Source organism: Chiloscyllium plagiosum, chromosome 16 (assembly GCF_004010195.1).
Source record: "Chiloscyllium plagiosum isolate BGI_BamShark_2017 chromosome 16, ASM401019v2, whole genome shotgun sequence".
In the NCBI taxonomy this organism is placed as follows: Eukaryota; Metazoa; Chordata; class Chondrichthyes; order Orectolobiformes; family Hemiscylliidae; genus Chiloscyllium; species Chiloscyllium plagiosum.
Window position 1 is genome coordinate 65,212,626 of NC_057725.1, and position 65,225 is coordinate 65,277,850.

General features: G+C 42.0%; 1 protein-coding gene across 1 annotated transcript; it reads left to right on the forward strand.

The window, feature by feature from the left end:
* The first annotated feature begins 9,711 nt into the window (after nucleotides 1–9,711).
* LOC122558114 (low choriolytic enzyme-like) lies at nucleotides 9,712–57,132 on the forward strand. Its single transcript, XM_043706433.1, has 8 exons — nucleotides 9,712–9,835; nucleotides 14,531–14,683; nucleotides 20,011–20,128; nucleotides 21,950–22,128; nucleotides 26,025–26,106; nucleotides 34,431–34,558; nucleotides 45,425–45,546; nucleotides 56,887–57,132. Exons 1-8 carry the CDS (start codon nucleotides 9,712–9,714, stop codon nucleotides 57,130–57,132), a joined length of 1,152 nt encoding a protein of 383 aa, XP_043562368.1.
* The last annotated feature ends 8,093 nt before the right edge of the window (nucleotides 57,133–65,225 follow it).

Sequence of the window (65,225 nt, forward strand, 5' to 3'; positions counted from 1 at the left end):
AACCCATAGTCCTCATATGACAAGCCCTTCATCCCAGGATCATTTTTGTAAATCTCCTCTGGACTCCCTGTAAGGCCAGCATATCTTTCCTTCAAAGTTTGTGCGAAGATTTGTAGCTCGGGTGCTCGTTGTTGTGGTTCTGTTCGCCGAGCTGGAAGTTTTTGTTGCAAACGTTTCGTCCCCTGGCTAGGCGACATCATCAGTGCTTGGGAGCCTCCTGCGAAGGGGGAGGCTCCCAAGCACTGATGATGTCGCCTAGCCAGGGGACGAAACGTTTGCAACAAAAACTTCCAGCTCAGCGAACAGAACCACAACATATCTTTCCTTAGATACAGGGTCCAAAACTTCTCACAGCATTCCAAACACTGACTAGAATCTTATACACCATGGCAGTGCATCCCTGTACTTGTACGCTTGCCCTCTTGAAATGAACACTAATATTACATTAGTTTTCCTACTGCCAATTGAACCTGCACATAAAGCTTAAAAGAACTCCAGAACTCCAAATGTCTTTGTGCTTCAGATTTCTGAAGACTTTCCCCATTTAGAAAATAGTCTACATCTCTATTCTGCCAATTAAAATGCATTCCAGTTGCCACTTCTTCGCTCAATCTCCTAGCCTGTCCAAGTTTTGCTGCAAACTCCCCACTTCCTCAACACTACTTGCACTTCACCTATTTTTGTGTCATCTTGAAAACTTAGAAAATTAAAGACCAGATCGTTGATGTACAGTTTGAATAGCTGTGGTCCAAACACTGACCCCTGCAGACTGTTCACTGGCTGCCATCCTTTATCCATACTCTCTGCTTTCTGCCAGTCAGCCAATCCTCTATCTATGCCAGAACATTGTCTCTAAAACCATGGGCATATGTTATTTAGCAGCCTCATGTGTGATACCTTGTCAAAGTCCTTCTGGAAATCCAAACAGATTATGTCCATTGGCTCTCCTTTGTCTCACTTGCTTGTTACCTCCTCCAAGAATTCTAACAGATTTGTCAGGCACGACTTCCTCTTGATGAAGCTGTATTGACTCAGCCCAATTTTACCATGCACTTCCAAGTTCTCTGCAATCTCATTCTTAATAATACTCTAAAATCTTAGCAATAACTAAGTTCAGACTAACTGGCCTATAATTTTCTGTCTTCTGCCTTCATTCCTTCTTAAGTAGGGTGTTACATTAGCTACTTTCCAGTCCTCCCTGACTCCAATGATCCCTGAAAAATGACTACCAAGACCCCACAATCTCCTCAGCTATCTCCTTCAGAATCCTAGGGTGTAGTCCATCTAGCCTGGGTGATTTGTCTACCTTCAGACCTTTCAGCTTCCCAGCACCTTCTTCTTAGTGATGGTGATTACACTGATTCTGCCCCCTGCCTCTCTTGAAGTTCTGGTATGCTGCTGGTGTCTTCCACTGTGCAGGGGCCATGGAGAGCTACATCCAGCAGAACAATCAGAATCTACCAAATACCTTCACCAAATCACTCAATACATGATGCTGTCATTTGCTGGTTTTGCACGAGGAGCTGAGGGACCTTGACCTCCCCCTTGGAACCCATCCCTTGAGCATTGAGGGACGGGCCACTCGGCAACAACAAGGATTTGTAGATGGACAGTGAGGACACACAGGATAAATGCTGCTGTGTCTAACTATGAGCAGGATATTATTCTCAGTTGATTTGAATCGAAGGTAAAAGGCAAGAGGAGCTGAGGGACCTTTCCCATTCCCACATTTGGAAAATTGTTTTCTGTATGTAGGTGCTGTTAAACTTTTACTTTGAGTTTTCGACCTTCTACCTTCCCTTTTAATATAATTCTCCCCATAACCTTTGATGGCCTTCTTATTTAGTCTTACTGCCCCTGTCCTTCTTCCCCTCCCCCCTTGGTCCCATGCCCTTTGAGATCCAAATGCCCAGGCTCAACCTTGCACCCTGCTGTCATTCAGTTCCAGTGCTTTTTCTATCTTCCTTGCTCAGCAACCTAACAATTATATCCCCCATCCTTAATATCCAGCAGACACCCTTGGTTCCCCGTCTTGACCCTATGACTGTTACCCCAGCATCACAGCTAGCTTTCTTCATTCCACAGAATCACCAAGCCCTGACCATCACACACTTTAAGTTCAGTTCCCTACCTTTCCTTTTTACCCAGCCCACTGTCAGTCCTCCTTTTCTGTTAATCCTGCTTTTAGGTATAGCCCCTTCACGTTAATCCACTATTTAAATTAGTAATCCTTTTACAAGTGTCCTGATTGCCTGACTTGGTATGGTTTGCTGAAATCAGTCAATGTCCCTTCTTAACATGAGCAAACTGGTGGACTTACTGAGCTTTCATCCCTAACGTTGTAAATTTTAGTAACAAGCTGGCAGAGTATGCATGAGTGAGGTGTCCCTTGAACTGTGCAACATGGAGAGGCTTCAGCCCTTACACTGTAAGCCTCTGCACAGAGAAACAGCATTTTTTTTCTCAGAAAACGAAGTTAGTGAAGAAATTTTACTCTCGAGAGGTTGGATAAATAATGAACCCAAACAGGTACTGCTCTCTTATATATAGTTGAACTTTTGCAGAGGTGTGTTTCTCCTTATTGGTCATGATGTGTAGGTGCCGGGGGGGACAAAGTTAAAAGTCACAAAACACCAGGTTAAGGTCCAAAGGGTTTTTTTTTTGGAAGTACTAACTTTCGGAACGCTGCTCCTTCGTCAGGTAGCTAGTGGTGAGAAAGTGTATAAGGTATGAGCAGATAGGGAAAGAGTTAAGTTTTGAGTTTTGGTGAAACAGAAGGTTCAGATAGCATGACTTGGATTAGATAAGAACTTGCAGTAAACAATGGGGCCCTGCAGGCAAGGTTAGTGGGTTAACAAGGTGGAAAAACATTCATTATGTAAAGCCATTTAACAAGATGAAGAAGAATTCAGCCTGTAAAGTCAGTTAACTGAAAAGTATTCATTATGTGAAGCCAGCTAACAATGTTAAGAACATTCACTGTGTAACAGCAGTTGGCTTAAGCTTTACTATTGACACTCGCTGATTGTGACGGTCACCCAGTCAATATAATTGTTGCCTAATCTGGATGCTCCCACCTGCAAGTGACTATATAATTCATTGGTACGCTGCTGTTGGAGAGAAGACCAAGAACTCATGTCGCTGCACATGGGCAATCGTCCTTTCTCCTTCCAGATCCCAGAATAAAGGTGAAGGAGGTAAAACTATACAGTGTCTCTGAGCGTTTTGCTTTGACTGAGACGAGAATGGGACGACAATATTGGCGTAGTCAACATGATCCAAATGGTTGGTTACAATCAGATGGTGTCAACATCGCCCAGAACATCCATGCCTCAAGACAGACGGGCCCACAAGGTCAGAGTTTAAACCTTGGTCCCTCTCGATATTCCTGGGTGCTGGAAACGGTTCCCTCACTCAATCACTCTATTTTATGGACTCCTTGAATGGTAATTAGTTCAGTCGAGAGACATAGTTTTGCAAGCACGCTGACAGGTTCAAGTTCTCTGCGCTGGATTGGGTGGGGTGGAGGTGAGTTTAAGTCTCCTGGGTTAAATTAAGATTTGGGTCCTCCACGCTGTATCAGGGTTTGACTCTTCTGGGTGGGTTCAATTAAGGTTCAAGTACTCTGCACGGTATTGGGGTTCAAGTCCCCTGAGTGGGTTAAATTGAGGTTTGAGTCCTCCGTGCAGTATTGAGGTTCATGTCTTCTGTGTTTCAGTGGGATTGCAGTTCTTTGTGTTTCAGTGGGATTCGGGTTCCCTGTGTTTCATTAAAATTCAAGTTCTCTGTGTTTAAGTGAGATTTGAGTCCTCTGTAGATTCGAGTCCTCTGTGTTTAAGTGGGATTTGAATCATCTGTGTTTGATGGGGGTTTGACCCCTTTGAGGAGTAAAGTGAGAAAAGGGTTAAAGTCTCCAAGTGGTGAAATTTGAGGCTCTGCGACTCTTTGTTCTGGGGGAAGAAAGTGGCTTGGACTGCGGCGCCATGTGTTCTGCTGCGAGGGCTTTCTCTTTTTATAAGAATGGAAAAAGAAATAGATAAGAACGAGAAATGCTGAAATTAAGGATCTACTAATACTTGGGTTTAAAAAGGAAAGTTTCAATGTAAACTGTACCATGCTGAGAGTGTTTGATGTTCAAAAATATTGGTTTGTTAAAATACTGGTTTGGAAAATCCTTTTTAAGTAACTGTTTTGCCTTGTTTGAATTAGGATCTCAATTCAATGTGTTTTGTGAGCTGTGTAATCGGCAGATTTTGTTTTTACATTGAAATTGTACAGCATTATGTCCTTTTTTAAAATAATCAAACCTTAAAACAAATTGATTGAGTGCCTTGAGCCCCGATTTGTTTGAAATTCTACAATGCCTGTTTAAAAAAAAGTTAGATCAGTGGTCATGCTTTAGCCAGCGGAGAGTATTGTATTATAATATCTTTGCTGCTGTGATTTTAATGCAGAGCGTTCACAAAGAGTGCATTTTTAGTTTGGTGTTTTGTTAAGATTTTCTCGAGAATATTAGAACTTGAGGCTGAGCTGTTTAAATTCTTTCAGTTATTGTTAGTACTTCATTGGCCCCCTTCATATTGCAAATTCAAAGAGTGTTGATCTCTACCAAAATTACCACTGTATTTGGGAGGGTTCATTTGGAGGACATATTCTAAAATATTCTGCATTTGTTTCCCATGAATATTTGGGATTTAAATCTGAACTGAAACTACCTCTTCAATGACTGAAGGACAGGAAGCATTTTGTTTTCTTGCTGTTCCAGACTTTTGAAATACTTTTCCTGACCAAGTCTCAATTTGTTAAAGGAAAATAATTTTTGAATAACCTGAATGGGGTCCACCGAGGGGTTGATTTTAGGACCATTGATTGTTTATAATTGTTTAGGCAGTACAATTTAGTAGTTTATGGATTGTATAAAACTCGATAATGTCATAAATAGTGAACAGAGTAATAGGTTTCAAGATGACTAAGAATGTTGAAATAGGCAGACACAATTGAGTGTAGTTAGTTGTGTGACTGTCTTCATACTGATAACCACCTTGGCAAGGAAGGAATGAGAGGGGAAGTGAAGAGATACTTTCAGCAGCTAACATCGTCTCTAGGGTTTCTCCATTCACAGGTAAAGCACACCTTCTGACCACTGCCCATCCCTCCACATCCTGATCCAAAGGATTCAATCAGCTCCCAGTCATGAGCACGACAAGTGAAGAAGCTAACAACAGTGAAGAGGAGGTTGGTACGCTTTTTTTCAGTGGCCTTCCTACGGACATTGAACCAAGTGAGCTTTACCTTGTCTTTCGATCATTTAAGGGATATGAAGGCTCGCTGATCAAGCTAGCATCATAACAGCTGGTTGGCTCTGTTACATTTAACAGCAGAGCGGAAGCAGACGCAACAATGAATGCTGCGTTCACCTAGCCTGCAGCTGCTGCACTGCACAGTCAGATGTGCTGGTATCCTCCATCTGAAGTATCTCTGCAAGGATGGAAGTCTCGGCAGCTTTGTTAAGTATTTCACTACCCTTATCCAAGAATTGAGATTTCTCTGAGGAGTGGTGCAAGGACAGACTGAATTTTTATTCAGGTTGGACTTTACTGAATGAGTTTCCACTTGATTTGGAGGGGATTGGATGGTCACTAAGGACTGCAGCTTTAAGAACTTTACTGGTGATTTTTTTTTTCCACATGGGAAGATTCTTCAAATTCTGTTTACAGTAACGGACGAGTAATTTTTGTTGTTACAAAGATTGTATGCTATGTATCAATAGCTTGTTTAAATACTGGTTGTCAGAGTCTTATGAAAAATGGTAATGTATACATGGTTATCATGAAATGATAAAAAGAGGGAACGAGAAAGTGTATAAGATATGAGCAGGTAGGGAAAGAGTTAAGTTTTGAGTTTTTGTGAAACTAAAGGTTCAGCTAGCATGACTCAGATCAGATAAGAACTTGCAGCAAACAATGCTGGAGGCAAGGTTATTGTGTTAACAAGGTGGAAAAGCATTCATTATGTGAAGCCATTTCACAAGGTGAAGAAGAATTCAGTCTGTAAAGTCAGTTAACAAGGTGAAAAGTATTCATTATGTGAAGCCAGTTAACAAGGTTAAGAACATTCACTGTGTAACAGCAGATGGCTTAAGCTTTACTATTGACACTCGCTGATTGTGACGGTCACCCAGTCAATATATATGTTGCCTTATCTGGATGCTCCCACCTGCAAGAGAGAAGACCGAGAACTCATGTCTCTGTGCACATGGGCGATCATTCTCTCTGCCTCCAGGGCCCAGAATAATGATGAAGGAGGTGGAACCAAACGGTGTCTCTGAGCGTTTTGCTTTGACTGATATGGGGATAGGAAAATGGGACAACAGTGGGGCAAGATCATCGAACACAGAATTTATACTAAAAGATCAAAGTGTTATACAACTGAACAAACCTAGATTGGTGTTAAGTCTTTAATCACTTAGAACGGGGTGCAGGTTTTAATTGATTAACATGTAAATCACAGAACTTAATTCCAGTCATAGACATAGAGTCATAGAGATGTACAACACGGAAACAGACCCTTCAGTCCAACTTGTCCATGCTGAGCAGCTATCCCAACCCAATATAGTCCCACCTGCCAGCACCCAGCCCACAATTGTCCAAACCCTTCTTATTCATATAATCATCCAGATGTCTTTTAAATGTTACAATTGTACCAGCCTTCACCACTTCCTCTGGCAGCTCATTACATACATGTACCATCCTCTGCGTGAAAAAGTTGCCCCTTAGGTCTCTTTCCCCTCTCATCCTAAAGCTATGCCCTCTAGTTCTGGACTCCCCCATCCCAGGGAAAAGATTTTGTCTATTGACCCTATCCATGCCCCTCATGATTTTATAAACCTCTATTAGGTCACCCCTCAGCCTCCAACGCTCCAGGGAAAACAGGCCTAGTCTACTCAACCTCTCCCTATAGCTCAAATCCTCCAACCCTGGCAACATTCTTGTAAACCTTTACTGAACCCTTTCAGGTTTCACAACATCTTTCTGATAGGAAGGAGACCAGAATTGCACGCAATATTCCAACAGTGGCCTAACCACTGGATGCTGCTTGACCTGCTGTGCTTTTCCAGCAACACATTTTCAGCCTTCTTCACTATCCTATCTACCTGTGCTATGAACCTGCACTCCAAGATCTCTTTGTTCAGCAACACTCCCTAGGACCTTATCATTAAGTGTATAAGTCCTGCTACCTGGATGCTGCTTGACCTGCTGCGCTTTTCCAGCAACACATTTTCAGCCTTCTTCACTATCCTATCTACCTGTGCTATGAATCTGCACTCCAAGATCTCTTTGTTCAGCAACACTCCCTAGGACCTTATCATTAAGTGTATAAGTCCTGCTAAGATTTGCTTTCCCAAAACGTAGCGCCTCACATTTATCTGAATTAACTTAAGGTTTCATTTTTTAAAAATGACATCTCAGCTCAGCCAATGCATTAAAGGTCTGTCTGTGTCCCAACCTTGAGTCAGACCGGTTCTGTTTCGAAAGTAGGAATTGATAAAATGTCACATGGACTGACTGCTTACAGATTCTGTGCTTTTTGAACAAAATAGAAGGTATCTGAAAATACAATTCTGCAAATGCAGATTCACCCCATAGATTGAGTCTAATCCTGGGACAGGATGTGTGCGTGAATATATGAGTGTGTGTGTGAAGTATTAAGTGTGTGTAGAGTATAGTGGGGTCACCTGTAGTGTGCCATGAACCCAAGACCCCCAATTGAGGCCATCCTCATGGGTGCCGAACTTGGTTTTCAGCCTCTGCTCGGCAACTCTGCATTGTTGCGTATCCTGAACTCTGCCTTGGAGGATGGTCAGCTGAAGATCCAAGGCTGAATGTCCTTGACTGCTGAAGTGTTCCCCGACTGGAAGGGAACATCGCTGTCTGGCGATTGTTGCACTGTCCATTCATTCGTTGTTGTAGCGTCTGCTTGATCTCGCCAACATACCGTGCATCGGGGCATCTTTGCCTGCAGCGTATGAGATAGACAATGTTGGCCAAGTCACATGTATGCCTACCACACACATGGTGGGTGGGGTCCCCATGTGTAATGGTAATATCCATGTCGACACTCTGACACATCTTGCAGTGGTTGCCAGGACAGAGTTGTATGGTGTTATGTTTGATGTTGTCCTAAGGCTGGGCAGTTTGCTGCAAACAATGGCAATTGTTTAAAGGCGAGAAGTGGAGGTATAAGGAAGAACTTGGAGAGGTGCATGTCCTCATCGATAATGTCTTGCAGGCTGCGAAGAACATGGCGAAGAGTAGTTTCTCTGCTCCCAGGAAGTAGTGGACAACAGAGGGTGCCCTATCGGTCATATCCTGTGTCTGTCTCCTGAGGAGACCATTACAGTTTCTCGCTGTGGCAACTACAGGCAACTACCAGCCAATCTGACCAAAGAGCACACCTGTGAACTAAGCAGATCGATCAAGACTTTTGATCCCATCCTTCAGAATACCCTACACACTATCATCCAACGTACTTCTACTGCCTTCCGAAGATACTCAAAGCCAACAAATCTGGACATCCCACCGTATCAGGATACGGGATCCTGTGTGAGAACCTCCCTCGCTATGTCAACGGCATCTTGAAACCCATTGTACAGAGGGCCCCTAGCTTCTGTCGCGACACTACAGATTTTTTATGGAAATTAGGCACCTATGGACCAATTGAACCAGGAACATTCCTTGTCACCATGGACGTTTCGGCGCTCTACACAAGCATCACCCATGATGTTGGCATCGCTGCAACAGCCTCAGTACTCAATACCAACTACTGCCACTCTCCAGACACCATCCTACAACTCATCTGCTTCGTAGTTGACCACAATGTCTTCACCTTTGACAACCAGTTCTTCATCCAGACACACGAAACAGGCATGGGGACCAAATTTGCACCCTAATATGCCAACATTTCACGCACAAGTTCAAACAAGACTTCTTTGCTGAACAGGAATTCCAACCAACACTATTCACCAGATATATTAATGATATTTTCTTCCTCTGGACCCATGGAGAGGAGACACTGAAACAACTACATAGTGATATCAACAAGTTTCATCCCACTATCAGTCTTACCATGGACTACTCTTTCAAATCAGTCTCATTCTTTGACACAAGCATCACCATCTAAGACAGGCACCTCAAACCTTACTGTAACGCAAGCCCATGGATAACCTCATGATGCTGCACTTCTCTAGCTTCCACCCTAAACATATTAAAACAGCCATCCCCTACAGAGAAGCTCCACACAGACATAGGATCTGCTCATATAAGGAGGAACAGAATGGACACCTGAAGGTGCTGAAGGACACTGTTATAAAAACAGGAGACAATGCTCAACTCATCGATTGCTAGTTCCAACATGCCACAGCAAGAAACTGTAATGACCTCCTCAGGAGACAGACACTGAATATGACTGATAGGGTACCCTTTATTGTTCAGTATTTCCCGGGAGTGGAGGAACTATGCCATGTTCTTTGCAGCCTGCAAGACGTTATCGATGAGGATCTGCCCTACGCCCTCACCTCTTGCCTTTAAACAACCACCAAACATTAAATAAACCATTGTTTACAGCAAACTGTCCAGCCTTGAGGTCAACATTGATCATGACAGCGTACAACCATGTCCTGGCAACCACTGCAAGACATGTCGGAGTGTCGACATGGATACTACAATTACATGTGGGGACATCACCCACCATGCGCATGGCAAGTACTCATGTGCAACGACCAATGTTGTCAATCTCATACGCTGCAGGCAAGGATACCCTAAGGCACGGTATATCGGTGAGATGCTGCAGGCAAGGATGTTCTGAGGCATGGTATATTGGTGAGACACTGCAGGCAAGGATACCCTGAGGCATGGTATATTGGTGAGACGCTGCAGGCAAGGATACCCTGAGGCATGGTATATTGGTGAGACGCTGCAGGCAAGGATGTCCTGAGGCATGGTATATTGGTGAGAGGCTGCAGGCAAGGATGCCCTGAGGCATGGTATATTGGTGAGGCGCTGCAGGCAAGGATGTCCTGAGGCATGGTATATTGGTGAGACGCTGCAGGCAAGGATACCCTGAGGCATGGTATATTGGTGAGACGCTGCAGGCAAGGATGCCCTGAGGCATGGTATATTGGTGAGACGCTGCAGGCAAGGATACCCTGAGGTATGGTATATTGGTGAGATGCTGCAGGCAAGGATACCCTGAGGCATGGTATATTGGTGAGACGCAGCAGGCAATGATGCCCTGAGGCATGGTATATTGGTGAGACGCTGCAGGCAAGGATACCCTGAGGCATGGTATATTGGTGAGACGCTGCAGGCAAGGATGTCCTGAGGCATGGTATATTGGTGAGATGCTGCAGGCAAGGATGCCCTGAGGCATGGTATATTGGTGAGACGCTGCAGGCAAGGATACTCTAAGGCATGGTATATTGGTGAGACGCTGCAGGCAAGGATACCCTGAGGCATGGTATATTGGTGAGACGCTGCAGGCAAGGATACTCTGAGGCATTGTATATTGGTGAGACACTGCAGGCAAGGATGCCCTGAGGCATGGTATATTGGTGAGACGCTGCAGGCAAGGATACCCTGAGGCATGGTATATTGGTGAGACCAAACAGACGCTATGACAACAGATGAATGGGCACTACGCAACAATCACCAGGGATGTTTTCTCCCAGTCAGAGAACACTTCAGTGGCGTTGGGGAAACATGAAACCTATAATTCTTAATCAATACTGATTTTCAGGTTTTTTCAGAACAAGATTCAGAGAGAACAGTGACGTGGATATATTTTCCAGGATTACAGAAATTAACCATTGGATTGGTAAGCATTAAAGGAGTACTTTGTTTTAAATTATGTGTGTAACTGACATGTAGCAACAAAAAAGAAATAAAAATTATAACATTAAGAAGTGTAAAATATTCTCCAAATTGGAAATGTGTATTAAAAAGTGAACTCTTTAGTTGGATCCTTACTTTGTGCAGAATAAGCAGAATTTAGTTAATACGATGATGGCAGAGCAAAATAAACCACTCCACCAATAGATCAGCAGAGAAGTTGAATTGACTGTGCTTGAAAGTTATAAAAAAGAACGTGTATATGTTGGCCTAGATCTTCTTGTCACCAGTCCGAGGCACTTGCTATTGACCATAACTTAAACTCCATTTCACGTTTTTACACTAGAACTTTAGGAATTTCCTGTCCTGATTGCAGGATGCAGCAATCAGCGAAGGAAGTTACTGGCGAGATGCGGAAATGCTGATGCCACGTTCCTTTTGATCTTAGCACATAGAAGCGATTCATTCTTCTATGCAGCAGCCTTACAGGAGTTGCAGTAATTGTTTTTTTGGTTCTTAAGCTATTTTTCAACTATTTTTAATCTTCCAAAACTACAACAAAGAAAAAGGCCCTTTGGCCCATTAAGTCTGCACCAATCAAAATCAATCACTGAAATATTCTATCCCAGGTCTATAGTCATTGTGTGCCTTGGCATCACGTGTACACCTAATTGCTGAGTAATTGTTATGAGGGTTTCTGCCTCTACCACCATTAAAGGCAGTAAGTGTCAGATTTTCACCACCCACTGAGTGATAAAACATTTTCTCACGTCTCCTTTAAATCTTCTGCCCCTTACCTTAAATCTATGCCCGCATCAAAGTCTGTGGAAACTTTAAGTTAATGAGGAAAAGTTCTGCAATGAATTTAAAAAGTACTTAAAATTAATTAAGTGGTAAATTACAACTTTATAATATTGTAATTGTAGCCAAGTAAGTAAAATAACTGTTTTTAAAACACTTCTAATATTTTTATATTATTACTTTAAACAGCTGGTGAGTATAGCAACTCTGAAGTCAAGTTGTTTATTTGGGGCGGGTGAAGGTTGGTGAGTGAGATGATAATTGTTTAGCATGTTTCCTTGCAAGTACATTTTGAGGCTTTTCCAATATAGCTTCTATGGTTAATTATTGACAATATTTCTAATTTTTCTGCCCTTGTCTTCTTTCCTCAAGACTTTACTTTCAGGGATACATTTCCATATTAGCTGTGCAGAGCCTTATCCAAGTAGCCATTGTTTGTGCACGTCTTGAAAGTTAATGTTGACAGGTAGAACTTCCCTATGTTTGCTAAAATTTGAAATAGCATGGTATAAAGACACATTCAGAAATATATAGTTTTACATCCACAATTGCTTAGAGTCAAAATCCATCTTTCATTTTCTGGCCCTGGACATTTCTGTAAATGTGGAGTTTTTGACCAAGTTAAAATTTAAACACAATGTACCTGATTTTGGCCATAATCGAAAATACCTCCTAGAGTCATAGAAGAGTACAGCATGGAAACAAACCCTTTGGTCCAACTCGTCCATGCCGACCAGATATCCTAACCTAATCTCATCCCATTTGCCAGCGCTTGGCCTATCTCCCTCTAAACCCTTCCTATTCATATAGCCAGATGTCTTTGAAATGCTGTAATTGTACCAGCCTCCACCACTTCCTCTGGCAGCTCATTCTATACATACACCACCCTCTGTGTGAAAAAGTTGCCCCTTTTATATCTTTCCCCTCTCATTCTTAACCTATGCCCTCTTGTTCTGGACTCCCCTACTCCAGGGAAAAGACCATGCCCCTATCCATGCCCCTCATGTTTTTATAAACCTCTATAGGGTCGTCCCTCAGCCTCTGACAGAAACACAGCCCTAGCCTATTCAGCCTCTCCCCATAGCTCAATCCTCCACTCCTGGCAACATCCTTGTAGATCTTCTTGGAACCCTTTCAAGTTTCACAACATGCTTCCAATAGGAAGGAGATCGGAATTTCACGCAATATTCCAAAAGTGGCCTAACCAATGTCCTGTATACCCACAATATGACCTCCCAACTCCTGTACTCAATGCTCTGACCAATAAGGGAAAGCATATTAAACATCTTCTTCGCTATCCTATCTACCTGCGACTCTACTTTCAATGATCTATGAACCTACACTCCAAGGTCTCTTTGTTCAGCCACACTCCTCTGCAATAAAATTGACAAAAAAAAGTTGGGTGGCCCCTGTCCAGGCCCTCACACATGACCCTCCAAACTTCCCACCACCCACCAACAACCAACGCATCCTAAATCTGATGTTTCTCATTTTCAGTGGAGTTGCATGGTTCTTGGAGGCAGTTGGCCATTCACATGATTAATCTCCACTGAGATCCTCTGCTGTCAGGAAGAGTGTGGAGATTAGACCATGAAAGAGCAAGTCTGTTGTCAGTGCATTTATTTTAGGTAGGCAGAATACTTTGTAGAACCCAGCTACACCTGCATATGATCTCAGGGCAGCTTGGGAGTGTAGTTAGGTGCACTTTGATGGTGAGGGAGGGGAGATTGTTCTGGTGTCCTTTTGGACTGTTAAATGTGGAGAAGATTATGTGTGACATGTGCAAATGCCCCATGAAACTGTCAAACCTCCCAAGATTTGTAACAAGCATCAATCAGTTATGAAGTGTCAAGAATGTCAACAGGAGACAAGGTCTATCAACAAGTGTAGAACTGTCAAAATACACCTTTATGTATGAGAGTGCTATTCTCAACAGCGAGTAGTCTGTGGATACTCATTGAGCAAATAAATATAAAATACTGCTCTGCTATCACAGAAGACGAACATTTACCAATAATAGATATTAAGTTAACTGGCTGAGGGTTGCCTTTTATTTCTCCTTCCCTTTTTAAGAAAAGGTGTTGCATTAACTATTTGTCTATCCTCTGGGACTTAGAAGACAACTAGCAGTCATCCATTATCTCTGTAGCTATATTTTTAATATCCTAGAATGCAATCTGTCAGGTTGAGAGGAATTGTTGGTATTAGTTTGCTAAGCATTATTTCTCCAGTCATAGTTATTATGTTTGTTTTCTCCGCTTTTATGCTTTGATTATTTGGTATTTTTGGAATGCTGTTAGTGTCTTCTACTGTAAAGACTGTGCAAAATATTTGTACATCCCTCCTAAATGTGTCATAACAATATGCCATTGAACATTTATAAGGAACAAATCCCAGTAATAGCACAGCACTGAAGTTGCTAATGTATTATGGAGAAACCTTAGGCTGGGAGAAATGTCACTATGGAATCACCTAAGAATTACCTCTTAGAACTTGTGAACAAATGCAAGTTGCTTTTTCTTCTGTATATTTTCAGTTTCAAAGGAGATTTTGCAATATTTTCCTTCAATAAATTTAATGCTATTGAATCTCAATTTTGCATTTAAAAAAAAGACCAGAATGTTATTATTTGACCTTTGCCAAACTTACATGAAATGGGATGTGTTATGGTGCTTAGAGACATTAACCAAAATGTGATTATCTTTGCTTTGGATGGTGGATAAACTTAAATATATCATGTAATCTCAAGAAAATCCTATGGCTGCTTTAACATCTAGTTGAATCTACATATTGCATATTTATATTTTACATTTTTAGCAGTTGGAACTTCTTTCTCACCTTAGGGGAAGACAACAAGAAGAATATTATATTTGGAGATATTGCAGCTGGAAGTTCCAAAAATGCCAAGAAATGTTTATTTGGTCCCAGGTCATGCCTGTGGCCTCGTTCAAGAGATGGGATTGTTTATATACCATATACAATTGACCAACGTTACAGTAAGCTAAACTACATTTTTTAATATTTGCTCCAGATTATAGATAAATATGTAATCATGTAATAATTATGAAGGTATGATACCCATACCTTCGATGTTGTGCTGACCTTTTATCCTATTCGAAGATCAGACTAACCTACTTACCCTTCATTTTAATATCATCCAAGTGTCGCTTAAGTAGCCCTAATTTATCTGACTCTACCACTGTTGGCAGTGTATTTCACACACCCACCACTCTCTGCGTAAAGAACCTACCTCTGACATCTCCCCTAAACCTTCCTGCAATCACCTTAAAATTATGCCCCCTTGTGATAGCCATTTCGGCTCAGGGAAAAAGTCTCTGGCTATCCACTCTATCTATGTCAGTCATCATGTTGTACACCTCATAGAGTCATAGAGATATACAGCATGGAAACAGACCCTTCGGTCCAACCTGTCCATGCCGACCAGATATCCCAACCCAATCTAGTCCCACCTGCCAGCACCCAGCCCATATCCGTACAAACCCTTCCTATTCATATCCCCATCCAGATGCCTTTTAAATATTGTAATTGTACCAGCCTCCACCACTTCCTTTGTCAGTTCATTCCATACACGCACCGCTCTGCATGAAAATGTTACCCTTTAGATCTCTTTTATATCTTTCCCCTCTCACCCTAAACCTATGCCCTCTAGTTCTGGACTCCCTCACCCCAGGGAAAAGGCCATCTATTTACCCTATCCATGCCCTTCATGATTTTGTAAACCACTAGCTCAAATCCTCCAAACCGGGCACCATCTTTGTAAATCTTTTCTGAACCTTTTTAAGTTTCACAACATCTTTCCAATAGGAAGGAGACCAGAATTGCACGCAATATTCCAAAAGCGTCCTCACCACTGTCCTGTACAGCCACAACATGACCTTCCAACTCCTGTACTCAATACTCTGACCGATAAAGGAAAGCATACCAAACACCTTCTTTACTATCCTATCTACCCGTGACTGTATTTTCAAGGAGCTATGAACCTACACTCCAAGGTCTTTTTGTTCAGCAACACTTCCTAGGACCTTACCATTAAGTGTATAAGCCCTACTAAGATTTGCTTTCCCAAAATGCAGCACCTCATATTTATCTGAATTAAACTCCATCTGCCACTTCTCAGCCCATTGCCCCATCTGGTCCAGATCCTGTTGTAATCTGAGGTAACCCTCTTCGCTGTCCACTACACTCTATCAAGTCACTTCTTATCCTTCTTCGCTCCAATGAGAAAAGCCCTAGTTCCCTCAAACTTTCTTCATAAGAATTGCCCTTCAGTCCAGGCAGCAGCCTGGTAAATCTCCTCTGCACCCTTTCGAGCTTCTAATGCTTCCTATAATGAGGCACCGCGAACTGACTACAGTATTCCAACTGTGGTCTAACCTGAGCTTTATAGAGCTTTGGCCTAACCTCGGAACTTTTCAACTCAATCACCCTGCAAGTGAAAGCCAACATACCATATGCCTTCTTAACAACCCTGTCAACTTGGGTGACAACTTTAAGGAGTCTATGGACATGGACCCCAAGATCGCTCTGTTTCTCTGTACTGCCAAGAATCCTGCCCTTAACCGTGTAATCTGCATTCAAGTTCGACATACCAAAATGAATCACTGCACACTTTTCCAGGTTGAACTCCATCTGCCATTTCTCAGCCCAGTTCTACGTTCTGTCAATGTCCTGTTGCAACCTACAACAGCCCTCCACACTATCCACAACTCCACCAACCTTGGTGTCATCAGCAAACTTACCCACCCTTCCACTTCCTCATCCAAGTCATTTCTAAAAATCACAAAGAACAGAGGTCCCTGTGGAACACCACTGGTCACCGAGCTTCAGGCTTAATATTTTACATCAACTGCCACTCTGTTTCTTCTATGGGCCAGCCAAGTTCTGTATCCAGACAGCCAAATTTCCCTATATCCCATGCCTCCTTACGTTTTGAATGAGCCTATCTGGGGAAGCTTATCAGACATCTTGCTAAAATCCATGTGACATCACATCCACTATTCTGCCTTCATCAATGTGTTTTGTCACATCCTCAAAGAATTGAATAAGGTTTGCGAAGCATGTCACAAAGCCATGCTGACTGTCTCTAGTCAAGCTATGCTTTTCCAAATAATCATAAATCCTATCTGTCAGAATCCTCTCCAATAATTTGCCCACCGCAGATGTAAGATTGTAATTCCCAAGGTGGTCCCCATTCCCTTTCTTGAACTAGGGAATAACATTTGCCAGGCTCCAATCATCTGGTATTACTCCAGTGGACAGGGAGAATGGGAAGATCATCGCCAAAGGTGCAGCAATATCTTCCCTTGCTTCCCATTTAAACCTTGGGTATTTCCCATCTGGCTCTGGGGACTTATCTATTCTCATGTTTTTCAATATTTTCAGCACATCCTCCTTCTTAACATTTGAGTGTATCAACCTGTTTCACACAGTCCTCATAAATGACAAGATCCCTCTCACTAGTGAATATTGAAGCAAAGTATTCATTAAGGATCTCCCTACCTCCTCTGACTCCAGGCGCAACTTCCCTCCATTATCTCTGATCGGCCCTACCCTCACTCTGGCTATCCTCTTGTTCCTCATGAAAGTGTAGAACGCCTTGGGGTTTTCCTTAACTCTGCTCATCAAGACTTTTTCATGCCCCCTCTAGCTCTTCTAAGTCCTCAGTTCCGTCCTGTCTACTTTGTAACCCTCTAGAGCCCTGTCTGATCATTGTTTGCTCAACGTTAAGTAAGCTTCCTTCTTCCTCTTGACTACATGTTCAACATCTCTTCTGGAAGGTTCTTTCACCCTACCGTTCCGTTTCCCCCCACCCCGCCCTGCCCGCCCGGCCTTGCGTCAGTTAGACAAACCTATTCAGCACTCGCAGCAAGTGCTCTCTAAACAACCTCCACATTTCTGCCGTGCATTTTCCTGAGGATATTGATCCCAATTTATGGTCCACACTTCCTGCCTAATACCATTGTAATTTTCCCTCCCCCAATTAAAAAGTTTCCCTACCATCTGCTCCTATCCCTCTCCATGACTATAGTAAAGGTCAGGGATTGTGATCCCTATCAGTGAAATGCTCTCCCACTGAGAGATTTGACATCTGACTTGGTTTGTTGTCAAGCACCAAATCCAATATGGCCTCCCCTCTTGTCCGCCTATCTGCATCTTGAGTCAGGAATGCTTCCTGAGGACACCTGACAAAGTCTGCACAATCCAACCTATTTTCCCAAAGGAGTTTCTAATCCATATTAGGGAAGTTGAAGTCACCCATGACAACAACCCTGTTACTTCTTCACCTTTGCAAAATGTGTCTCCCAATCTGCTCCTCCGTGTTTTTGTTGCTATTGAGGAGTCGATAGAAAACTCCTGATAAAGGGACTACTCCTTTCCTGTTTCTGACTTCCGCCCATAATGACTCAGTAGACAAACCCTCCTCGACAAACTCCCTTTCCCCAGCTGTTATACTATTCCTGATTAGCAATGCCACTCCCCAACCTCTTTTACCTCCCCTACCATTCTTTTTGAAACATTTAAATCCCGGAACATCCAACAAACATTCTTGCCGGTGATATCCCAGTCTCTGTAATGGCCACAACATTGTAGCTCCAACTATTGATCCATGCTCTAAATTCATCACCCTTTTTCCTGATACTTCTTGCGTTAGAATGGACACACTTCAAGCCATTGCACAGACTTCAACTTTGCCCGATCAACTGTCTATCCTTCCTCACAGACTCTCTGCACGCTCTATCTGCCTGTTCACCAGCTACCCCATCCTCTGATCCGTAGCTGTGGTTCCCATCTCCCTGCCAAACTAGTTTAAACCCTCCCAAAGAGCTTTCACAAACCTCCCACCCAGGATATTGTTACCCCTCCAGTTCAGGTGTAATCCATCCTCCATGTACAGGTCCCATCTTCCCCAGAAGGTATCCCAATGATGCACATACCTGAAGCCCTCCATCCTACACCAGCTCTGCAGCCACGTGTTCAGCTGCACTCGCTCTCTGTTCCTGGACTCACTAGCCCGTGGCACCGGTAGCCATCCTGAGGTTACTACTCTGCTCGTCCTGCCTTTTAGCTTCCATCCTAACTCCTGATATTCACTTTTAAGGTCCTCATCCCTTTTCCTAGCAATGTCATTGGTACCAAAGTGTACCATGACTTCTGGCTGCTCACCTTCACCATCCCCCTTGTTTCTTGTTTTTATACTCTGTGCCTTTACTTGTAAACCCATGGACCCTATAAGCATTTTTAACAACTATTTCAACTTGCCTGGCCACTTTCAGAAAAATTATGCATTTGAACCCCAAGGTTGCTGTGCTGCTGAACTCCTCCCAGAGTTGTACCATTGTTTCTCCATTCTTCATCTACCAAAATGCATTAATAGAATATAGAAGACAATAATAGAATTTATTCTATTTCACCTTTTGACCTCATAAAACAAATATTCCACACTGTTTTTCTTCTTTGGAAAGCTTATAGGTGTTACTGTGTTCAGTTCTTCCCAACTGCGGTGTCATGTCTTGCCAATGCCACAGATGTGAAAATACAACCATGAAACTCTATTTTGCCAGCTTTTGAAGTCCCCATCAACTTACAGAACTCTTGTGTTCAAAACCTACTTCCAGAAGGGTGGCTCAGTGATTAGAACTGCTGCCTCACTGCACCAGCGCTCTGTGTTTGATTCCAGCCTCAGGTGACTGTGTGGAGTTTGTGCATGCTCCCCATGTCTACATGGGTTTCCTCACACAGTCCAGAGATGTGCAGGTTAAGTGGATTGGCCATATTAAGTTGTCCAAAATGCCCAGGGATGTGTAGGTTAGGTGGATTAGTCATGGGAAATGCAGGATTACAGGGAATAAGGCTATGGGTTCGGGTGGGGGCTCTTCGGATGGTCGGTGCAGACTCGATGGGCCAAATGGCCTGCTTCTGCACTGTAGGGATTGTATGATTCTATAAATATTAACAGTCTTTTTCAACAATGGAGGCTATTCTGGCAAATACATGGAATTTGGTGTCTGTAGCTAAACTGACCATTATGACATAATATGCTTTATGAAAAATGTTACTGATGTCTGCCGCTTACTGCAGATGTACTGACAGTGCAGTGAAAGAAATGCCCCATCCCTTCCATCCCCCCAGAATGAGCAATAAAAGCGGAATGCCACCCAACATTTTTATTCTGGTTTCTTTTGTAAGATTATTGTATTATTGCATTATATTGCTTTATGACCAGTAAGTAATAGCAGTGCAAATTAATGTCATAAACTAATTAGTAAATTACATGTTCCTTATTATGTTTTCATAACTACAGGTAAATATCATCAAGGTATAATACAGCACTCTATGAAAGAGTTTGATTATCTAACATGCATTAAGTTTGTCTATAGACGATATGAAAGAAATTACATTAAAATTATTTCAAAAAATGGGTGAGTTGGAGAATATACCTCACGAGTTTGTGTTGTCATGTATCCATTTTACTTAATTTTTTTCTGAGAATATAGAGTTGGATATTCAGACCAAGTAATTTGGGTCTGAAACTGGTGTCTTAAACAATTATCTGGTAGTATAGAACTTTAGTTTTATCAAATGATTTGGCTTGCATCTATCACAACAATTCAGTAGAATACCAATAAAAAGAATATCAGTATATCTAACGCTGATTGGTTGGCAAGTGGACTCTAATTAGGAGAGATGTTGCCATGGAGAATGTATCAGTTAATGATGATTGGCACTTAACTGTCAGGCTTTGTTTAAAGTATGCAAACTGACTCTAATTGGTGAGAGCATTGCCCTGAGATATGAACCAGCAAACTACTGTCACCTGTTTCATTGAGTTGAAAGAGGTGCAGTGTGCATCTTAAACTTAAAAAGGAAATTATAAAACCAAAAGACACAGTTAGCAATGGTGAACTGAAAATAAACTACTAAAATGTAAGAGACAGGCATTTGAGGAAATTTAAATCTCAACAATTACATATCCTATTAAGATAGAAAGTCTTCCCAAATAAGATGCACCACCTGTGATTAACTGCTACATAAGTAAAGGATGGTTGAAAACAGAAACAAAGGATCAGTCATACAGAACAAGTAAAGAAGCCAGCAAAGAGTAACAAAAAAGGAAGAAATTAAATACAAGAGCAGTCTGGCAGTAAATATAAAAACAGACAATAAGACCAAGTATTTAAAAGCAAAAGAATAGTTAAAGTAAAAATATTAGAGGATGAGTCTTGGAAATTAATAATGGAAACAAGAATGGGAGCAATTTTTAACAGATATTTTGTCTCTCACTTCATGGATGAAAGTATCTCAAGCATGAGAAAAAAATGTCAAGAAGAGTAGAAAATCAAGAAAGAAAAGCAAAAAGGAAACTTAAAGCACCCATAATCACCTGAAGAATAAGTATTTGGTAACTATTTAGCTCCCACATGGGTGCACAGAGTGGAATAAATTCCAGGTTTCTCACACTCACTGAAGACACAAAAACCAATAACAATGGGCTATTTAATCTTGGTGGGATGGGTGCATAGAAACCAATGCTCCTCTATCCACCTCCTTGCCCCCCATAACGCTCCAAGATAATCTTATGTATTTATAACCACATTCCCAAAGGCACTTACAGCTCCTGTAGCAATTTAGTGCAGATTCATGCCAATCCATGACCCATCATCCTTTGTCCTTACATCCTCAATGCTACCTTTTTTTATTTATTTGTGAGACATGGGCATCACTGGGGCCAGCATTTATTTCCCAACCCTAGCTGTCCTGGAGAAGGTGAGATGCCTTCTTGAACCTCTGCAGTCCATGTAGGTAGACACACAGCGGGGAGTATCAGGATTTTGACCCAGCTGAAGGAATAGTGATATATTTCCATGTAAAAATGATGAGTGGCTTGGAGGGGAATTCGAGGTGGTGGTGTATGTAGAGGCTCATTAGATGACATCCAGGAGCAAGTGCCCACTTTCTTACTTTCCTAGGTATACTGAGGAAATTTTAAATGCCACTATTGTTCCCCAGGCATATTGTAACTAACTCAGCATAAAAAAGAAATTGTGTCTGTGGCCCAGAATGTATCATTTGCTACCACACCATTTCACAGGTTTATTCATTGACCTATTGGTATATCCTACATAAATTAATTAAATTCCACGTTAATATTGGCAATTCTGGTATAAAAGATACCAACTAATATTAAATCTGATTTCTAGGATAGAAATATTAATTTAAAAGTTTAATTTGTTTCTTTTTAGCTGCTGGGCAAATGTGGGATATAATAAACGCATACAGTTTGTTTCATTGGATAGAAATGGCTGTATTCGACCTGGCATTATACAACATGAGTTACTCCACACAATTGGTTTTAATCATGAACAAAATAGAAGTGACCGTGACGACTATGTAACCATCATTTATAAAAATATTGTTAAAGGTAAGCATACTTAAGGTATTTCTGTCTCTAACTGATGTTAAAGAAAGCAATAACTGGAGATTAAGAAAAAACATTTGTGGACAATAAATGCTAAACGTACTAAATTAACATTTACCTTGGTTTTCACAGAAGATGTTTTGTAGGGTTTGAAAGGTTGATAGAGAAAGTAGTAGAATAATTATTTAGGACTGTATGAAAGTCAAAATGAACAATAGTCGTTTTAGAGGCTTTTAGTTTGGCCTAAAAATGCTCCCTGAATGAAACCAAGTCACATTTTCTCGTTCTTACGATTTCTGGAGCGGGCACCACCATGTAATCATTTCAATCTCATGAATAGCAATTAATGATGTACCCAGCAGTTACTGATAATTATGGAAGTATTTTCTGGTATATACTGTTGAACTCCACTTAACCTATCCAGGTGTTGAAAGTTCATGTTCACCAGCATAAAAGTTATATGGACTTCATTAAACTACTGCTGTTTGCTGTATCAAAATTTCTGGAGGAATTAGCAGGTGTAGTGTAAAGGGTTAACTATTGAGCATTTATAGGTAGCTAATGAGGATGTCATTGTCTCATATTTATTAGAGACTCTGAGAAGGGCAGCAACTTAAACCACTGAAAACTTAGGATGTATGTTGTCAATAGGATGTAAATAAAGAACTATATTTTAAAAATCTTTATAATCGAGCCAAACGTTTTTCATAGTGAAGTGTCCTGTAACAATGTCCTATAAGACATCACAAGATAATATGAGAAATGGAGTTCACTTTTTAAAATGTGTTGATGGGGTGCAAATTTTGCTGGCTTGACCAACATCTGTGCCCATTCCTCGTGCCCTGGGGAAGATACCAGTTACCAGGATCCAGAGGCCCCACAGGACTGTTGAGAAGAAAGTTTCAGGATTTTCACCAGCAACAGTGAAGGGATGGAGATAAAGTTTAAGTCTGGATGAGGTGTGGCTCAGAGGAAAACCTACATTTAGTGGTGTTCCCATAGTACAGGTACAAGATACTTTATCCGAACATCCAAAAACCGAAAAGCTCCAAAATCCGAAGGTTGTTTTGTGAAGTTTTTCTCTCATCAACAACGTTGTTTGGTGAGCAAACAGTTAACTCAAGTGGACACCCACTCGATATGTGTTCATCAGATGCGACATGGCGGGCGTGGCCAAGCACCGACAGGCCTGAGGTTTCTCTGTGAACGCCCCTAAGTTGACACCCATTTGATGTGTGTCACTCAGATGCGACATGGGTGGGGGGCGTGGCCAAGCATGTTCTTAGTTAGAAGTCTGTTTCTCCGGTAAGATTTTTAAAAATTTCACCATTAAACTGTCACATTCTGAAAACTGAAAAATTTTGAGTTCTGAAAAACAGCTGGTCCCGAGCATTTCGGATAAAGGATCTTGTACCTGTAGTGTGCCTTTGTTATATAACTCATAGTTTTGAAAGGTAATGTCAAAAGAGCCAGTAGTGCATCTCATGGTTGATATTCATTCATGCCTTAGTGCATTGCTGGTGAAGGGAATGAATGTTGGATATGATGGTCACTCAAGTGGGCTGCTTTGTTCTTCATCAAACATCTGAAGTATTTTGAAGCTTCACTCATCCAGGCCAGTGGAGAGAAACCCATTATACTGCTGATTTATGCCTTGTAGATGCTGAACACACATCAGGTAAACAGGAGGTGGATTACTCACTGCTGAATTCCTCGCCTCTGACGTGATTTGATTTATTTATTGTCACATGTATTTTGTTAGTGTCACCACTCTCTGGTGCCATCTTAAAACATAGAAAAGTAAACCAAAACATAGAATATAAAGGCAAAAGAATAAATAAATAAAGAAGAAGTGTTCAACTTTACAGTCTTTCTTGTTAAGTGCACTGCCATGGGCCATGGTCCTGGTGGCTAGGCACAAGTCCCTTTGCTGCGCCACTCGAATGAAAGTCACCACTCTTCACGCCATCTCACCTCCACCAATGCAGATGCCCCTGATGCCACCGGGCACTGCAATGGACCAATTTGACTTCAGTGCCACCATGAACCTGCTTCAGGCCCACATCTCCAATGCAACTGTTGCCAATTCTGCAGGGTGTCGGACTGGGCCCAAACTCAGCTCTGCTGCTACCTCCATGAATCTACCCTGGACGCAGACACCATCGAGAACCCAAACTCTGATCTTTTACCCTGATGCACTTGAATACTATGATCTGCCTGTAAAGCATGTAAGACAACATTTTTCACTGTACCTAGGTACATGTGACAGTAATAAATCAAATCAAATCAAACTCATCTCCACCGCAGCAGCCATGAATCAACGCTAGGACTGCCTTGTCGATGCAGAAGCTGCCAGGAACCCAAACTCTCTCTGACACTGCTGTCACGACTCCACACCAGGCCCACTTGACCATCGCCCATGAGTCTGCATTGGACTCACTCACCAACTGCCCACGAGCCCGCACTGGACTCACTCACTGACCGCCACAATTCCACACTGGGCTTACTTAGCACCGCCGATGCTGTCGCCGTGACCAAGCTCCTCAACAAGATGCTAGTTAAATGAAAGAGAAAAAAAAGAAGACGAGAAACAAGAGGAAAAAAAATAGGAAAGAAAAGAAAAGTGGATATAGCAGATGAGCCCTGGGCTCAGAAACCCTGCTCTGGACCTGCTCTTGGAGCCACTGCATGTATTTGCCTGGTTCAGTTCAGTTTCTGGTCAATGGTAATCCCTAGAATGTTGATAATGGGGTGTTTCATTGATTGTAATATGTTTGAACATCAAGGCATGGTGGCTTGCTGCTCTTTTATTAGAGATAGTCATTGCTTAGCACTTATATGGCACAAATGTCAGTTGGCATTTATCAACTCAAATCTGGATACAGTTCACGTCTCTATGCAAAAAACACAGATATCTTCAGTGATTGAGGAGTTGCAAATGGTGCTGAACATTATGCAATCATCAGTATACATTCCAAATTCTGACCTTATGATGGAAGGAAATTCATTAATGAAGCAGTCAAAGACTGCCTAGGGCAGTACACTGAGAAGCTAGTAGTCCAAGATTGGGCAGGACACCAAGCAATGGAAAAGATAACTGTCCTCAACAGAGAACAATCTTACTGATCTGGGATTCTGTCTCATATTTATGACTCCTGTTGAAATTATCAGAGGTGTAGTTTGGTTAAAGCAAGAAGCAACTTCATCCCACCAAGTGATCCCTGATCAACAAGAGACCTCTCGAGGTCATTGTAGTGGATTTTTTCGATCCTTGACTCCGGTGATTGAGCAAATTCTCAAACTCACACCTGTCTTCACTAAGTTCAGGTAGGTCATTTCCAGCCCCTGATCAAAAGGCATCAACTATAGCCAGCATCTTAGTACATGATTTGTTGGTGTGTTTCAGTAGTCCATGTTGAAATCACAGTAATCGAGGATGCAGCTTTAACAGCAGGATCCTTCAGGAGCTCTGCAAGTTCTGTGATATTGCTAAGAGCTACACCACCTCTTGCCATCCAGAGGGTAATGGACAGTGTGAACAATTAACCCATTTACCACATGAACGTCTGTATACCTTGCCTGCTGAGAGTAAACAAAAACCTTTTGCAGCTGGTTTATGTTGATGATAGAATGCCACACTTGTCCACAGGTATTCTCCACACTGTTTCTTCTTTGGATGAGATGTAGCCCTTCTTCTGGACTATCTCCTTTGGCTTAATTGTTATACACTACTGGAGAAACCTAAAATTACTCTCTGTAACTAAACGAAAATCCTCTGTGATAACTTGCCTGAAGGTAAATAGAGTAAATAATGTTATGTAATTAATTTAATAAAATGAATATTAAATAGGCCAAAGTAAGAAGTTATTTTAGTTATTTGTGCATATATTATATTGCAGGAGCAGAATACAATTTTGTAAAAATGGATACCAATAACTTGGGGACAATGTACGATTATTCTTCAGTCATGCATTATGGGAGGTAAGTGTAAGTTTTGCATTTTTCATTGCAACAATGAAGCTATGTAATGTGAGAAGATTGCATTTTAGACACAAAGTTAAAACTATTTTCTTAATTAAACACACCGCTGGTATGTTTAGGTTTTATACTTCATCTTCTTTAATAAGCAGGTTAATGTCTTTCTTCACTTTCCTTCTCAAATACCTGGTTTATGTTGTTTGTCGATCAATGTAAGATCCGATTGTCTGAAGAAAATAACAGGAGAAGGAGGAGCGACTTACAAGAACCCCAAAAGGTTCCTCTCAGGAAACTCCAGAGATATCCAGTCCCTGAACTCCCTCCCTACCTGTGTGGTCAAAGCCTGCAGGGGTTCCAGCTGAGGAGTATGAGCCTGCAACTGGGCAGGACACTCTCAGCAAGCCTGGATGTACTAGGCCCAAGTACCCCTGTGATGACCAGCCAAGTCTTCTAGAACTACTGGGTCAGCTACAGGGCAACCTTCCTCCATCCCAGCTGCAGGCATTGAGACTGGACTTACATATAGTGGGAGGGAAAAAGAAGGATAAAACTTACTGAGGGTGGATAAGTGACATGGGTGATACTTTGTTGCAAATAATCTTACACTTTTGTAAGTATATATTCACTTACTCTCTTAAAATATCTGTTCTGGCGTCTTTGTCATTGTCAGACCCAATGAAGTCATGTGCGTTTGAAATATGAGCAATCTTTTCGACATCCAAAATGAAATAAGTTGTAATGTCCAAGCATTTGTCATCTTTCACAAGCAACTAACTCCTTGACTATAAATATCATCAAACATTAGGGATCCTTCAATTACTGTAATGTGGACAATTACTGTACTGAGACTACAAGCATTTTGCAGGGATAGTAGTATGGTTTGCCCATCTTGTGAGTGAGAACATAAAATCAGCGATAATTCCACACATCTCTGCAGGCAACATTTCACTCTGTCTTTCAGCCATCCAAGACTGAGAGGCATATATTCAGCACATCACATCTCCAGTTTACCCCACAGCTGAGTGACCCAGTGAGAAAAGTTGCTGCATTTTTCAGGTTAAACACTGTCCTACGTAATGCTAAAGCTCTTCAGAACAATTTAATATTCCATGTTGACTCTAAAATATTGAAGGCTAACCAATGATGGAATGATGAAAGGAGGTGCCTTAGGATTTTACCATCCTGCTGCCATCCATGAGGGACTGCACTGCTCAATACTCGGATTCCATATACCGGCTGAACCCTTAATAGTTTTACAACTCCTTTCACCCTTAACATGTTTAAAGGACTGCTCGTATTTTGAATGGGTGCAACTTCATCAGCCTTATAGTTACCTAACCTCAGCATCATGCCATTGTCCTATCTCAGTGCTTTCTTTGAAATGGTGATGAAGACCAGTAAAGTGCAGATACCTTAAGGTGAGATCAACCCAAGGTACCATGCATACAATAATATAGATCAAAAAAACATTTACACATCAACAGAAAAGTCATGGAGTGCATATATAAGCAAATCTATATGTACTATTGACTGACCAAGGGGTGCTTGCCATATAACAACGGAAAATAACAAAATGAAAGAAATCCAAACCCAACTCAATTCTGGCCTCTTATGCTCAATGGTACATAATTCTACAATGGTTTATTGGATATTCTTCCTTGTCAATGTCCTGATCCTTATTCCCATCCTCAGAGGATTGCTGTCAATCCCCCATTTTGCCTGCACTCAAACATCCCTTGCTTAGTTGGCTCAAGCTGTGAAAACACAACATGCCACAATGACATGGAACACTCTTTCTGGGCTATTCTGCAAAGCCCCACCAGATTGGTCCAGGCCTCAAAAGATACCTGATTCACTTTGGCCCTGGTAGAGGTATGATCAGTGTTATAGTTCCATTCTGTGTCCGTCTGAGAGTTTTGCAAAGTTGTCATCAGCTACCCATGCAGGGATTATCCTTGTCTCCTGTTAGTTATGTCAATATGGAAAGATGCATGAACCTGTGAGCTCTTTAGTGTGAATGTTTCATGCCAGATCTCAGGATATCTGGCATTGCTGGTCACAGATGGATTGGGAATCTCTTCTGTTGACAAACCCTGTAGATTGGTGATAGCATGCTGTCAAAGCAATGTGGATATAATTGTATCCTGCCAACAATGCTGGAGAATCCCACTGTCAAGGCTGTTTGACCCTCCTCATGACAGACAGAATATATAAACTGGTGTAATCAGGAGAAAATGGCACCAGTGACAGTGGTGGGCTAAGGATTGGGAGATGCACACAGATACTCAGTTGCTCTTTGGAACAAGACTTTGGCATAAAAACGCAGGACAGATGTAATCTTTATGGACAGTGGGATGAGTTGGCCATCCAGTCCTTCCAAGCACATGCTAACTCCAGGAGGTTACACAGTTCCGAGCTGATGGCCCTGAACATTTTTAGTTTGTACCTGTAGATAATAACCGTGTGGCTCGTAGATTCAGGGTCTGGTCATTTTCATTCTTAATAAGCTCAAAATATAAATTTTATTATAAACGAAACCCATTCTTTAAACATTTTACAAAACTGGTTAACAACTTGGCTATAACCTGAAAATAACCAAATCCCTTTAATGCCAAACAGACACCTTCATGAGCCAAATAAGACATTAAACCTCTGAAGAGATTATGAGCAAACTAGTATAGGGGTCTGAGCAACATGGGCGAGGATGAGATTTGTGGCAGAAATAGATGAGAAAGTGTCTGTCAACATCAGAAGATCTCAGTCCATCTTTTAGATATTTTTGTTCAAACTGTTCGGACATGACTGCTGGAACAGATGAGCCTTCTGGCCGAGAGTTAGAGACAATACCACTGCACTACAAGAGACCCAACTACTCTGTCTTTTATACTTTTGATGAGTGATGAGATGAAGGGGATTATTGATTGTCATCATTTTGTTAATGACCAATTCACCTCATTAATATTCAACTTCTCATGTTAAACAAGCTAGGTGTCCATGATATATGGACACTAGCCGCACACACATCTCATCCATGGATACCAGTCACACCCACACCTTATCATGGATATTTGCGTCTGGCTTCTATGAACCACTTTTGACCATCCTGGCCTCTTTCAGATACATTACAGGCAGCTCACAAAGCAGAGGACTGCATTACTGGATGCTTTGATAATTAGCATAGGAAGGCTGCAGCGGAGCTACTTTGTTTGCAAGGATAGGCACCCAGCTTACAGATTGAACCAGGCTTGCTTGCTCTCTTATCGCTGTCTCATTTAGCCGCTGTCTGCATTCTCGCATCATCCATTGCCCTGCCTTGCCTTGCCAATTAGTGCAGTCAAGCAACCAGGCAGCTTGCATTGGTATACACCAATGCGCCACATTGGTATCTTGGTATACACCAATGCGCCACATCAATCTCACACCTATACCATGTGTCATCAGTTAATGCAACAAACAGACTGTATATGCAGCAAGCAAGCACTGTATGTGAAACTCTTAGGCAAGTAGCCCTCAACAAAGTGCATGGAAACACCCATCAGTCAGCAGCCCATTCCAGTCCAGATGATTGGCCACAGTCAGGCCTCCAGTTGGGGTCTTCTCGGTCAGGGGATTCGTGCCTTTGCAGTCCGGGGTGTGGATTATAGTCAGTCCTGTGGCAGCTTTGCAGCCAGTCCACAATATAGGACTAATGCCGTTGGAAAGATGTACAGATCTGTCAGGGGTCTGGGTATTTTTCATCTGGTGTTGTCTAGTTAGGTCATTGTAGAGGGTAAGCACCCTCTCCATCCATAGAAAGTGAGGTAAAAGAGTGGGGGGGCATGGTGGTGAAGAAAGGGCCTGCTGCCACAGTGGGACAATTGGGAACATATCCTACGGGACTGGGGGAAGGTGGGATGACATTTGTGAAGGTGGGAATGGGGTTATCCGTAGATGCAAAAAAGGGATATGGTAAAGCATGGTCAGGAGCTCCCTGGTTTCAAGGCAATGACTATCTACAGCCATTCCCGGCATTGCCCTGTCATAAGTCAGGAGCTGAGGAGAAAGGTGGGCAGTTGTAGCCTCATGGATTGAGCAGCAAGGTGTGAACCTTTTGGGATTTACTGGATGGGCTACCAGGCAAGTGATTTGGATATTTGGAGATCACGGTTACAAAAAGCTGCAAGCCACTGGCTGAAGTCTGCTCACTGTTGCCTTCTATCGCTCTGGAAATCAAAAGTGCAAAGTTGGAAAAAAGTGTTTGCAGCACACTTGGGCGATGTAAATATCTTGTCCAGTGAGGCAATGGACAGCAAGACATGCTGATGAGAGCAAGGTTAAAAGGAAACAACACACGACCTTGCATTGTACATCACATAGACCTACAGAACCTTAATCCCTGACTCTTCTCATATCACTGACCAGCTCATTGACAGTAATATCTTTGAGGAGAGGTAAGATTAACATACCTCAACACCAAAATCTCATTTGACCAACTGAGGGATCAAAGGGCCCGAGCAAATCTGGAAACAGTAGGAAACAATGGTAAGCTCTCTGATGGTTGGAGGCTTTGTGGCACATAGGAAGATGATTGTGGTTGTTGGGGTCAGTCATCTTAACTCTAGGACATCTCTGCAGGAATTCCTCAGGGTAGTATCCTCACCCTAAACATCTTCAGCTGCTTTATCAATGGCCTTCCCTCCATCATAAGGTCAGAAGTGAGAATGTCTGCCATTGATAGCACAATGTTCAGCACCATTTGCGATTCCTCAGATACTGAAGCAGTCCATGTTCAAATGCAACAAGATCTGGAAATATCCAGACTTGGGCAAATACGTGGCAAGTAACATTCACATCACACAAATGCCAGTGAATGACTACTTCCAGTAAGAGACAATCTAACCACTGCCCCTTGACATTCAGTGGCTGTACCACCAATGAATCACCCATTATCGACATCCTGGAGGTTACTATTGACCAGAAACTCAACTGGACTCACCCATAAATACAATGGCTACAAGAGCAGATCAGAGGCTAGGTGTAACTTACCTCCTGACTGCCCAAAGCCTGTCCATCATCTATAAGGTACAAGTCAGGAGTGTGATGGAATACTCCCCAGTTGCTTCCTTGAGTGCAGCTCCAACAACACTGAAGAAGTTTGATACCATTCAGGACAATGCAGCTGCTTAATTGACAGCATATCCACAAACAAACTCTCCCTCTGCCACTGACACTCAGTAACAGCAGTGTGTACTATCTACAAGGTGCACTGCAGAAATTCACCAAAGATCCTTAGACAGCACCTTTCAAAAGCATGACCACTTCCATCTAGAAGGACAAGGGCAGCAGATACATGGGAACCACCACTTGCAAATTCCCCTCCAAGCCACTCCCTATCCTGACTTGGAAATATATCGACGTTCCTTCAGTATCATTCGATCAAAAATCCTGGAATTTCCTCCCTAAGGGCATTTGTTGAAAGTATCTTGAACGAGCCCCTAATGCTGTTCTTTAATACTTTCAGGGATCAGCTGTTCTTTCTATACTCCTGATGAGTTAAAGGAGTGGCCACTGAGTCCATATTTCTTTGGCGCTGCCATTACTTTTCAGAGCTCCTAGAGGTGTACACATCTCCAGCATGCACTGGCTTGTGTGTTGGACATGACAATTCAAAGACTCGCAGTCTGTCTCCATGTGTTCAATTGCACAGACACTGCTGCATTCATGATTTGGATGGACTTGGTGGAAACTCCACAAGGTGTTAACACTCCTCACACTGACACTTCAGCGGTCAGTCCATTTTACGAATTGAATTACAGGTATATATAAGATTAATTTTGACCCATTCATATATCAAATGGCAGGTGTACACATCATGACAGGAAATGGTGTAACTTGATATGATTGATTCTCTTCAGCTTTATAAAAGATGTGGACCAGTAAGCTGTGTTCTAAGAAAGCTCCTGTTTACATGCATCTGCAGACTCATTTTATGTTAGTCAAACGAGACTAAAATATTGTAGGAAAAAGCAGTTATGAAAAAGTATACTAAAAAGTTTCAAAATATCACAAGCCCCAATGAAGGATAAGCATGGCTGAGATGGCATTGGAGATTTTGTAGATATAATACTCTGTTGGGCCTCATGTGAAGATGAACAGGCAGATCAGCATATTGTTGTATGTGATGGGTGACTCCAATAGCCACTCAGCAAGTGAATGAAATCAGAGAAGCACAGAAAGCTAATTTGTAATGTGCTCAGATCAAAGAGTGCCTAAGCAGCTCACCAAGATATCCTCAAGACAATGGTAAAGCTGAAAGACGAGTGCCTACACAGAAAACATTGCTGAAGTGAACCATGCCATCCAACTTGTACTTCTGAGTCAACATTCAACTGAACAGCAAAATGGTTCAACATCATATAAGTTGCTGGACAGAGAGATGAAATAGACATGGACTTGTTGCTAAACTGAAAGAGTCTCCTGCATCATGGAAGCACGGTGGCTCAGCGGCTAGCCATGCTGCCTCACAGCGCCAGGGACCCAAGTTCAATTCCAGCCTCAGGTGACTGTCTTTGTGGAGTTTGCATGTTCTCGTCATGACTGCATAGGTTTCCTCTGAGTTTTCTGGTTCCTCCCACAGTCCAAAGATGTGCAGGTTAGGTGAATTGGCCATGCTAAATTGTCCATAGTGTTCAGGGATGTGTAGGTTAGATCCATTAGTCAGGGGTAAATGTAGAGTAATAGGGTAGGGGAATGGGTCTGAGTGGGATACTCTTTGGAGGGTCAGTGTGGACTTGTTGGGCCAAATGGCCTGTTTCTACACTGCAGGGATTCTATGATTCTAACTGGCCAGAGATGTTGCACTCATCTACCAAACCAGGTAATGATCTAGGTGGTGAACCTGAGCCACCTACCAATTCCCTTTCTGTCCAGCAAAGTTGGAGACATTACTTGCAGGACTCAAATACCCAATCTACTTGAGAGGAGAAACTATTCTGACAGGTTCGTGAAACATCAAAAAAAAGGACAAAAAGAACAGCAATAAAGAGTATAAAACAATATTAAGAAGTGCAAATATCAGAGTTTAAAGTTGTGGTAGGGTGGTTCTTCACAATATAGAAATGAGAATCAGAGACGAGCTGAGGTGGGCAATGGAATACACTGGTACAATTCTAACTTTAATATGCTAATCCAACATTATATATATATCATCACAGCCAAATGATGCTACATCACATGATTGAGGCTCTCGTATAGCTTAATGTAAAATGTAGCCAAAGGTATGAGCCAACAAGATCCTGTTTTGTATACCTCTGCAGACTCAGTATGTAATCTGTTTTAGGCGAACAATGCCAAGAATATTATACTAATAACTTGAGCAGTATACTATGAGTCTGAAATTCATAAACTGTGACTTCCTACAGCTGACTGTAAATGACCTCATTTTAAGCCCCTCAATTTTAGTTTATTTCTTTCAATTCAAACCTTGATTTAAAAGTCAACTTCTGTCATGGCCAACAGCTGAACTGTGGCAATTTTTACAGCCAAATTAAAAGAAACTGAGTAAAAAGGGTTCAATGACATATTGAACATCAGATTAGACCTTTTATGTTACTAAATTTCATAGTCGAATAAGTCATTGGAGTTTGTTAATTTGTAAGTAATCATTGTTGGCCATCACTCATTAATCACACACATCCTTGGCCTTGAAATCACTGGAATTCTTTTCTCCAGTTCCTTTTCTGTACTTCCTCTTGCCAATGGTTGTTTACAAAGAATTGTGTCCTTTCATACAGAGTTTCCTGCAAGTTGGTTTCTTCTGAATAAGAGTCTCCCGCATCTTGACATCTATTCTGCATTTCTTGAGGAAATCCTTTAGGGAAATTTTGAAACACTTCTTTTGACCTCCTCTCATTTGAGTGTCTTACTTGAGCTGGGTGAAGAAGATTTGATTTAGCAGTTGAAACTCAGGTATCCTAAACATGTAGCCGGCCCGGCAGCATTGATTTTGGATGATCACGGCTTCGATGCTGGTGCTACAGGCTGCTTCAATGCTGCTGGTGTTAGTATGCCTTATCCTCTTAGCCGAGGCAGAGAATCCATCTCAAACAGCGTTGATTGTACTTCTCAAGAACCTTGAGGTGGCATTAATATGTAGTTCACATAGAAGAGTTGAAAGCATGGCTGCCTTGTACAGAAATTGATTTCTGTGGAGCTTTGTTTTTGCTTTTTGCAGGCAATAAGTTAAATGCCCTCTTGTTTCTAAAGTAAATACAGAATTTGGTAGTCCAATGTAAAATCTGAAAGTTGTATTCTGGGCAGATGTTTAAATATTTATTTTCTCATTGCAGATATGCTTTTTCTAAAGATCGAAGAAGTGTTACCATTATCCCGAAACCAAATTCAAGGGTATATATTGGACAACGTTATGGAATGTCTCACCTTGATACTTTGAAGGTTAACAAGCTGTATAATTGCAGTAAGTGCGCTGTATGGACCCATTTATATGAAACTTCATCAATATGCTAAACACAGACAGAATGTTTCTGTCCATTCATAAAACAGAATAATTTAATCCCTGTACATAACAAATTTAGCAGTTGAGACACGTAGGAGTTCATGGGAATTAACAGTATATTGACTGCATTGTTAACGTTAAGGACTTACATTGTAGTATTTTGAGCACATATCAAGAGGAACTTCTTGGACTACATTATCTCTTCCAGAAATGAAATTTAAATGTATTTATAAATTAAACAGTTCATTTTTGGAGTGCCCCTTTGAGGAGTGGCCACTTGTTAATTTAGTTTAATTTGTATTAATGGTTTCAAAAGAGTATCAGAGACCCTTCTGAGAACTTGGATGTTGGTTAATGAGGAGGTAGGAAGATGCAATATTGTATTCAGTAAATAAATCAATTATAAAGTAAAAAGAATGCCATTGGTTTCCTACTTCACCATTTGACGTCAGAATGAATTAATGTGATCACAGAGAATGGTTATCCAAAGTTAAAGTTAGAAATTAAGAAAAATACTTAATTTTTCAAAGAGAAGTTTGTAATCTGAGATACCTTTGAAAAGATTGGTTGAAAGTGAACATAAATTGTTAGGGCATGATTTAATCTGAACTTCAAGAACAGTGCAAAAATGAAATGGGTAAATAGACGAGGGTCGTAAAGAGTTTTTAGATATTGCATTGACCCTGCAGAAAACTTTGGACTAGCCTGGCAAGATCTGATATCATGGTGTACTCTGCCAAGTCCTTGGGGAAAGAAGATGACCTTTGCTGCACCACCCCATCCACCAGGACTTCCAGGTCCCTGTTTGCAAAGCGGAATGCCAATTTTCATTTATCAGACTGTCTGGGCAACTGACAGGAACTATGCAGGGTACTTCTGGCTTGAAAGCAATTAAGATCATAACGATAAAACCATAAGAAATAGGAACAGGATTTGACCCCTTGAGCCTGCTCTGCCATTCAGTAGGATCATGGCTGCTTAAACATTCCTCACACCCACTTTCCTGCATTTTCCCCAAGGTCCTTGATTCCCCACTGATCAAGAATCTATCCCAGCCTTAAAAGTACACAAGGACTCTGCCTGCACAGCTCTCTGTGGAAAGCTATTTTCAGTTTATTGGATATCCCAAAACAATTAATACCTGACAATGGACCGTAGTAATCTGGAATGCTGTTTCAGGACATATGTACCAAGTGGGGAGTGACCCATATCACATTGTCACACCAGCATCCATACTAAAACAGTCTAACAGAATGTATAATACGCGTGATCACTAAGCACTAAGAAACAAGGCAAGATTGCTTCATCTGATTGCTGCATTTTTGTGCAACTTGGACGGTGAAGTGATAACCATCCCTTGCACAAAGTATACTCAGAAGGCAATTGTGGAAAACGTTACCTATCAACCAAATGTCTAACCATTCTGGGACAGAACATCTTTCTTCAAGAAAGAGGAGGATGAAAGAGATACACAATGATAGAAGCAGGTACAGAACTATCAAGATTGTTTCTGAGCAGCGAATATCAGTTAAAAATTCAAACACATAGATGCCAGCAAATGTTTCCAAAGTATGTAACCAGCCCAGATCATGCAAAGTCATTGTTAGTCATGGTACTACATTACAAAGGAACAGCAACCAGCTCATCACCTACACATCACCTTCCTCATTAGAGGCATTTGGATTATGATGGTTGTATGGTGATGTTGAGTTTGAGCAACCAGTGGCAAAACAAGCAAGTGACACAGAGAATAGTGCACACCTTTCCAGATGGGAAACTGATCACTTCTAAAGCAATATAGTGATGTTTGAAATGTTACTCTTATGAACTCTTTTCTTATTTGTACATTTAATTATTAAATTAATGAGTTTCGAGAAGATTTGTAGCTCAGGTTGAGGTTCTGGATGTAGGTTTGCTCACTGAGCTGGAAGGTTTGCTTTCAGACGTTTTGTCACTATACTACGTAACGTCATCAGTGAGCTTCCAGATGAAACGCTGGTGGCATGGCTCGCTTTCTATTTATATATGTGGGTTTGCTTGGGTTGATGATATCATTTCCTGTTATGGCAATATTTCCTGTGGTGATGTCATTTCCCATTCTTTTTCTTGGGGTGGTAAATGGGATTCAAGTCAATGTGTCTGTTGATAGAGTTCTGATTGGAATGCCTTGACTTTAGGAATTCTCATGTGTGTCTCTGTTTGGCTTGTCCTAGAATGGATGTCTTATCCCAGTTGAAGTGGTGTCCTTCCTCATCTGTACGTAAGGATACTAGTAAGAGTATGTGGCTAGTTGATGTTCATGTATCCTGGTGGCTAGTTTTCTGCCTGTTTGTCCAGTTACAGTTGTTACAGTTCTTGCAAGGTATTTTGTAAATGACATTAGTTTGCATGTTGCCTGTATAGGATCTTTCAAGTTCATTAGCTGCTGTTTTAATGTGTTGGTGGGTTTGTGGACTACCATGATGCCTGAGGTCTGAGTAGTCTTGCACTCATTTCCAAGATGTCTTTGATGTAGGGGAGAGTGGGTAGGGTTTCGGACGTGATTTGTCTGCTTGCTGGGGTTTGTTGCTGAGAAATCGGCGGACTGTGTTCATTGGGTACTCGCACTTTTTGAATACACGGTATAGTGATTTTCCTCTGCTCTTTGTAGTTCCTCTGTGCTGCAGTGTGTGGTGGCGCATTGGAATAATGTTCTATTTCAGTTTAGAAACATGGACATCAACTAGCCACAGAAAAACATGACCCACTCTCACTCGTAACCTCACATACAGATGAAGAAGGAGTCCACTTCGACTGGGACAACACATCCATCTTAGGGCAAGCCAAGCAGAGACACACACATTAATCCCTGGAGGCATAACATTCCAACCAGAACTCTATCAACAGATCCCATTTGCCACCCCCTGAGAAAATGAACAGGAAATGACATCACCACAGGAAATGATGTCACCAAGGAAACCTACACACAGAAATAGAAAGTGGGCCATGCCACCAGTGCTTCATCCGGACATTCACTGATGGTGTTACCGAGTATGGTGACAAAACATCTGAAAACAAACCTCCCAACTTAGCCAGCAAACCTACCTCCAGAATTATTGAATTGACAATGCAGGCATGTGTGCATCCCTGTAAAGATAAAGTTCCATAATCTCACAAGGTCATAAGGCTGCTCTCACATTAGAAAGAGATAACTGGTGGTGGTTTAACCTGAGGAGCAGCACACCTCAGGAGGTGGTAGAGATTGAGAAGGAGAATCCTTCATGGTAATCTCGGTTAGCACAAGAATTGAACTTGTGATGTTTCTATCACTTGACATTGCAAACCTGTCATCCACCCAACTGAACTCAACCAACTATGTATATATACTTGGGATAGAGTCAGAGAAGAATCAGCATCATAGAATCCCTACACTGTGAAAGCAAGCCATTCAGTCCAATGACTCCACACCGACCCTCTGAAGAGCATCCCACCCAGACCCACCCCTGCAACTCTGCAGTTGCCATGGTCAATCCACCTAACCTGAACATCTTTGTGACTGTAGGAGGAAACCAGAGCATCCAGAGGAAACCCATGCAAACACAGGGAGAATGAATTTTAGCTCTGGAAAATGGAGTGTTGCAGTTAACATCCACATACATTTAAGAGACAAACCCATGATATCATCACTGTATCATAATGTGATCTGAAGATAAAACTGTCTGAGACAGTATCCTACTCTGGGATCACTTGAGCATTACTTGTTACTAGAAGCTTCCTGTTCAATTGTAATCAAATAGCTTAATGTTACCCTGGGTTTGTGAATACAATAGTTTTATGTAATAGTTGCTGTTATAGATGTCTGTTAGCTTCTCCAATGCTATGATATCCACAGGAGATAACATAATTATTTCTCAATCATATAAAATATCTGCTTGAGGCAAACTCAGGTCAAGACCAGTGGCAGAGAGAACAGAAAGCAGCATAAGACAGTAAGATAAAGCAACAGTTGTGAGATGATAAAACATCATAACAGGGTGAGACAGAGTAGCAACAGGGACATTTTTAATCAGACTGAGGTTGACAAAAGAGCTACAGCAGACAGCAGAGAAAACAATACAGGAGGAGGAGAGAGGGCAGCAGAAGAGAAAGAGCTAAACAATAAAATGGGAGGAGAGTGAGCAACAGTGGAGGTACCATAAAAATGAATGAGGGGAAGAGTGAGCTTTCAGGGAGACCAGAAAGCAATGTGGAGGGAGAATAAAGTATCATGGAAACAAGTAAATAGTGTGAGGGAGGAAAAAAAGAAGCAGTGGAGAGGCAATAAAATACAATGACAGCAAGAGAGAAAGCAGCAATGCAAAAACTATTAAAAAAATAGAAGGGGAGGAGTGAGTAGCAGCGGTCACATCATAAACGAGCAAGAGGAATGAGAGAGCAGAGGAGAAATAATAAAACAGAGAGTGGTGGAAAGACAATAAAAGTGTGCGAACATTGGTGAGGACATAAAACAGAATGAGGGGTGAGAGCAGCAATGATGGACAAACTATTAAACAGTCCAAGGGGAGGAGAGAGAACACTAATGGAGAACCAGTGAAACAGCAGAAGAGTAGTTGAGAGCAGTGTCAGAGGGGCCATGAAACAACATGAAGTGAGATGAGAGTGCAGCAGTGGAGAGACCTTAGCACAGTGAAAAGGGAGGTGAGGGTAATGGGGAAAGACCATTAAGCATTGCGATGTGCTGAGAGGGAGCAGCAGTATAGACAACAGCTAGGCTCTGTGGCTCCTGAGCAGATCTGAGGAAAATGAACATGTAATAACACAGGGCAATGGCTAAATCTCGGTCGGGGAACCTCCATGATACACAAGCAATTGTATGGTTTCACTGGTAGTGATATGGTTTACTAGCAGTAGTAAAGCTTATTAGAGGTCGTAGGCTTTATTAATCATAAGTTAATTATCCCAGAATAAAGTTTGCAGAGCAGATATCCTGTTGTGGCTGCAGAATGTTAATTCCGTTTAATGCCAGTGCAATTCACGGCAACTACATTTACACTAAATCTTTGCAGCTTGGGGAACATGAACTGAAAATAAATGAGCTGGAATCCAAGCTAAAATGAAATAAAAAGTACCGGTATACATTGTTCCAGAAGGTAGTTACATTGTGTTAGGGGACTCTCTAGTCCGAGGTACAGACGGACATTTATGTGGCCAGCAGCAAAAAAGCAGAATGGTGTGTTGTTTCCCTGGTGCCAGGATCAAGGATGTCTCAGAGAGTGTGCAGAATGTTCTCACGGGGGACAGGGGCCAGCAAGAGGTTATTGTCCACATTGGAACCAACGATATAGGAAGGGAAAACGTTGAGATTCTGAAGGGAGATTACAGAGAGTTAGGCAGAAATTTAAAAAGGAGTTTCTCGAGAGTAGTAATATCTGAATTACTCCCGATGCTACGAGCCAGGGAGGGCAGGAATAGGAGGATAGAGCAGATGAATGCATGGCTGAGGAGTTGGTGTATGGGAGAAGGATTCACATTTCTGGATCATTGGAATCTCTTTTAGTGTAGGAGTGACCTGTACAAGAAGGGTGGATTGCACCTAAATTAGAAGGAGACTAATACCCTGGCAGGGAGATTTGCGAGAGCTGCTCGGGAGGATTTAAACTAGTAAGGTGGTGCAGGGGTGAGGGGGTTGGGACCCAGGGAGATAGTGAGGAAAGAGATCGATCTGAGACTGGTACAGTTGAGAACAGATGCGAGTTAAACAGTCAGGGCAGGCAGGGACAAAGCAGAGAACAAGCGAGGACTGATAAACTAAACTGCATTTATTTCAATGCAAGAGGCCTAACAGGGAAGGCAGATGAACTCAGGGCATGGTTAGGAAAATGGGACTGGGATATCATAGCAATTACAGAAACATAGCTCAGGGATGGGCAGGACTGGCAGCTTAATGTTCCAGGATACAAATGCTACAGGAAGGACAGAAAGGGAGGCAAGAGAGGAGGAGGAGTGGCATTTTTGATAAGGAATAGCATTACAGCTGTGCTGAGGGAGGATATTCCCGGAAATACATCCAGGGAAGTTATTTGGATGGAAGTGAGAAATAAGAAAGGGATGATCACCTTATTGGGATTGTATTATAGACCCCCTAATAGTCAGAGGGAAATTGAGAAACAAATTTGTCAGGAAATCTCAGTTATCTGTAAGAATAATAGGGTGGTTATGGTAGGGGATTTTAACTTTTCCAAACTTAGATTGGGACTGCCATAATGTTAAGGATTTAGATGGAGAGGAATTTGTTAAGTGTGTACAAGAAACATTTTTTGATTCAGTACGTGGATGTACTGCTAGGGAGGGTGCAAAACTTGACCTAATCTTGGGAAATAAGGCAGGGCAGGTGACTGAGGTGTCAGTGAGGGAGCACTTTGGGGCCAGCGACCATAATTCTATTAGTTTTAAAATAGTGATGGAAGAGGACAGACCAAATCTAAAAGTTGGAGTTCTAAATCGGAGAAAGGCCAATTTTGATGGTATTAGGCAAGAACTTTCAAAATTCTGGATTAGTGGAGCTGGAAGAGCTCAGCAGTTCAGGCAGCATCTGAGGAGCAGTAAAACTTTCAAAAGCTGATTGGGGGCAGATGTTCGCAGATAAAGGGACGGCTGGAAAATGGGAAGCCTTCAGAAATGAGAAAGCATGAGTCCAGAGTCAGTATATTCCTGTTAGGATGAAAGGAAAGGCTGGTAGATGTAGGGAATGCTGGATGATGAAAGAAATTGAAGGTTTGGTTCAGAAAAAGGACGAAGCATGTCAGGTGTAGACAGGATAGATCGAGTGAATCATTAGAATATAAAGGAAGGAGGAGTATACTTAAGAGGGAAATCAGGAGGGCAAAAAGGGGACATGAGATAGCTTTGGCAAATAGAGGTAAGAAGAATCGAAGGATCTTTGCAAATACATTAAGGACAAAAGGGTGATGAGGGAGAGAATAGGGCTCCTCAAAGATTAGCAAGGTGGCCTTTCTGTGGAGAAGCAGGAGATGGAGGAGATACTGAACGAGTATTTTGCATCAGTATTTACTGTGGAAAAGGACATGGAAGATATAGAATGTAAGGAAATAGATAGTAATATCTTGAAAAATGTCCATATTACAAAGGAGGAAGTGCTGGATGTCTTGAAATGCAGAAAAATGTTTAAATACCCAGGACCTGATTAGAACTCTATGGGAAGCTAAGGAAATGATTGGTGGGCCTCTTGCTGAGATATTTGTATAATTAATAGTCACAGGTGAGGTGCCGGAAGACTGGAGGTTGCCAAACATGGTGCCATGTTTAAGAAAGGTGGTAAGGACAAGCCAGGAAACTATAGACCAGTGAACCTGATGTCGGTGGTGGGCAAGTTGTTGGAGGGAATCCTGAGGGACAGGATGTATATATCTTTGGATGAAGAAGTAACAAAGAGGATTAATGGGGCAGGGTGGTAGATGTGATCTATATGGACTTCAGTAAGGCATTCGACAAGGTTCCCCATGGCAGACTGGTTAGCAAGGTTAGATCTCATGGAATACAGGGAGAACTAGCCATTTTATACAAAACTGGCTCAAAAGTAGAAGAGAGAGGGTGGTGGTGGAGGGTTGTTTTTCAGACTGGAGGCCTGTGACCAGTGGAGTGGCACAAGGATCGATGCTGGGTCCACTCTTTTTCATAATTTATTTGGGTGATTTGGATGTGCGCATAAGAGGTCCAGTTAGTAAGTTTGCAGATGACACCAAAATTGGAGGTGTAGTGGACAGCGAAGAGGGTTACCTCAGATTACAACAGGATCTGGACCAGATGGGCCAATGGGCTGAGAAGTGGCAGGTGGAGTTTAATTCAGATAAATGCGAGGTGCTGCATTTTGGGAAAGCAAATCTTAGCAGGACATATATACTTAATGGTAAGGTCCTAGGGAGTGTTGCTGAACAAAGAGACCTTGGAGTGCAGGTTCATAGCTCCTTGAAAGTGGAGACGCAGGCAGATAGGATAGTGAAGAACGTGTTTGGTATGCTTTCCTTTATTGGTCAGAGTATTGTGTACAGGAGTTGGAAGGTCATGTTGCAACTGCACAGGGCATTGGTTAGGCCACTGTTGGAATATTGCGTGCAATTCTGGTCTCCTTCCTATCGGAAAGATGTTGTGAAAATTGAAAGGGTTCAGAAAAGGTTTATAAGGATGTGGCCAGGGGTGGAGGATTTGAGCTACAGGGAGAGGCTGAACAGGCTGGGGCTATTTTTCCTGGAGCGTCAGAGGCTGAGGGGTTACCTTATAGAGATTTATAAAATTATGAGGGGCATGGATAGGGTAAATAGGCAAAGTCTTTTCCCAGGGATGGGGGAGTCCAGAACTAGTGGGCATAGGTTTACGGTGAGAGGGGAAGTATATAAAAGAGACCTAAGGCACAACTTTTTCATGCAGAGGGTGGTAAGTGTATGGAATAAGCTGCCAGAGGATGTGGTGGAGGCTAGTACAGTTGCAACATTTAAAAGGCTTCTGGATGGGTATATGAATAGGAAGGTTTGGAGGGATATGGGCCAGGTGCTGGCAGGTGGGACTTGATTGGGTTGGGATATCAGGTCGGCATGACGGGTCGGACCAAAGGGTCTGTTTCCGTGCTGTACATCTCTATGACTATGACTCTATGACAATCTGTAGGATAAAATCTTCTGATTTGATTTGTGGTCAGGGGCACGAGGTGGTTCTGCAAGTGTAACAGGCAATGAGACCGAGAATACAGAATTCAATTGTCCTTCCAATTATCCAATAGGTAGGAGTGGTGGCTATAAGGTGGAAAGGCAAACTGACCATGGAATTGTGGTGTAGAGAGCACCCAGTGGGGGAACCAAAAAAAAATGTTACAATATTGGGGACAGTCAGGATATATGACACAGTTCCCTGAAGCAGAGAACTTGAATTCAGAAAGCTGTATTGATTACCTAGTGTCAGGGTTCTGGATATTTACTCTGAACTGGAGAGAATGTGCTGTGGGAGGGGGAAGATCATTGTCCACTTGGGTACCAACAACATAAGTAAGATGAGGAAAGATTTGCTGCTGAGGAATTGTGAGTGGCTAGAGGATAAACTAAAAATCAGAACTTCAAATGTAGTAATGGAAAGATGTTGTGAAACTTGAAAGGGTTCAGAAAAGATTTACAAGGATGTTGCCAAGGTTGGAAGATCTGAGCTATAAGGAGAGGCTGAACAGGCTGGGGCTGTTTTCACTGGAGCGTCAGAGGCTGAGGGGTGACCTTATAGGGATTTAAAAAATTAAGAGGGGCATGGATAGAGTAAATAGGCGAAGTCTTTTCCCTGGGGTCAGGGAGTCCAGAACTAGAGGGCACAGGTTTAGGGTGAGAGGGGAAAGATATAAAAGAGACCTAAGGGGCAACTTTTTCACATAGAGAGTACGGGTATGGAATGAGCTGCCAGAGGAAGTGGTAGAGGCTGGTACAATTGCAACATTTAAGAGGTATTTGGATGGGTAAATGAATAGGAAACGTTTGGAGGGATATGGGCCTGGTGCTGGCAGGTGGGACTAGATTGGGTTGGGATATCTGGTCAGCATGGACGGGTTGGACCGAAGTGTCTGTTTCCATGCTGTACATCTCTATGACTATGACTCTAATCTGTGGATTATTAGGTGATCCATAAGAACAGTAACAAAGGCTAAAGAAGATCAAGGAGGTAGATGCATGACTTAAAGACTGGTGTGGGAGAAATGTATTTTGAATTATGCACAGCTGGAATCAGTGTTACAGAAAGTAGGTGCTGTCCTACTGTGAATGGCCTTTACCTAAACCATGCTGCGGCAAGTGTTCTGGCAAGCATATGACTAAGATGGTAGAGAATACTTTAAACTAACTAACGTGAAGAAGTCTTCATCTGAGATGAGGTATGGTAAATAAATGGGAAACAATAGGTAAAGAGCAGAGTCATAATTTTGGTAATGATAACCAGAGTGTGGCAGAAAAGGAAAGTACAAACTTAATGGTGCACCTATAGGTAAAACCAGACTTTGTAAAAATGGCAAAAAGATGGAGTTAAAGGCTGTGTGTGTGAATACATGCATTATCATTGATTAAGAATCTTAAGTATGTGGCCAGTTGCTTGAGCCCTTCCACAACCAGTAGGAATGGCAGGAGATGGAAACAATTTTCAGTTTTCAACCGGGGAAATGAGTTTAATTTTATTTAAGTTTCTGTTGAACTTTTGGATTTGTTTACAGTGCCCCTTGGAGGAATAATTCTTGAGTTAATTAATTTATTTGTTTAATTAAGACCATCAGATATAGGAGCAGAATTAGGCTATTTGGCTTAGTCATGGCTCAGTGGTTCGCACTGCTGCCTCACAGCACTAGGAACTCAGGTTTGATTCCACCCTCAGGCAAATGTCTATTTAGAGTTTGCACATTTTCCATGTGTCTGCATGGGTTTTCTCTGGGTGCTCTGGTTACCGTCCAGTCCATAGATGTACAGATTAGATGGATTGACAATGCTAAATTGCCCATAGTGTCCAGAATGTACAGGATCAGTATGTTAGCCTGACGACCATCCCACCCTATAACTCTGCATTTCCATTTAACCATGGAAATGCAGAGTTATAGGGTGGGATGGTCTTCAGAGTGTCAGTATGGACTCAATGGACCAAATGTTCTGCTTCCACACTGTAGAGATTCTATGTTTCAACTGTTATTAATCTGATTCCTTAAAAATGTGTGATCAGAATCTGTCTAGCTCAGCTGTGAAATGCATATTGTAATACAGAACTATACCTTGCATGTTTGCAAATTATTATTTCAAACTATAACTTTTAAACTTTTAGAAATATGCGGAGGACTATACAGACATGAACCAGGAAAATTCACCTCTCCAAATTTCCCAAACTTATATCCGAACAATGCTCGTTGCACATGGATATTTAAAACATCTCATAATAGAAAACATGTAAGTAAGACCACATCAACATTATCAGGTTTGCTATCAAATATAATTAGGACTCTTGCAGCTATGACCAAGGGGGATATAACTAGAGTTCTTTGATGCCCGAAGTTTTTGTGACTTTTCTTCCCATCGTTAGGGTGGACATTCAGATCTAGAAAAAAACACTTTTATATTTTTCCAACTGTTTGTTACAAATCTGTGAATAATTTTACAATGAGCAGCATTGTGAACTGTTTTGCTGTCACCAGCCCCTTTCAGGCTAAGGATATACAAAGTCTCATGCCATACATAAAAGCTACTTGCTCGTACACTGAAAAGAAACTGTCTTTAAAAACTCTAGTTTTTTGCATGATAATGTTATGAGGAGATGTGATCCAAATCTTATGTTTTAAAAATTAGGTGGACCTACATAAATTTATCGTAAACTTTTAAACAAATTGGTCTTTGCTGAGGAAAAGGCACCAGGTACAACAGCAACATGTGACTTTATCAGAGCTCCCTGCAGGTGCATTCGGTCTGGAAAACCTTCAGAGAGAGGTCACGTATCACAGTTTTGAATTCTGTTCAAAGCAGAATTTGACCTGCCTGAAGAGCAACAGTCCATTGCTTCCTGTCTCTTCCTTTGGAATTCCTCTCCACAAAATGTTGAGCTGAAAACCCACCAAAAAGTCTTCTTCACAACTCATGGAGTATTCCTGAAAAGACAGTGTGTCTGTCTGTGTACATTTATTTGCGTAGTTCAAACTGTCAATAATCTTTGCATCTTTGTTTGGAAGTGAACAACTTTATTTATTTGGCTGATTTGTTCTTAGTACTGAACTTGGCATTGTCTGACTGCTGCGTAGTTGGCCACATCATCAAACTGTTTGAACACCTTTAGAAAGACATATTCATTATTTGTGTAGTTTAATGCCAGACTGATTTGGAGTTTCTTACAGACCAAAGGTTAAGCTTGAATACATTTCTTGGCTTTGCCTTCTCCTTGACCAAAGAAATACTATTTATTATACATTAATATTTAATAATGCTATGCATGGTAATCATTGGTATATAAGGCTCTAACTTGTAGTTACATTAAGTAAGGAGTAATTCATCCTTTCCTGTCTTCATGTCCATATTGGAGTCTGATCTGATGTGTTCCAGACTATCTAAAGTTTTACCTCTACCCACTCTGTTCTTTATGTTACATGATGTCCAGACCCATGTCTTCATTACAAAGGGTGCTCTGGGGGCTGATGCCCTTGCACGACAATTCGAAATGGGGCATTAAGTTTTCTTTAAAGAGAACAGCAGGTCAGATTTCTTGTGAATAGACTGTACTGAACAAAATGTTTAGTTTCGAAACCAGTGTATTCTGCAGCAGAATGGGCTACATTGTAAGACAAGTGTAAGATAAAAGCCAAAAGAACTGCAGATGCTGTAAATCAGAAACAAAAACAGAAGTTGCTGGAAAAGCTCAGCAGGTCTGGCAGCATCTGTGAAGAGAAGTCAGAGTTAACGTTTCGGGTCCAGTGACCCTTTCTCAGAACTGGAGCTGAAACATTAACTCTCATTTCTCTTCACAGATGCTGCCAGACCTGCTGAACTGAAGGCTGATGTCCAGTAAAAACTTACAGCTAAAAAACAGATAGTGGCTCAGACAGTAATTAGTCAATTAACTTAATAACCAGACCCAACTTCACTGCTAAGTCGGCTGGAGAGGTGTTAATCAAAGAAAGAGGGGTAGTCACACATGCTGCAAAGATCACTTCAAAAATCACCCCAACAAAGACTCTGTCCTCAAATCAAAGCCACAGCATGCAATCAGCATCACTTTAGCACAACTCCACTGGTTGCAAAATAGAAAAGGCCATTCAACAGATGCCTACAGAACAAAGGCATCAGAAACAGATGGAATCCCTACTGATGCACTTCAGTCTGAAGGGAAAGCACTTTATTAGCATGATAACATTATCATTTCCCTTATCTGAACAGAGGGGAGTAGTAAGCAAGGAGGTCTCTTAATCATCACCATCCTCAAGAAAGGTGACAGATATCACATATTCCAGCCTCTAAAAAACTTGCATGGTATATTTCCAATTCACTCAGTACATTTGTAGTCCATCCATAGCTGCACTGGCAATTGCCGTTGTATGGTATAAACACAGAAGTTGCTGGAGACCTCATTCTCACCAGTCTGCCAGCTACAAATGCCTCTGTCCGTAACACTATCAGTAAGAGTGACTACTGCATCGTCTTTATGGATGTGAAGTTCCACCTTCATATTGAGAAAAACGTTAATTGTAATATATGGCGCTACCACTGCATGAAATGGGACAAACTTTGAACAGATCTAGCAACTCAAGATTGGTCATCTGTGAGGTGCTGTGGGCCATCAACAACCTCAGAATTGTACTCCAGTACAATCTGTAACCTCATAGCCTGGCATATCCCTCTCTCAATTATTACCATCAAGCCAGGGGATCAACCCTGGCTCACTCGAGAGTTCAGGGGGACGAGCCAGGAGTAGCACCAGGCATACCTGAAAATGTGTGTCAACCTGGTGCTGCTACCAAACAGCACTATTTGCATACCAAGCAGCATAAGCAGCAAGTGATAGACAGAGCTAAGCGATCCCACAACTACCAATCGGATCTAAGGTCGGTAGTCCTGCCACATCCAGTCTTGAACAGTAGGCACAATTAAATGCCTCACTGAGGTGGAAGCTCCGCAAATATCCCCATCCTCAATGATGGAAGAGCCCCGCACAGCAGTGCAAAAGATAAGGCTGAAGCAATTGCAGCAGTCTTGAGCCAGAAGTGGTGAATGGTTGATCCATCTCGGCCTCCTCCAGTGGTCCCCAGCAATACAGATACCAGTCTTCAGCCAATTCCATTCACTCCAAGTGATATCAAGAAACAGTTGGAGATGTTGGATACTGCAAAGGTCATAAACCCTGACAACGTTCTGGCAATAGTACTGAAGACTAGGGCTCCACAACTAGCTGCTCCCCGAGCCAAGCTATTCCAGTACAATTACAACACTGGCACCTTCCCAATAATGTGGAAAATTGCCCAGATATATCCTGTACATGAAAAGGAGGACAAATCCAACCCTGCCAATTGCTTCCCCATCACTACACTCTCGATCATCAGTAAAGTGATGAAAGGTGTTATCGACAGTGCTATCAAACAGCATCTGCTCAACAATAACCTGCTCTGCAATGCCCAGTCTGGATTCTGCCAGGGCCACTCAGCCGCGACCTCATTCTCGCCTTGGTTCAAACATGGACAAAAGAGCTGAATTCCAGAGGTGAGGTGAAAGTGATAGCCCTTATCATCAAGGCCACATTTGACCAAGTGTGGCAATAAGGAGTCTTATCAAAACTATCCCAGTGGTGCCTCTCCATTGTTTTAGGGTGACACAGTTGCTCAGTGGCTAGCATTGCTGCCTCACAGCTCCAGGGACCTCGGTTCAATTCCCACCTCAGGTGACTATCTATGTGAAGTTTGCACATTCTCCCCATGTCAGTGTGGGTTTTCTCCGGGTGCTCCCATTTCCTTCCACTGTCCATAAATGTGCAGGTCAGGTGAATTGGCTGTGCTAAATTGCCCATCGTGTTAGGTGCGTTAGTCAGGGTATATATAGGGTAGGGGAATGGGTCTGGGTGGGTTACTCTTCAGAGGGTTGGTGTGGACTTGTTGGGCCAAATGGCCTGTTTCCATACTGTAGAGAATCTAAAACTAAATCTAAACAGTAGAATTACTGGGTATCGGGGGCAAACTCAGCATTAGTTGGAGTCATACCTGATCATGGTTGTTGAAGGTTAGTCATCTCAGCTCTAGGAACCTCTGCAGGAGTTCATCAGGGTATTGTCCTTGGCCCAACCATCTTCAGCTGCTTTCAATCAATGAGCTTCCATATTTATAAGGTCAGAAGTGGGGATGTTCACTGATGATTGCACAATGTTCATGACTCTTCAGACACTGAAATAGCCCATGTTCAAATGCAACAAGACAATATCCAGGCAAGTAAAATTCATGCCACACAAATACCAGGTAATGACCATCTCCAATAAGATAAAAACAACGACTGCAGATGCTGGAAACCAGAGTCTAAATTAGAGTGGTGCTGGAAAAGCACAGCAGGTCAGGCAGCATCGAGGAGCAGGAAAATCGACGTTTCGGGCAAAAGCCCTTCATCAGGAATAGAGGCAGGGTGCCTGCAGAGTGGAGAGATTAATGAGAGGGGGGTGGGGAGAAAGTAGCATAGAGTACAATAGGTGAATGGGGGTGGGGATGGAAACGATAGGTCAGAGAGGAGGGTGGGGGAAGGTAGCAGAGAGGAGGATGGAGTGGATAGGTGGAAAGGAAGGTAGGCAGGTAGGACAGGTCATGACAGTGGTGCTGAGCTGGAAGTTTGAAGCTGGGGTGAGGTGGGGGAAGGGGAAATGAGAAAATTGGTGAAATCCACATTGATGCCATGGGGTTGAAGTGTTCCAAGGCAGAAGATGAGGCGTTCTTCCTCTAGGCTCGTGTGGTGAGGGAGCGGCAGTGGAGGAGGCCCAGGACCTGCATGTGGAAGGGGGAGTTGAAATGTTGGCACACAGGGCGGTGGGGTTGATTGGTGCGGGTGTACTGGAGATGTTCCCTAAAGCGCTCTGCGAGGAGGTGTCCAGTCTCCCCAATGTAGAGGAGACCGCATCGGGAGCAACGGATACAATAAATGATATTAGTGGATGAGCAGGTAAAACTTTGATGGATGTGGAAGGCACCTGCAAGGTTTGTGAAGGTTTGTAGCTCAGGTTGAGGTTTAGGGTGTAGGTTTGCTCGCTGAGCTGTAGGTTTGATATCCAGACGTTTCATTACCTGGCTAGGTAACATCATCAGTGGCAACCTCCAAGTGAAGCGAAGCTGTTGTCTCCTGCTTTCTATTTATATGTTTGTCCTGGATGGTTCCTGGGGTTTGTGGTGATATCATTTCCTGTTCGTTTTCTGAGGGGTTGATAGATGGTATCTAGATCTATGTGTTTTTTTATAGCCTTGTGGTTGGAGTGCCAGGCCTCTAGGAAGCTTCAGCTAATGCTCTGGATATCTGGATTCAAATTCTGCCACAGCAGAATTAAGAATCTACTAATGACCATTAAACCATTGCTGATTGTCAGAAAACCCATCCGGTTCAATAATGCCCTTCAGGGAAGGAAATCCCACCTCACCTCGTCTGACCTACATATGTCTCTCGATCCACAGCAATGGCACAAACAGCCCTGCCAACTCTGTAAAGTCTTCCTTCTAAGTTTTTTTTTGTTTTTATTCACTCGTAGTATGTGGGCATTGCTGGCTGGTGAACATTTATTGCCCATCCCTAGTTGTCCTTGTGATGGTGATGGTAAGCTGCCTTCTTTAAGTGCTATAGTCCTCATGCTGGATGTTGACCCACAATGCCCTTAGGGAGGGAATTACAGGACTTTGATCCAGCGACAGAGAAGGAACCACGATCTATTTCCAAATCAGGATGGTGAGTGGCTTGGAGGGGAACTTGCAGGTGGTGGTGTTTCCACATATCTACCATCATTGCCCTTCTAGATTGGGGCCTTGGATGGAGGTGAGGGAGGAGGTGTGGATGCAGGTTTTGCAATTCCTGCGGTGGCAGGGCAGGGTGCCAAAAAGGGAGGATGGGTTTTTGGGGGGGGCGTGGACCTGACCAGGTAGTCACAGAGGGAACAGTCTTTGCGGAAAGCGGAAAGGGGTGGGGAGGGAAATATATGCCTGGTGGTGGGGTCCGTTTGGAGGTGGTGGAAATGTCGTCGGATGATGGGGTTAATGCAAAGATTGGTAGGGTGGAAGGTGAGCACCAGGGGGGGTTCTGTTCCTGTTACGGTTGGAGGGGTCTCACCTTAAGGGGCAACCTCATCAATGCCTCTTGATATTCAATGGTGTTACCATCATTGAATTCTCCCATTATCAACATCCTTGTGGTTACCATTGATCAGAAACTCAACTGGACTTGTCACATAAACACAATGCCCACAAGAGCAGGTCGGAGGCTTGGAATATATGGCGAGTAACTCACCTCCTGACTCCCCAGAACCTTTCCACATCTACAAGGCATAAGTCAGGAGAATGTCAGAATACTCCCCGTTTGCTTGGATGGGCAAAGTTCCAATAACATTCAAAAAATGCTTGGTTGGCACCACATCCACAAGCATCCAATCCTTCTACCTGCACAGTAGCATAGTGTGTACTATCCACAAGATGCACTGTAGAAATTCACCAAAGATCCTAAGATAGCACCTTCTAAACCCACTATCAATTCCATCTAGAAGGGCAATCGTAGTAGATGCGTGGAAACATCACCACCTGCAAGTTCCCCTCCAAGCCACTCACCATCCTGATTTGGAAATAGATCATGGTTCCTTCTCTGTCGCTGGATCAAAATCCTGTAATTCCCTCCCTAAGGGCATTGTGGGTCAACATCCAGCATGAGGACTATAGCACTTTAAGAAGGCAGCTTACCATCACCATCACAAGGACAACTAGGGATGGGCAATAAATGTTCACGTGCCAGCAATGCCCACATACTACGAGTGAATAAAAACAAAAAAAAAACTTGGAAGACTTTACAGAGTTGGCAGGGCTGTTTGTGCCATTGCTGTGGATCGAGAGACATATGTAGGTGAGACGAGGTGAGGTGAGATTTCCTTCCCTGAAGGGCATTATTGAACCGGATGGGTTTTCTGACAATCAACAATGGTTTAATGGTCATTAGTAGATTCTTAATTCTGCTGTGGTGGAATTTGAATCCAGATATCCAGAGCATTACTGAAGCTTCTGGATTAATAGCTTAGCAATAATACCACTCGGCCTTCACCTCCCCATTAAATATAATTGCACAGAAATAGCCGCTGCTCACTGGTGAGATTCTGAACTTGCCATTTAAACCTTAAGGTGAAAATCAGAAATTTTTATCACTACGTTGAGATTCTGACTTTTTTTCTCATTTTCATGTTTTTTTTGCCATCTTCCACGTTGCTCACCAGTACTGGAAATTTCACCACATCATTACAAATGGGAAACTTCTGTTCATAGATGAGATTCTGATTAAGGCTTGCTGGGAAAATTGTACAGGGCTTTTTCTTGACATTGAGAATCTGACTTTCTCATTGTGATCTTGTTTTGTCACCTTGCTCGCCATTGCTCTCATCACACCAGGGAGTGGAAAATTCCACCTTATATTTCATTTTGCATGTTCATGCCATATAGCTTGCCCAAGTTGACTTGAAGCCTCCTTGCATCCTCCTCACAACCTATGTTCCTACTTAGTTGTTTTGTAATTACCAAATTTGGAAATTATTGAATTGTTTGCCACATCCAGATAGTTTATACAGATTTGGCCCTCGCATTATTTCTTGTGATACCCCACTAGTAGCAGCCTTTCATTTATTCCTAATATTTCCTTTCTGTCTGTTAACAATTTGTAAACTATGCTAGTATATTACCCAAACTCATTCAGTCTAATTTTATTTACTCCCCTGGTCTGTGGGACTTTATTAAATACTTTCTGAAAATCCAAATACACCTCATACACGGATTAACTCTTTATCTATACTCCAGATAGCATCCTCACAAAAACTCCAAAACGTTTTGTCAAATTTCTCATAAATTCAGATTAGATGTGCTTAATTTCACCATTATTTTCTAAATGTCTAGTCATCACATCATTAATAGTAGATTTTTATATTTTTTCTCTCAGTCATATCAAACTAACAGGTCTATAATTCTCCATTTTCACTGTTCTTCCTGTTTGTTAATAGTGGGGCTTCATTTGCTAATTTCCAGTCTTAAAGAACCTATCCAAAATCTATGGAATTTTGAAAGATAATAACATCCATTTGTTTTATAACCATCTTCTTCAAATCTCTGGGATGTGGCTCATCTGGTCTAGGGATTTATTTGTCTTTTACAAATACTGATTCCTTCTAATCATTCAGTATCACAAGTCTCTTAATTAAATATTTCTGGAGGATTTGATGTATCTTTCTCTGTAAAGACAATTAGAAAATAGAATTGGATTTTCTCTTAACATATGTTTAACCATTGTTTTAGATTTCTATTTTGTAACTCTCATCATTCTTTGTCATTAACATCCTACCATACTTTGTTCCAACGTCCTTCAGCTCTGTTCTGTTTAGCCTGCTTATATTTCTTGTAGATTCCTTCCTGTTCACTAGTTAATAGCTTTTGCCACCTTCCCATTTAGCATTTTCAACAGGAATCAGCACTATCCCAATTCAGGTGGAGCACATTTCACCAGACTGCTCAGTCCTGTCCCAGAATTGGTGCCCATGACCCTCGAAAAGGAATCCATAACCCACACTAGTGTGTTTGTCTTCCCTTAAATGTTCATTTCTGCTCAGTAGCTCAGTGGTTAGCATTGCTGTCGCACAGTGCCAGGGACCCGGGGTTTGATTCCAGCCTCCGGCAACTGTGTGTGTGGAGTTTGCACATTGTCCCCGTGTCTGCATGGGTTTTCTCTAGGTGCTCCGGTTTCCTCCCACAATCCAAAGATGCGCGGGTCAGGTGAATTGGCCAAGCTAAATTGCCCATAGTGTTCAGGGATGTGTAGGGTAGGTCCAATAATTAAGGTTAAATGTAGAGTAATGGATTTGGGTGGGATACTCTTCGGAGGGTTGGTATGGACCTGTTGGGCTGAAGGGCCTATTTCCACACTGTAAGGATTCTCAAGTTCTTGCTTTTTAATTTAGAGCTTAACTGCGGATACTCTTCTATCTTGATCTCCTTCCCTCCTCCTTGTTGTTCCTACCCATTTGCTTTGTCAAAACATGTTCCATGACAAATGGATTAACCCAATTTGTTTTCCACTTTCGTTTTTTGCCACAGAGAGATGGCCTTTGCCCAGCAGGAGGTAGGCAACACCAACTTGGATTCTTTTTTATTGACTGCAGAGGGATGCTGTATATCTTTGATTAAGTAAAGTCTCTTGTTGCAACTATATTTCCATTCTGCTCTTCCTCTTCACTATCAGGCTTCATGGACACAGTATCTTGGTGTGCATTGCAATCCTTTTTCTTGTTCTCACAAATAGCAAGAACATCATACCTATTCGAAAGGATCAATGATTACAAGACTTACTTTCAGTTTCTCCTTAATCCCTGGTACCCTGTATCCCTGCTAAACAGTTCCTTGTCAGTAACACAAGCCTTTTGTAACCAGCATTTTATTCAGAGTTATGATTGTATTCTGGATTTGACTATCCAAAAAAAGTTGCCCTCCCTTATGGCCTGGAGTCTTAACTACTCGATGAATTTGAGCCGATGAGAGTTGAGATGGAGACGTTTTGTACAGATGTGTTTGCTCTGGGCAGCTCACCATTCACAAACCCGCTAATCCTGCACTCCAGAAATGCAATCAGCTCTGCCATATCCTCAACTAGCCTTATTATTTTTATCAGTTAAGGTCTTTATTCAAAGATTATTTGTAATTATATAAAGCACGTATGTAATTATGGTATAAATTTAAGGTATGACATCTTCTAGTTTTAGAGCATTAACTGTAGCCTACATATTCTCTTTCACTGGCCGTGGCCCTTTAACATTGATTTTCAGGCCAATCTCTACTGACATAAAAGCACACTTAACTCTTTTTCAACCTCATGATGTGATCATGGAGCCCTGTTTGGAATTCATCCAACACATAAAAACTGTATTCTTCTATTATGGTTGCAGTCAACACATTGATAAAGTGGAACCCCTTGCAAAATCTTAGCCCTTGCAGATTGGAAGATTTTTGGAAACTAATTTACACAATGGCACTGCTATTTGTAAAAGCATAATGTCATGCATATTTATCATGAGATACCGTTGACTCTCTCCATCTATACCGAGCTACGCATAAGAATCAGACAAATCCAACATCATTATTCTCTTGAATGCAACAAACTCTATATACAAATCCTAAAATGTTTGTGAATGCAACTGTGTGGTTGATTTATCATTACATTGCAACTTTGGTAAATCTTTGGACTGTGCATGAGAAGACAGATTTGGGTATGGTTTGGTGGATGAAAGAATCCAGTAAAACTTTCTGACCTATAAAATCTTATGCTTGAGCTTGCATATAATATTGCTTTCATGAAGAAGTGTTTGGAAAATACTTAAGTAGTTGGTGGCTACACATTTTTTCTGCTTATTCCAAATTTAAACCTTTCAGTTTTCACTAGTAACCTAAGATTAAAACATTGCTTCAATTTATTTTGAATAGCACACCTTTTCAAAAAAAATGCTTTCTTCTGTTCAAAACTCGCCTAATTCTGAATCTGAATCTCATTGTTTTCACCTTTTCATGCATAATTAGCTCGAAGGAACATGTCCATTCTTTCAATGTAAGAACTGAATTGTTCTCAAAAGATCAACTGAATTGTTCTACCAAAGATTCCTAGACTTACAACATATCCTTGAGAACAGCCATTTTATCCCATTTTCAAATGTACCATTGACCCAGTTACTGTAACTCTGTCACACTTGCAGAAGCCGAGTCAGTCAAATTAGAACAAATTCACCAAAGCCAGTGAAATCAGTTGAAGAACCAAATGTACACTAGGAACTACACTAGCCTAATCAACTGTATATAGCTACGTGTTTTCAGAAACAATGAGAATCTGCACAATCTAGCTGAAAGTCTTCACCATCTAAGCTGATAGCTTTCCACGAGTTGACTCATTTTGCTCATTATGGTCTCTATCACCATGGACTATAAATAGTTTTACACTTTGATCATATCACCAGCCAAAATCTGTTATAAGTTTGGAGAAACTTGTCAAAAGGGAAAGACTCCAAGATTACCATATTGTTTAATGACATCACGTACTGGACACTCTCATAACTTATTATGGCGCGTAACAAAGAAATGATTGTGTTACCATATACCTGCTAGAAATGAAAGCTTTTCCTTTGGTAGACACTGTTAAAAAAGCTCAAAGCACTGCAATCCTATCAACCTTGCATATTGTAATATTGAAGATACACATTTCAAATATAGGGTAGATCAAACCAACTGCTGCATCATGGGTGGTGTTGAATTTCATGAATATTGTTGAAGCTCCACTCACCTAAACAAATGAAGAGAACTGCACCAGTGCAAAAGCTAAAACTGCTGAACAAATTCAATTTCAAATCAGATTCTACCCTCAACCAATGAAATCTTAAAATTGTCTTCCAATCAGTTATCTTTTAGAAAAGCTCACTTCTTTTTCACATTGCAAATTGTTTTGTCATTTATCATAGTAAATAACTGACTTACACCATTCTGGATAATCTGCCTGATTTGATCGTTATCTTCTTTACAGGTTTTCATACAGTTTACAAAATTTCAAGTAGAAGAGTTTATAAACTGCTACAGTGACCGAGTAATAATTCATGACGGTGACGATGCACTTGCTCCAGTCCTGGAAGGGCCAACTTGTGGTGGAGAGAATCCAGCAGTGATATCAACTAGAAAATCATTATTTGTTCAATTTTACAGTGCCCAGTCATGGCAAGCATATGGCTTCAGTGCAAAATATGAATTTGGTAATATTGTCTTCAAATTATAAATTACATATTTAGTTGAATAGCTATTTAATATTAAACAGTATACTTAGCGGTAAATCTCTTCCTTTTGTTTTATAGTTAGGTGTGGTTATACATTGAAAGGTGCAAAAGGAGCTATTGATTTTAGAACTTGGGACACCACTTTTCCTTGGGCAAAATGTTTTTGGGTCGTTCTAGTACGAAGATCATTTAAGGTATATAAAACAATTTTACTTTCTTTTAAATTTAGAGTAGAAACTTCTGATTAGTCATTCATAAAAACTCAAACGTAAAATTAAATATTGTAACGGAAAGGTTATTTCATGTGAACTCAAAATCCTATGAGAAATTATATAACATCATTTTCCCAACTGTCAGAGGTAGACAGAGGAGCAGATATGTAGGCATATCGTAGAAAGGTGTGAAAAAAATCAGGGTTATACTTGTAGGGGACTTCAATTTTGATAACATTAACTGGGATCATCTTAGTATGAGAGGATTAGATGGGGTGGAAATTTTAAAGTGCATCCAAGAGAGCCTTTTGTTCCAGTATGTAGATCATCCAACTAGAGATGGGGCCTAATTGTAAGGAAATGAATCTGGTAAAGTGGTTGAAGTGTAAGTGGGTGAGGATTTTGGGGATTGTGATCATAAGTCTATAAATAGAAAGCAGGAGACAACAGCTTCGCTTCACTTGGAGGTTGCCACTGATGATGTTACCTAGCCAGGTAATGAAACGTCTGGATATCAAACCTACAGCTCAGCGAGCAAACCTACACCCCATAAGTCTATATGTTCCAGAGAAGTTAAGTGTCTAAATTGGGAGTTGGCCAATTTCAATACCATTAGACAGGATCCGTCAGACATGGACTGGGAGCAAGTATTTGCGGGCAAAAATCAGAAGTTGCTGGAAAAACTCAGCAGGGTTGGCAGCATCTGTGGAGAGAAAGCAGAGTTAAGTTTTCAGGTCCAGTGACCCTTATTAACAATTGATAGTAGCTAGGAAAAGCATATACAATATATATTCTAGAGAAGGTTGGGGTGAAGGGGATAGAGTAAACAATAGGTGGAAATGGAGCCCAGATAGTGAGAATAACCATAAGACACAAAAGGAATAGGTAAAGGTTAGGCTGGGAGAATGATACTGCTGACGAGAATCATTTGTGGCTTACGTGGGTAGTTTGTGGTAGAAGCTCATGACAAGGCTGGTGCAGGGTGAGGGTATCGGAGAAGACCCGAAAATTATTGAACTTGATATTGCTCCAGAAGGTTGTAGAGTTTCCAGATAGAAAATTAGGTATTCTACTTTCAACTGGGGTGAGCTTTCCTGGAGCACTGCAGCAAGCCCTAGAAAGAGATATTGGCCAGGGTACACAGTGGTGTCCTTGGCAACCAGGAGCTCAGGGTCTTTTTTGCAGACAGAAGTTTTCTGCAAAGTGGTCATCCAGTCTGTGCTTCATCTTCCCAATGTATCGAGGACCACAATGTGAGCAGTGAATCCAGTAGACTAGATTGAGTGAGTGCAAGTAAATCATTGCTTCACCTGGAAGATGTGTTTGGGCCTTGTATATTGAGGAGGAAGTAAATGGTGTTACACCTTCTGCAGTTGCAGGGGAAGGTGCCATGGAGCTCTAAGGACATGTTGGGAATAGAGGAAGAATGGACTAGGGTGTGCTGGAGGAAGGCTGATGAGGGAGAGATGGTAGCATCGAACTGGAGGTGGTGGAAATGGCAGCTAATGATCCTTTGGATGTAGAAGGTGTCAGGATTGTAAGTGAGCACAAGGGGGATCTTATGATTGTTGTGGAAGGGAAGAGAAGGGTGAGAGCAGAAGAATGGAAGATGAGTCGGACATAGCTGAAGACCCTTTCAACCATGATGGTGCAGAATCCTTGGTTGAGGAAGAAAGTGGACATATTGGAGGCCTCCTTGTCAAAGTTGGCATCATTGGAACAGATGCGACAGAAAATCTGGGAGAATAGAATAGAGTCATTACGGGAAGCAGGGTATTAGAATGTATAGTCGAGGTAACTGTGAGAGTCAGTGGGTTTGTGGTGGATATAGGTGGATAGCCTGTCTCCAAAAATGAAATTCCTTCTCTTGTGCAGAATTGGAAAAATTAATCAATTTAGTGGCAATTTGGATGACAATTTCATGGTTCCCCTGACCAAGACTATTGCAACTTAATGCCTGGCTGTGGCCCAAACCCTTGACAGGTATGAAAGGCTGCCCTTGACTTAGTGCATCAGAGACCCTAATCAAGGGCTGCTTTGGTGGACTTCATTGATAACTACACCTCTTTGAATTGGATACTGCCTGCTTGCTGCAAGTGCAACGTGTTTGCAATGTAGGCTATGGGCAGGTGGGCCAGGTACAAAATTGATGTGGCACACTGCCATGCAGCAAGATATGCACCTCCTAGACTGAGGACTGCTAAACAACAAGACATGCAATCTGTTTCTGTTACCACGTTAATTAGCACACCAAAGTAAGGGGTGGATGCTGTGAGCATACAGGTAGACGGTAAGTTAATGAATGGCTATAGAGCAAGTGAACAGCTCCGGGATAAAGCTTGGTCCAATCTGTGAGCTGGGTGCCTGTCTCTGTGCATAAAGTGTCCTGCTGCAACCTTTCAATGCAATTGCGGCCTGAAGTTTGTACTTATCAAACACGCTGCCAGTGCATAGCAGAAGTGCCAGATCTGTTCCAGTGGTAATTGAAAGTTCTTCTCTTGTGAAAGGGTAAATGTGGAGAAGAGGTTTGCAACTTGCAGCCTTCCCAGCCCTTCTGAATTGCCCAGCTTCCCCTCGATTCAGAATGTCTTTTTCCCTTGAGCAACTTGCAATACCTACAGAGACATAATTTGGAAATGCCGGTGTTGCTCAGGGATGTACAAAGTTAAAAATCACACAACACCAGGTTATAGTCCAACAGGTTTAATTGGAAGCACTAGTTTTCGGAGCGTGGCTCCTTCATCAGGTGGTAGTGGAGGATACAATTGTATGGCACAGAATTTATAGCAAGAATTTACAGTGTGATGTAACTGAGATTATACACTGAAAAATACCTTGATTGTTTGTTGAGTCTTTCACCTGTTCGAATACCAGGATAATTTCACTTCTTGTCAGGTTAACTGTAACAATTGGTGTTAGCCAGACAATCTCTACCCTGCAGGCACTCTGCCTCCATTCCTGATGAAGGGCATTTGCCCGAAACATCGATTTTCCTGCTCCTCAGATGCTGACTGACCTGATGTGCTTTTCCAGTACCACTCTAATCTAGACTTCGGTTTCCAGCATCTGCAGTCCTCACTTTTGCCTAATACGTTGAAGGTGTTAGCCCCCTGTGTTCTCTGTCTGTGCCATAATGTTTAGACTGATTCTAATCTAAAAAGTGAGATAACAAAGTTTCAGATTAATTCATATAGTTTTTGAGCAAAGTACAATGTAACTCTGCAAGTACAAATTCACCCCACAAACGTATATGTATGTATGTGGATGTGTGTGTATGTGTGCGTGTGTGTGTGTATCTGTCTGTCTGGGGTGGGGGTTGTGAGTGTGAGAGAGAGTATATATGTGTGTGTATGTGAGTATAGAGTATCTAAGTCTGCATGTCCCCTCACATACATACACATATACACTCTCTCTCATTTTCAAAGTTTGTGCGAAGATTTGTAGCTCAGGTGCTCGTTGTTGTGGTTCTGTTCACCGAGCTGGGAATTTGTGTTGCAGACATTTCGTCCCCAGAAGCGCTTCACAGGAGCCTCCCAAGCACTGAGGATGTCACCTAGACAGGGAACGAAACGTCTGCAACACAAATTCCCAGCTTGGCGAACAGAACCACAACAACTCTTTCTCATACTCACAACCCCCCACCCCAGACACACACACAAAGACCCACATGCTCACATATACATATACGTTTGTGGGGTGAATTTGAAATTGCAGAGTTTGTACTTTGCTCAAAAACTGCATTAAATCATGTAAAACTGAGAATCAGTCTAAATATTATGGCACAGACAAAGAACACAGGGGGCTAACGCCTTCAACATATTGTCTGGCTAACACCAATTGTTACAGTTAACCTGAGAATTTAACTTTTAAAAAATAGTTTTGTGATTTACACATGAAAGAAGTGAAACTATCATGGTATTCGAACAGATGAAATTGTGTCCTCCACAACCACCTGATGGAAGAGCAGCGCTCCGAAAGCTAGTGCTTCCAATTAAACCTGTTGGACTATAACCTGGTGTTGTGTGATTTTTAACTTTGCAGAGACATAAGTTATAGTGTTGCTGGCCAGTCAGATTGACCTTCCACTGAGTGATAGAAGTTTCACTCTTAGCTTGATAAGACCACACACTGTATGCTATTAATGAAGGATGGCTTAATTTAAAGTCTATGTAATGGAGAGGATGTGGTCAAGCAATATAAACCCCTGGAAAGTTTACCCATTAAGAAGGCTGGGAATGGAGTTGCTTACAGCATGAGCACTAACATGCATTTTCTGGGCTAAATGACCTGTTTTTATGCTGTAAAGCTATGTGATGCTATGGAGTACTCTTAGTGAAGTCCAGTTAAAGAACACCACAACAAATATGTCTCCTGAACTCATTGGCTGACCTTTTCTGCTATTTCTTTCAAATGTCCACCAACACAGCTCTGCATCCATAATACATGAAATTCACAAAATCGATCTACATTTACACAAGGCATTCAGAAAGAATTTAAGAATTAAAGCTTCACCTATACATTGAACTTGCAATATTTTGTGGAAAAGGAGAATGATTTTATGCAAGTATCAATGTTTGTCAGCTCAGTAATAATTACCTTTGCAGCACAAGGAGACATTAACTTGCTAAAGTTTTCTAGGTCCTTAACTTCTCGTCTGTTGATGTTTTTCCACTTAACATGTTTCAGGTAAGCTATCATTGAAAAACTTGAAACCTAGTATTTGTTTTGCAATCTGACTTTGTTTTAATAATTGTTCATTCTAAATTCGAAGTTTTCATTGAATATAATAATTAGCATATTTCTATGTGTTTATTATTGAACAGGTTGTTTTAGAAATTTCTAAGTTGTACATAAATATAAGTGAAAGTTGTGCAAAATCTTACTTGGCCATCCACGATGCTGCTCCAAGTCCTCCAGTTCTCCAGGCAAAATTCTGTGGAAGAGTAAGACTGCCAGTTACTTTAACATCCACTGGCCGGACTGTCATTATAGAGTTTGCTCATTCATTGTTAACCAGTGGATGGGGATTTTCAGCTGACTACAGATCTATTGTGAGTAAGTAGTAAAGAGACATGCACATTACACAGATCTTTATTCTCACAGCAACCTTAAGAAACCTCAAACAAAACTTTTGAGAACAAAACTTTGAATTGAACCGAATTGAATTGAATTGAATTTATTGTCATGTGTTTTGCGAGCAATACAGGCAGATTACATAGTTAAGTAACATAGATAAGTAAATAATAGGTAAACAGTGGCAAAAACAAAAGCACAGGTACAGGCGAATGTTAAGAGTTTGTAAGTCCATTCAGTATTCTAACAACAGCAGGTAGAAACTGTTGCAAAACCAGCTGGTGCGTGTGTTCTGGCTTCTGTACTTTCTCCCTGATGGTAGAGGTTGTAGAAAAACATTGCCAGGGTGGGATGGATCTTTAAGAATGCTGGTGGCCTTTCCTTGACAGCGGGCCTGGTAGATAGAGTCTATAGATGGGAGGTTGGCCTTTATGATTGTCCGGGCCGAGTTCACTACTCTCTGTAACCATCTCTGATCTTGACTGGTACAGTTGCCATACCAGGTAGTAATACATCAGACAGAATACTCTCGATGGTGCACCGATAAAAGTTGGCAAGGGTATTTGCCGTCATGCCAAATTTCCTCAGCTGTCTGAGGAAGAAAAGACGTTGTTGGGCCTTTGTAACCAGTGAGTCCACATGAAGAGTCCAAGAAAGCTTGTTGTGGATGACCACTCCCAGGAGCTTGATACTCTCCACTCGTTCCACCTCTGTGCTGTTAATGTGTAGGGGGGGCATGAGTAACATCCCACCAAAAGTCAATAATGAGTTCCTTGGTTTTGCTGGCATTAAGAGCTAGGTTGTTCTCAGTGCACCATTTTTCCAGGTCTTCCACCTCCTCTCTATAGTCTGTTTGTCACCAGCTGAGATTCGACTGACTTTGGTGGTGTCATCAGTAAACGTGACATTAATAAATTGCATTAGTCTGGTATTTGGCGACGCAGTCATGGGTATACATTGAGTACAGTAGTGGACTGAGTACGCACCCTGGGGGGGGCTCCAGTGTCGAGTGTTAGTGACGATGAAATATTGACCCCAATCTTCACTGATTATGACCTGTGGGTAAGGAAACTGAGGATTCAGTTGCAGAGAGTGGGGTTTAATCCAAGATCACTAAGCTTAGTAATCAGTCTCGAGAGGATAATAGTGTCAAAGACTGAACTGTAGTCAATGAGCAGGATTCTTATGTAGCTGTTCTTTGTGTCAAGATGTTCTAGGGAGAAGTGAAGGGCAAGTGATATGGCAGCTAATGTGGACCTTTTGGTCCGATAGGCAAATTGGAGTGGGTTAAGAGTAGTGAGGAGGCTGGAGTTGATTAATGCCATGATCAGCCTTTCAAAGCACTTCATGACCACTGAAGTTAGGGCCACTGGGCAGTAGTCATTGGGACAGGCTGCATGAGCCTTCTTAGGCACAGGGATGATGTGGGCCTCTTGAAACAGGCAGGGACAGTGGCCTGCTGCAGGGAGAGGTCGAAGATGTCCGAGAAGACCTCTGCCAGTTGATCTGCACATGCCCTGAGTGCGCGGCCTGGTACTCCGTCTGGTCCCATTGCTTTCCTTGGATTCACACAAAGGAAAACTGGTCTGACCTCTGATGCAGTGACTGTTGGAATAGGTTCATAAGGACTTGTCAGAATAGGTGTTACCTCTCTGCCGAAATTCTGCTCAAAGCCAACATAGAAGGCATTGAGACGATCTGGGAGGGATATGTCATCGCCTGCTATCTTGCACTGTCTCTTTTAAGAATCTGTTAAGTCACTCAGTCCTTGCCATAGTCACCGGCGCCTGTCTGGGTCTCTAGTTTGGATCTGTATTAGTCCTTGGCTGTCTTAATGGCTCTGCGAGGAGTCTCTGAGTGGGACTCCTGATCTGAAGGCCTCACGCCTGGTATTTAGCAGGTTCTGTGTGTCCTGATTCATCCAGGGTTTCCTGTTGGAGAACACCCAGATTGACTTCCTCGGTATGCAGTCCTTCACACATCTGCTAATAAAGCCTGTGACGGTGGTGGCGTACTTGTCCAAGGTATCTGCAGATTGTTTGAACATGGCCTAATCAGCCGATTCCAGACAGCACCAGAGTTGGTCCTCTGCCTCTGGTGGAGTACAGCACATCCAGAGCTTCCTCAACCTTTGTTTGGAGCAGTATGTACACAGCAGTTAGTATAGCAGCAGTTAAATTCCCGTGGTAGATAGAAGAGGTGGCATTTGATGGTGAGGAATTCAAGGTTTGGGGAGCAATGGCTGCCCAGGGTTGCAATGTCCATGCACCACAAGTGGCTAATACACCAGTGGCTAACTTTCATTGTTTTTACTTAATTGTGTATGTGCAAGGGCGTGATAGCAAGAAGGCGAGGGGGAGAGAGAAGGTGAGGGCGAGAGAGCACAGAAGAGAGGGTAAGGGGAAGAGAATGATGGTGAGAGAGGGAGAGGGCAGGCAAGACAGCAGGAGACAAAAGTTGAGAGAAAGAAAGTGAGAGAAAGAAAAGGTGAGAGGGCAAGAAAGAGATGTGAGAGAGTGAGGCCAAGAGAGAAAGAGGATGCAAGTGAAAGAGAGAAGGCGAGAGACAGAAGGTGAAAGAGGGAAGGTGAACACAAGAGAGCAGGAGAAAGAGAGAACACAAGAGAGCAGGAGAAAGAGAGAATAAAGAAAAAGGGTGAGCAGGCAGTGTAGAGAGAGAGTGTGTAATAGAGAGAGAGTGGGAGTAACTGAGAAAGTGGGAGAAGGCAAGAGAGAAAGAGAGCAAACAGATGTGACAGAGACAGCAAAGATGCAAAAAAGGGAGAGAGAGAGAGCAAGCAGGAGGAATAG

Coding starts and splice junctions, on each gene's coding strand:
- LOC122558114 (XM_043706433.1), top strand. CDS start 9,712: ATGGATACTACAATTACATGTGGGGACATCACCCACCATGCGCATGGC. Junction 20,129..21,949: donor AAAATTATTTCAAAAAATGG/GTGAGTTGGAGA, acceptor GTTTCTTTTTAG/CTGCTGGGCAAATGTGGGAT. Junction 45,547..56,886: donor CATCTCATAATAGAAAACAT/GTAAGTAAGACC, acceptor TCTTCTTTACAG/GTTTTCATACAGTTTACAAA.